General features: G+C 41.2%; 2 protein-coding genes across 2 annotated transcripts in view; both read left to right on the top strand.

Moving 5' to 3' along the window:
• Nucleotides 1-2,800: 2,800 nt before the first annotated feature.
• Nucleotides 2,801-32,147, top strand: LOC146772523 (type-2 ice-structuring protein-like). Its single transcript, XM_085636964.1, has 7 exons — nucleotides 2,801-2,985; nucleotides 9,653-9,798; nucleotides 12,873-12,983; nucleotides 22,725-22,844; nucleotides 29,720-29,871; nucleotides 30,368-30,480; nucleotides 31,536-32,147. Exons 2-7 carry the CDS (start codon nucleotides 9,726-9,728, stop codon nucleotides 31,711-31,713), a joined length of 747 nt encoding a protein of 248 aa, XP_085493090.1. The 5' UTR covers nucleotides 2,801-2,985; nucleotides 9,653-9,725; the 3' UTR covers nucleotides 31,714-32,147.
• A 19,781-nt stretch (nucleotides 32,148-51,928) lies between these two features.
• The window catches only part of LOC146772522 (C-type lectin domain family 4 member E-like), a 20,011-nt gene continuing 10,991 nt past the window's right edge, over nucleotides 51,929-60,948 (top strand). The window contains exons 1-3 of the mRNA XM_085638044.1: nucleotides 51,929-52,059; nucleotides 56,127-56,272; nucleotides 59,328-59,444. Of these exons, the coding sequence (XP_085494170.1) occupies nucleotides 56,200-56,272; nucleotides 59,328-59,444 (190 nt within the window). The 5' untranslated portion in view covers nucleotides 51,929-52,059; nucleotides 56,127-56,199. The remainder of the gene's footprint in view (nucleotides 52,060-56,126; nucleotides 56,273-59,327; nucleotides 59,445-60,948) is intronic.

The following is a 60,948-nucleotide window of genomic DNA, read 5'->3' as shown; positions in this document are numbered from 1 at the left end:
AATTACGCAAATTCCGCCCACCCCTAGTTATAATTAGGACTCCTGGTTTTCTGGTATTTATTTTTTCGACATTTCCGTCTGTATTTATCCATATTTCTTTTGTGCTTATTGTTTCTCTATTTATCCACTTTTTTTTTGTTTTCTGTGTAAATTAAGCTGCAATGGGTATTTTTCTACATTTATTTAACTGATAAATGAATACTCAAATTTGAATGTCCAAAAGGTTTCAGTAGTAAACAGTGCAATGGTGTGATTTAAAAACACTTGCATTGTAGAATAGCATAAATAACTGTACCCATGCACTTAATTAATCTTAATTAGGAAATCTATTGTCTTTTCTATCTCTCCTACCTCTCAATCTGTACACCTACTGACCAGGCACTCCTGATGATTGACAGTAGAAAAAATCATCCAAAAAGGGCCTATTTTCCGTACTTTTCTGCATTTAAAAATAAATACAGACAGGAAAATAAATAGTTTTCTGTCTGTATTTATCTGTATAAATCAGTAAAAACGGAAAACTGGGAGCTACTCGGCGCTGGAAAAAAGAGTTCGAGCCTTGAGGTCGCGTCCACATCCTGTGATTCTGGGCAAATCACTTAAACTCCCCGTGCCAGAATGTGTAAAGTGAATACGGTGCTCTTGTAAAGCGCTCCAATACCTTCTGGTCGAGTTCGCGCTATATAAATATGCACAAAAAAGCCCTAGTTATAATAGTGCAAAAACCAAAGGAAATGATGGACGGAGTGTTGAACATTGCAAACACTCACCCCCAGTCAACTGATCTGGGTTTAATCCATCACCGTTCTTTAGCCCACTCTGCCACCCCAGTTCAGACATGGCCATATGCAAATCAGTCTGACCCTGTGCCTCATGGGAACAGTCCAGCCCGAACTGCCAAGCCATGTCTTGCCTGGACCGGAAACAAGCTTCCTAGGACCGGTTTCTGACATTTCAGCCGTCTTCAGCCAGGCTTGCTTGAATCCAGTGGCAAAGTGAGCAAGGGACTCACGTCTGAGCATACCCTGCCAACTTATGGCGAACAAAGCAAAAACCAAAGGAAATGATGGACGGAGTGTTGAACATTGCAAACACTCACCCCCAGTCAACTGATCTGGGTTTAATCCATCACCGTTCTTTAGCCCACTCTGCCACCCCAGTTCAGACATGGCCATATGCAAATCAGTCTGACCCTGTGCCTCATGGGAACAGTCCAGCCCGAACTGCCAAGCCATGTCTTCCCTGGACCGGAAACAAGCTTCCTAGGACCGGTTTCTGGCATTTCAGCCGTCTTCAGCCAGGCTTGCTTGAATCCAGTGGCAAAGTGAGCAAGGGACTCACGTCTGAGCATACCCTGCCAACTTATGGCGAACAAAGCAAAAACATGTTGAACATTGCAAACACTCACCCCCACTCCTAGTCACCGGTCCTAGGATGCTTGTTTCCAGTCCAGGGAAGACTTGGCTTGGCAGTTCGGGCTGGACTGTTCCCATGGGGCACAGGGTCAAGGCTGATTTGCATATGGCTGGGTTCAAACTGGAATGGCATGGTGAGAAAAAAAACGATGGATTTAGGCCCAGATCTCTGTACTGGGGTGAATGTATGACATTGTTCTGCATTCTGTCCATCAATTGTTGTTTTTGCATTTGTCATCCCGAGTGGGAAGGGTATGCTCAGACGTGAGTCCTGTGCTCTCCATGCCACTGGAATCAAGCTATCCTGGCTGACTAGGGCTGAAAGCCCGAAACCGGTCCTCGGATGCTTGTTTCCAGTCCAGGGAGGACTTGACTTGGCAGTTCGGGCTGGACTGTTCCCATGGGGCACAGGGTCAAGACTGATTTGCATATGGCTGGGTTCAAACTGGAATGGCATGGTGAGCAAAAAAACGATGGATTTAGGCCCAGATCTCTGTACTGGGGTGAATGTATGACATTGTTCTGCATTCTGTCCATCAATTGTTGTTTTTGCATTTGTCACCCCGAGTGGGAAGGGTATGCTCAGACGTGAGTCCCGTGCTCTCCATGCCACTGGAATCAAGCTATCCTGGCTGACGAGGGCTGAAAGCCCGAAACCGGTCCTAGGATGCTTGTTTCCAGTCCAGGGAGGACTTGGCTTGGCAGTTCGGGCTGGACTGTTCCCATGGGGCACAGGGTCAAGACTGATTTGCATATGGCTGGGTTCAAACTGGAATGGCATGGTGAGCAAAAAAACGATGGATTTAGGCCCAGATCTCTGTACTGGGGTGAATGTATGACATTGTTCTGCATTCTGTCCATCAATTGTTGTTTTTGCATTTGTCACCCCGAGTGGGAAGGGTATGCTCAGACGTGAGTCCCGTGCTCTCCATGCCACTGGAATCAAGCTATCCTGGCTGACGAGGGCTGAAAGCCCGAAACCGGTCCTAGGATGCTTGTTTCCAGTCCAGGGAGGACTTGGCTTGGCAGTTCGGGCTGGACTGTTCCCATGGGGCACAGGGTCAAGACTGATTTGCATATGGCTGGGTTCAAACTGGAATGGCATGGTGAGCAAAAAAACGATGGATTTAGGCCCAGATCTCTGTACTGGGGTGAATGTATGACATTGTTCTGCATTCTGTCCATCAATTGTTGTTTTTGCTCTAGTTATAATAGTGTCAGGGCACTGTTTATAGAAGACGTGGTGCCCGTGACTGCAGACTTTGTGTCTTCTTTAAGCAACGCGTAATGTTGGCGGATTGCAACAGCGGGCAGCATGCAGATCTGATGTGAAGTGTCAGTTGCACTTTGGCTGTGAAATTGTGGTTCTGTGTAACTTCCCTTTTGATACATTGCGGAAGTCTCTATCCTGGGACTACTTCATCCCAAGCCATCACCAACGCATTCTCTAGAGCTGGCTCCTCAGCTGTGCGTTTTGTTGCTTGCCACGCGCACTATGTGAAAATAGAGGGACGAGCTTACCAGGAGGTACCGGGCTGCTGGCAAAGAGACCCCACTCACCAGCTGATTTGTAAGTAAAGAATGATGAATTGTCACCAGTGCAGACACAACTGAGGTCGCCTTGTCTTGCTTCAATGGGTAACACAAGATCATAGGGGGGCCCCTGCAGAATATGAAGCGGTGTCCGTTAGTATCTCACATCTGTTCATTGGCCTTTTGCTGAATGGTTGGGAGCTCCTGATAGGTTGGGGGACACCCTGCACCAGAGGGGCTGCAGGGGCTTGCGTTACGCCTCTGGCTTGCCTCTGTACCATAGAAATGGCGCGCAAGAGTAACTCTGGCCTCATAGTGCAAATATACTGAGTCTCAGGGTAATAGATTTCAGTGTGAGGAGATAATTAATGATAGAGCTACTGTTTACACCTGAAAATATTCAAATTAAGAACAAATTAAAAGCATCCATGTTTACAACCTAGACTGCAGTGTAAATTTGCATTCTATTTTTTGTTTATATCTTTTTTCGGTATTTGTCTTTTCATATCTCCCCTGTTTTACTTGGTTCTCTTAAGATATTAGAATAATTTATATAAGGGTGTCTTGTTTTCTTTTCAACTACTTCAAGGGGTTCGGCGGGACACGTTTCAGCTAAGCTCTGTGTGTTCTTTACATTTAGAAAGCGCTCAAAAAAGTTTACAACTAGAAGAAAATCACATTTTTGTTCTCTCAAAGTTTCATTGCTGTTTAAAGAGCCAAGGACACATTTTCCAAATGTGTGACAGGCACTATATTTTCTATATGTTCCTCTAATCTCTCTTTATAACCTCTGAGCTCATATTCTGGGTGTTTAAATTGTTATTGTTCGCCGGTTTTTTGGTCTCAGATTTGACACCGAAGAAAGGGAGTTTGGCCCGGCTCCTCTACATTCTCTTGGCGACCACTTTTTTCCAAATAACGAAAAGACGTCCAGATTTTTAGGCTTGTAATTTTATAACTTCCACAGATATATATGCCCATCATTATTGGCGACTAGGCTTCCATGCATAATCTGTCGTTTTAAATAAATAAATAAATAATCAAGAAAATACTACAATAAACAGGCAAATTACTACATCACATTACATCAAGGTGTTCCCATGGTACGCATCCGTGCCAGATTTTCAGGAGTACCATCGACTATTTAAAGAGCTCCATTCATTGTATTTAAATTTATTTTTGTCTTTTATTCTACCATGAAACTGTTTTCCTGGTCCTACTTTGGCCACCCTGGTTTATATTCTCCACCAGCTCTAACTTCCATTCCTTGTACTCCTGCACCCAAATTTCATCCCTAATCCTACATTTTTGTTTAAAGACTCAGTGGACCCCCCCTTTCCGTACCAATTGATCTGCCCCTACAGTTTTCCCACCTACCTCCCCCACTAGCCTTCCGTTGCCTCAGCAGTCTTCTTGGCACCAGAGGGTGGTTTATTTCTGCTGCACATCACTCTCTGCACCCACTTCCTTCCTCTTTCACTAGTGTTAAACTTGTGGGAGTGACATTACTGACTCTGTCCCAGCTCAGCTAACTTTTCAAAGGTTCTTGGAGAATTCTTCCGGTTTTTCTATAGGCTGTCCACCTATGTGTACGACCCTTAAGTAACATGCCAACATTAAATAAATATGATACGCACATATCTACTACATGCTGCATACTTTTCAGATTTCAACAAAAAAGAATTGTTTCGGGCAAGCAGAGATCAAAAATGAATTTAAAAAACGCCGCCATTGGTGCAGTGCAACCCCAGATCCTTTCCAGAAGTTAACTGTATATATATATATATATATATATATCGAATCCTCCTTCCGTAGTACCAGCCGGTACTGCCAAAAGACACGGACACACAAATGCTGGTACAAATCTTCGTGCTCGGTTTATTACTTCATAAACAAAGTTTGGTTCAGACGCGTTTCGACCGAAACAGCGGTCTTGATCACATGATTAGCATAAACTGAACGTGACTTTTTAAAGGTGCCTTGCCCCCAGTTGCGTGTAGACATAAACAACATACTCTCACTCGGCTGTGCTTGTCAATTTTGTAAAATCACAGGGACCAATTCCATCAACATATAAATCCAATATGCATAGAAATATAATAAATTCAAAGCATACATTTACTTATCAGCTTAATCCAGCCCAGATTGAACATTTCATTGACATTTCTCAAATCCAAATTATCTTTCGTATCGTGCTATAATTGATCTATAGCTAAGATGTAGATAAAATGCCTGCACTGCATTGAATTACAGCAAATGCAATGGGTAGAAGTTAATCATGGGAGAACTCTCCTCATCCATTGTGTGCAAATAACGCCTATCATGTGCAAATATAGCAAAATTCAATTATATGTGCAAATACAAAAACCTGTGCAAATCTGCAAAATTATGTGCAAATCTAGCAAGTTTTTAGATATCTGTGCAAATACAGCGAAGTGTGCAAACCTACAAAATAATGTGCAAAACTTGCATAACATTAAATTGAGACCTTTTCGACATCTTAAAACAGTGGACCGGAATTCCATTTGGAACATTTCTGGATAAATGTAAATAATATATACACAGCCACTTTATGTCTAAAAAACGCACTGGGTATCATACATAAGTGACACAAATGCTAAAAAAGACAGAGTACAACAATCAAATTCTTGTAGGTATTAGCCCAGAGGAAGCTAAGTGACTAAATCACCCTTGTATATATGTAAAAATGTGAAATGTAAAAAACATATATATAAGAGACTTCCTTAAAAATATCTTATAATTCATGAAAACCGAGGATGTTCAGTAATGTACATGAGTTCCTAAGCTCTTATATGGTGTAAGTGGGACCTAACCTTCATAAATATCCACAATGCATAATACATTTACTGCCACAGGCGTTCATAAGAAGTGGTGTAAATCTTCCCCATTGTTCAAACCTCCTGGAATACGTGTGTCCAACTCCACTATATACTTGCATTCCAATTGCCTCAGAGCTTTTTCCCGGTTACCTCCTCTCTTCAATTTCGGTACTGAGTCTATAATAAAATAGCTCAAGCAGCTCAGATTGTTATTATGGCAAGTTTTAAAGTGCCTCGCTACCGGGTAAGTTGGATCCGAGTTAACTATGGCCCGTAAGTGCTGTAAGATTCTATTATATGCTTGCAGTTTTGTACTACCCACGTACTTGAGTTCGCATGTGCATTGCAATACATATACCACATGATCAGTGCGACATGTGTAGTGTCCCTTAAGATATCTGGGACTGTCACTGAAAGGTGTGGTGTAGTGGTTAGTATTAATACCAAATGTGCATGCTCTACAGGAAGAGCATTTAAAAAATCCTTTCACAGGGGCTAACCATGTACCACTGATAGATGTTTCTGGACTACTGGATACCAGTTCGTCCCGCATAGAAAATGCTCGCCTGAATGTAATAGTGGGGGTTTTGGGAAGCACTGCCTTAAGAGTAGGATCTGTCAATACTATGGGCCATTCCTTACAAATAATGTTCTTAATAGTCTTAGCCTGTCTACTGTAGGTAGTGATGAGTCTCATTTCACTTCCGTTGGACTCATTGTCAGGGATATTATCGGTAAGTGTTGAGGTTTCCTGATTCGTTGTGTTTTTAGATATCAATAGGTCATTCCTATTCCTCAGGTTAGCTTTCGTCATAGCTCTAATTAAGCTTTTTTCATCGTATCCTCGCGCTAGTAGCCTATTCTTGGCATCCAACTGATGCTTGTCGCGCGCTGCTATGGTACTACATGTTCTGTGGATACGCAGAAATTCCCCATAAGTGATACTGTTGATTTTGTGTTGAGGGTGGAAACTTTCTGCATGTAACACCGTGTTCCCTGATGTACTTTTGCGATATAAACTAGTCTCCAATTTACCATCTTTAAAATTGACTGTTACATCTAGGAAGTTAACAACATTGGTGCTAATATCAGCAGAAAATTCCAAGTTCAAATTATTGTCATTAATATCATTCACAAAACTCAACGCCTCATGTTCGGTCCCCTTCCAAATGACGAAGATGTCGTCTATATAGCGCCACCATGATATTACTTTGGTGGACCATTGTTCCGCATGACGGACCATGAAGACATGCCTCTCCCACCAGCCTACATGTAAACATGCGTAGCTGGGAGAGAAGCATGCCCCCATAGCCACGCCTCTCAGTTGTTGAAATGTCTCATTGTTGAATTGGAACATGTTATTACTTAAACAAATACGGATCATATTGACTAGCATAGTATTGTGTTTATAAAATTCCATATTTCTTTCACCCAAAAAGTATTCCACAGCCCTCAGTCCGTCATCATGGGCTATACTAGTATATAGCGCGGTGATGTCCATAGTTATTAAAATGGCATCGGGTGGTAGAGTGAGGTTATTGAGTTTGTGTAGGAAGTCCATAGTGTCTCGTATGTAACTAGTCAATCTCACCACCAACTCTTGAAGAAAAAAGTCAATATATTTAGAGGTATTTTCAAACATGCCATTGATTGCTGACACTATAGGGCGTCCCGGAATAGGCATGACCCCTTTATATATATATTGCTAACCTGAGACTAATGAAGTGACATTTTTGCCCACGTATTATTGTTTTTTTTGTTGTTGCTTTTGTTGCCACAGAAAGAAAGAAGCAAAAATAGTAAATATAACAGCATTTTCAAATAAAGATACATCAGTAATCGTGTGCAGAGCGCAAAAGAGCGTTTATAAAGAAGAAAATGAAAGAATAAAAAAAAATGAAAAAAGAGAGGGAGAAAAAAAAAGTAGAAAGGAGACAGGGAAGAGAGAAGAAAGAGATATGAAGAAAAAGAGAGAAGAGAAAGATGAGGATACATACAAACACTAATCCCAGTGAAGGCAGGACCAAACCCTGCGCAGGTTTAACAGGGATCGGGAGCCTCTAGCTTTAGCCAATGCAATTTCCATTCAAAAAATCTCCCTCATCAGAGACCAAAATTCATTTATACTGGGAGGTGTGGCAAGTATCCAGGAGCGGGCTATACACAGACGACACAAGAAGCAGTAATGGAAGCTAAGGGTTTCGTAAGGCACCCAGTGTCAGAAAAGAGCCCCAACAGCAACTCTTTCCCTGAGACCGGGCTATCGCAGCCAACCCAAGTTGTCAAAGCCAAAACAATGTTGGACCAAAAGTCCTTCAGCCGAGGGCAAGTAAAAAACGTGGTGTAAATCACATTTTTTTTACACCGATTTGCCTACGTATTATTGTGTGTTAAAATGAACCCTGGGCGTAGTGAGGCTACGTGGAGCATCACGTAGTGTGGCCAAATCTACGCGCCGCCCGCCTCCCGTATGCGCATTTGTGAGGAAGAAGTTGCCGCTGAAGCAGGAAGAGGGAGCCCCGGTACGCCGCACCTCAGGTAAGACCTTTTATTACTTTTAAACACTTTAAGTTATTTTAAAATGAGGGTGGGCGGGAGGCAGGTGGCGGGCAAATCTGCACCGCGGTGGCGTGTGCGTAGCACTGCCTGCCACGCCTACTTCATGGACCACGAAGCAGGCAGCACTACGCACACTCCGCGGGCGAATCGGAGCACTACTCCCACCCTTAGTTAAAATGGTAAAATAGAAACAATATCCTGCCACAGTGGGTTACTCATCATGGTGCATAATTTGTCTTTACTTGGTGCATAATTTAGTAAACCCAGGTGCATAATTTGATCCTCCTTTGCTGAATAATTACTGTGACTCCTTGTATATTTAGCAATTATTGTGGCCAGTTGTAGAGAACTCTGTTTAGATGCTTAAGCAATAGGACTATAGTTGCAAAAATCACTGATACTCTTTGCAGCATCCACAGAAGGATGGATGGCTACGTTGGCCCTGCTCAGATTCATACCAGTTCTTTGGGCAAGCATTTAGGGTGTGAAATACTGAAAATGTTCAATACCTTAACTGTTTTACTTTCTGGATTTCTATATGTTCCAAACATTTTATGATGATTTGTACATTTTAAGTGTTGTAAAAAGAAATATTGTATTCATTTCTTTTTACTTCATTGAAAATAGTCCCAGCACGCTTGGGTAATGTTTGCACTATATAACAAAGTATTTAATTGAAATAAAAAAATATATATAAACAGCTCCATTTACCGGTGTATAGCAACAACATGATAGCACTCCTGACTGTAATGGCTTGAAAATGTCCCCCAAGGAGAGCAATGTACCTCTGCCTAAAATCTAAATCATCATGTTCTCATTGGCCAGAGCATCCTATCCTGGTCTTAAAGAGACAGGGCCAGGAAAAATATGATCCAGGGCCCTTCTCTGGTTTTATCGCATCCCCAGTGAAGTATAAGATTACCTGTCCTATCAAGTAGTGCTTTTGTGATATATATAAATAGATTTAGCAAGTAGCAGTGAGGGCCCTACAATAACCCTGACTGCTCTCCCTTGTGGATACAGCCTGCCAGATATTCAGGATATCCATCAGAGAAAAATGTTTATACAGTATATATAATGGAAATCATGTATATCGGCAAAGATTAACCTGCAAATCTTCCACAATAGCAACTATTGAGGGTCAGTGTTGTGATTCCAACTTAGAACCTCCATTCATTCATCGGGTCAAACTGTTTATTTATTTATTTTGTAACAGAACAGTCAATCTTCAATTGCGACGTTCTTTTTCCCTTCCTACTTCTCCAAAAGTTTTTTTCTAGTAGATTTTGTCTTTGCCCCCTCTAGCATCTCCAAGCTGCTGGCAAAAATGAATCTCTACTAAACCACACTGTGGCTAAGGAAGCGGATAATTACAAAAATGGAACCGGATGTAACCTACGCGGAGGTGAAATTTTGTGATGGAGCTAATAAAAAAGCGGAGATAAAAACAGGTATGATAGCTTGGTAGGTTTATCTAATGCCATTTAAGTGAATGAGTGACCCCCTTTTACTGATACGCCGACAATGGGCTTAAGTCGCAAAGATTTCTACCCATGACCAAGTGTTTCTGATGCCTCAAAATTCAAGAGGTAGTAAAAAATTCTCCAAGCAACTGATAAAATGCCTCCAAGAGTTAAATGGATGTATTCGGGTGAGGTAATCCATCCCCCTACTAACAGAATATATTCTGGTGATGGAAGGCCTCCATGAATTTACTCAATTATCAAGACATTCAGAAGTAAATAATGCACAAGTCTGGGATTAGGCTAACAATTACTGATAGGATATCACCAACTGGATGTATTCGTGTATAGATATTATTTTATGCATTAACAGTATGTATTCTGGTGAGAAATTGCCATCCAGCATTTACCAGATATATTCTCATGAGAACATGCCTCTCAGCCATATCTAGATATGCTAATGCCTTTCTGGATTAACTGGGATATATTCGGGTGAGGAATGCCTGTCGGTATGAATTGGACATTGTCTGTTTTGGAACTCCATTTAAGCAGTCACTGGGTACATTTCAGTGATGATTAACTCCGGACATGATCAAGATAGTTTCTGGTTAGAGACTGATGACTTTCATTAACTGGATATATTCAGGCGACTGATTAACCACCAGCATTAACCAGATATACTCTCATGAAGAAATGCCTCTGCTTTACCCAGCTATTTTCTGTTCAACGAATGCCCCTGTGGATTAACTTGAATATATTTGGGTGACTATTACCCATCTGCATCAACTGTACATTGTCTGGTGAGGGTCCCCCTCTATGCATTAACAGTATACGTTTTGGTGATTAACTCCTGCATGCGTGATCTAGACATTTTCTGGTTAGAAATGGGCTACTGATTAGAGAATGCCTCCATGCATTAACAAAATATATTCTGGTAAAGTTATGTATGTGAGTGTGTGTGCATTAACTTGATATATTTGGTTTAGTGAAGCCTTAGTTGGTCTTACTTGGTCAGAGATAGCTACACTTGTTAATTGGATATATTTGGGTGAAGGAAAGCCACTATGAATGAACTAGATGTATTTTGATCAATGACCACCTACTGAATTTATTAGATACATTTGAAGAAGGAACGTCTCCCGACATTAACTGGATCCACATTGGTGATGTTCAGAAATTTCTAATGACTTGGAAAAAATATTAAAGCTTCATGAAAGTAAATTTAAAAGCTGTTCACAATTTTTTTTTTCCTGTTGCTTTTAAAGGTAGCATATTTTGCTATTAATCTTGATTAGTAACTTTACACTATTATCAATTGTATACCATTGATTTTTAATTTGCTGCTTTTTACAATGAACGTTCATCATTGACAGTTTTGTTTTCCATTTGGTTTTAATACATAGCTGTTTGGAATGATTTTTGCGGGAGACAGCTTTAATAATTTGTGCTTATCATGGATTTTGAGAGTCACCTCTCTCTCCACTGAATATATTTATTGGTTATGCTTTTCCTTTCCCCATAACTTTTGAACATCCTTTTCGTTTGTCTTCCTTTTTGCTTCATTATTCTTGGAAAAAACATATATTTTATATAAACTTCGCTTAGGTATTGAAGTTCCTAAAATCTTAATGCATGTTGTATTGGTTGGCTTGTTAAGCACCACACTAAATGCGCATTCACTGTCTCATTTACTAGTGTATGTTCTCTTGCCAACTCTATTAAATGTGAACCAATGTTGCACTCAGTGAAACCTGTTTATCTGTGAGGACTGCCTATTTGACATACCCAAATAGATCCGTTTCTCAAAGTAATGATTATATGGCTCAGTAACACTTTTTGGTGAGTGATGGGTCCTCAAATTTCTATTACAAATGGTGTTGAATCTACAATGGATTTGCAATACAATGCATTGTCTAGACTAAGTCTGAGCAGTGAACTCAGCTCCGCTCGTGAAGTTTGTTGATTTTCCGCATTCCACTCCGCGTAGGTGAGTTTTTTTCCTCGCTCGCGTTCGTCAACATCAAGCTGGCAAGCGCGAGCGAGGAAAATCCAACTCCTGGTGAGATTTGTCCTTGTTCGCGATCGTCAACATCAAGTTGGCGAGCATGAGTGTGGAAAATCAACCTCCCGGTGAGATTTCTCAATGCGGGTGGTCAAATTTCTCATTGCCAGTGGTCGCTTATGCTCGGGACCGCTCGCGTTGAGAAAGCTGCAGCTCGAGTAAAAATCTACTCGAGCGGCAGAAAGGAAGCAGTGCCCACTTGCGCTGTGCATGGTACCATTCGCGATGATTGCACAGTGCAGACAAGCACCTGGCACTGAAAATCACCACAAACGATATTTATCTAACGCACTCCGCCGCTTGCGGAGCTCCGCATAGCGCATCAGAGTTTTTTTTGCACTTTACGGAGTTCCGCACAGTGGAACTCTGTGAACTCTGCCCAGGCTTAGTCTAGACCCTGGCTACTCAAACACAGCATGCATTAGTATTTCAAATCAGGAGTCAGAAGAAACCTAAGATTTTGTTTTCTTGTAGTGTTCTGCTTTTCAAGGTAAGGGGAAAGGCATTAGACAGACATGCCACCACTACTTTACCGCATATGCTCTATAGCTTGAGTAAAATATGACATCTGACAGTACCTAACCACTACATCTCATAATAAGTTTTGGTAAGCATATGTGGAGTAAGAGTAGTAAATATATGCCTTCCTTGGCCATGTAGTGGTAGGCAATGTAATTAATTTCGTAGGCCAATATTATACTCCTTTATACAATGTCATACAACTATTAAAAAGTACCACAATTGCATATATTAACAACCAAATTGGACACTGTTGAATAAAAGAGGGGAATAGGAAAAGTGATCAAAAAATATGTTTTTAGTGGTGAAATGAAGAGGGCTTTTCCATTTAGAAAAAAAGTAGGAAAATGTGGAGAAAAAACATCCACTCTTAAAATTGCACAAGAAAATATTAGGATTTTAAGGTTTTAAGGTAGGTGCTTTTTCAAACATATGGTCAACATCGGCTTAACAATCAAATTAATGGTCTTTGTGTTTCTAGATGCCAAGACAGACTCCCAGGCCAAGAAAAAGACATCACCAACGATCCTGATAGTGTTATTGTTGGTGATCCTCATTCTGCTAGCAGGACTGTGTGTGCTGATAACTCTCTGTAAGTACCTTGTGTTTTACGATCATCCTAATCTAGAGGTCAGTCATTGTTTCTTGAATCTGACAAGATCACCAGAAATGTATTTCTTCCAAATCATGGTTATACCAAGTCTTTTTTTAAACTTTTGTTTATTAGTATCATTGATAGGCAGCGAGTATACATCACGATATATGACAAACAAAACTGTTCATTTTGCCTGTAGGAACATATTAGAGTAGAGGTTCATTGTGTGCAAGTAACCAATCATAGTGGAGTAACGAACAGACACATGGGCAGGTTCTCTTCTTAAGTGGCAACATACAATGTTTTTGAGTGGCGCATAGGGTTCATTGACATGCATGTGGGAAAAGGCAACAAATTTCTTTCTGGGGCAGGAGTCTTTGCTCTCCCTATTCTTGGGTAGTCTAGTTGATTAAAGGCAACACGTTTCTTTCTGGTGGCCTTTTGGGTCTGGGGCATTCCGATCTGCTCCAATGGGTGCTCAAGTTTGGCAATAAATAACAAGCAACAGGTTTGGTGTTGGCTGCCCACTTTTTGACTTTGTCAAAGGTTATTTTGTTTGCCATGTTTTTTAAATAGAATATTATATATTTGCGTGAGCTGCCGGGTTCAGCCAATGGAAAAAAAACGCTTAAAGATTTTGAGGTTTCAAAAAGCACTCTGTCTATGCCATCGTAGTACCTGGAGCTTAAGGGAACTATTTTGAGGGTGGATGTGCTTCTTGTGGAAGAACAGAATACCATCACCCCGAGTGAAGTTGGCTAATGGCTGAAGTGGGTGTACCCATTGTCTAATGTGTAATGTTGAAAAGGGGGAAAGAAAAATTGACACAACAGATCTACAGATGCAGTGTGCTGCCTGAAAGCCTCTATAAGTATATTACATGTATAATTTTAGTAAAATCAAAAGGTCTTGGCTTACAGGGGACTTAAATAGGATTTTTTGCAAACAGCAAAGCCAGTAGGTAGCTCGACTAAACATCTCTTCTACTTCGAAAGAGGAGGAATGATCTACATCATCTAGAATGTTGACACGCTCCTTCCACAAATTCCAAATCCCAAGTTACTTCTTTCAGCAAGAGGCCTTTGACCGGTAAATGCTGATAGGATGTTATCTGAACTGATCCCAGTCTGACAGCAGACTGGTAGCATTTTCAATAGTGTTCCTCATGCCTCCTATTTTCTCAGATTAAATTTCTTTTCCTTTCAGTGGCTTGACAGTAGTGCCCTCTATGGATGATACAACATTGTTTTCAATAGGGCCTTGCATATTGTTGAACTATCTCTTACAGTGATGTACTCGGGAACCCTAAAGTTATCTGAAGTGTGGGTGATAACCTGCCATTGGAGATCACAGGAGAATCTGTTTGACTTTTGAAATAGCTTCAGAACACACGGATAGATTTTTGCACTAGATGGCACTAGATGGCACTATTGCACCCCATACATTTAATGACTCATGTGACCTGCTGTGCCAGCGGTGTTGCTGTTTGTATCTGTTCTTGCTCTGTCAATAAGTAAAATTATCCTATTCCAAATTTTGAGCAGGGACCTGCCACCCCTCTATATTCTTTTTTGCTTTTTGCAGGCTAACAATTCACCTTTACAATAAGGGCCAATGTAAGTTTTTTTTAGTAATGCGAGCTGCAGTGCGGAGCAGAATTGATTTAATTAATTTTAAATAAATTCAAATGTGATGAGTTTGTGAAGCCACCAATAGATGCATAGTTATTGGTGCTGCATGCCGGACAGCGAGCATTGGCTGCTTTCCAACCCATAGAATGTGTTTTCTTCAAAGTTAAGCCAGCAATTGCAAAATAACCTAGCAGTGGCTATAAATTGTGAGAGACAGCTGTGGTCACAAATTCAAGTGCCATAGGCAACTCATTTTCAGAGAAAAAATGCTCCAAATTACACCATTTCATTTTAGCAATTCAGACACTTAATTTAGGTATTTCTTTTCAAAGAATTTTAGCATGTGCCCCATTAAGATGTGACACTGGCAGGTAAGACCCATATTTTATTAATGAACAGCAGGACATGTGAACAGCTCCCGCCACTCGCCAAATTCCAGGTTCCACTGCCACTCCGACCTCCTGTTCCAGAATCCTTGCCCGCAATATTCCATTATCGCATGACAGTGCATTGGCAAGACATTAACAGAGCTGAGACTAAACAGGCCCCAGATTCACATATCTAATCAGAGTGGGAGTGAGGAAGACTCCTTTTCACAGTGAGGATCCCTGTGGACATCCGTCCCACTTTTCTCTGGAGGATTTGTCTGAAATGTACAAAATGGGGTTGAATCACAATATAGATAGCCCATACCTTCCTCATTACCTTTACTCTTAGTGGTTCATAGCTAAAAGTGTTTTTCCTATTAAACACATCTGACTTCTGTAGGATGTACATATTTGACTATTAGTTTTCAGAGATACCTAGAACAACAATTAGTCTCCACAATTTGGTCCCAATCCCATTCAATATTTACTTAGCATATCTCTTTGAGGGACTCCACTTTTCATAGTAGTCTCCATCTTGTGAGTACAAGATTCATTATTACTTTTGAAATTTGCTTTCATCACAAGTCACCTATATTCTGGATGTTTTTTTTCTATGCATTACTTAATAAATGCTGTATCTACTGTCGGGACTACCGGTCCCGATCACTCTAAAACTACAAACATGGCCGCTGTTACTCGAGCGCATGCGTGGAGGAGGTCAGGTTGTGTTAAAGCCCGACCTCCCGCGTCTGCTGGCGCTTCGCGCTCTTTGGTAATTCTCAGCGTTTCCATTTCTACTTACCTGAAGTTCCTGGACCCGTCGTTTCTTCAGTAATCCTCGGAGCTCTGACTGGCGTCTGATCGCGGGCTTTCCTCCTCGGACGCCACCCTCATATCTTCCTGGAACAGCGTTTCAGTGGCAGTTATTGCTGTGGGGCCTGGAGTCTTCTTGTCGGTTTCTCCCTCGTCGCGCGGACGCTCTCTTCGCTCGGCGCTTCCGGCGGTGGTCCCTGGCGGCGGTTCTCGTGAGGCTGTGGTGGACTTCTTCCGGGTGAATTCTCAAGACCTGCATAAGAAAATCCAAGAAAGACACAAAGCCATTACGGTAACAGCGCTCTTGCGCTGCTTTTGTCCATTATTGTAGTTAGATATACTTACCTGAGTTTGTTCTGGCACTGTGGGATCCGTCCCTTTTTCTTGTCCTTTTCTTTATTTTGCGAAATGACCTGAAACACAAAAGAAGGGAGAAAACCTGAAATTAAGGTTCCATATATGTTTCTTATACAAGGCTTTAACATACAAGTAAGACGCACTTTAAGGTGAGTCCTAATTATAATACAGACATCCTTCCTGTATTTCTTTTCTCATATACAGTTAGAGAATGTAGCATTTTTTTTTGTTGTTGATTTCAGAATACTATAGAAGTTTTACACATAAGTTCAAGAAGAAATGAAACTTTGAAGCAAGCCTCTTTACTTTAGAGCATGGTACGAGGATAATTCAATAGGAGAATAAAGAGGAAATACACAGCTTGTATAGTGTATACAGGTCCTTAGTTACATTTATCTGTTTGTTTGTTTTATAGTCATGTTCTTCGTCCTGACTGGTCCTGTGCCATAGAGAGCATCAACGAAGAATCTTCCCTCTGTTCCTTGTTGTGTTTCACTTCTTCCCCGGAATACCTTTGGCACTTTGACAGTTGTTGGGTGCGATGGATGGTTTGGGGAAGTAGTGGATATTGCTTCATGCCTCTGACGTTCCTGCAAGCATTTAGTGAATCCTGACAGAGCGCGAAGCCAGAAAAGAAAGTTGTTGTCTTGCCCGAACGTCATGGACATGAACCAGGTGACCCGTACAGACTTAGCACACATGATAGGTAACTTACAAAAGGAAACGCAAGCCCTTTCAGCAAGGGTAGATACTATACAGCGGGGACTGAGATCAGAATCAGGAATGAGTAACCTGGGGGGGACTCTTTTCACTCCTAGTCAGACTCCAAGTGCCGGTCTTCGGTAATTCAAGTCACCACTCCACAGTCCATTCCATTGGCCTCCCTCGAGAGGTTTCTAGGGGATCCTGGCAAGTTCGCGACCTTCATTAGTCAGTGCCAATTACACTTTATGTGTAAGGCTTCCCGTTTTCCGTCGGATCAAGCGAAGGTGGACTTAATTATATCCTATCTAGGAGGGGCTGCTGCAAACTGGACCAAACCCTTAATAGAAAGAAATGATCCTCTACTACAGAATTAATCTGCTTGCAAAAACGAATTTAAGAAATTATTTGATAAACATTCCTATGTGCATTCTGTTGATACCGACCTTCTCAACTTAAAACAGGGAAACAGAGACTTGGCTACTTATATTTCTACTTTCAATAGGTTAGTGGCAGAAGCCGGGTGGCCTGAGGAGAAGCGTAGTACGTTATTCTACCGTGGTTTGAGAGACGAGTTGAAGGATATGCTAGCCCAGGTTGTGGATCCGCCCGAGTCTTGCTCTGCTCTCATTGATCTTGTAGTTAGATTGGACCACAGACTGTCAGAAAGAAAGAGGGAAAGAAGTAGACCAGAAGGGCGAATTATTTCCTACAGAGAAAAGAAAGGTGAATCCGAAAAAACTATAGAAGAGCCAGAACCCATGCAAATAGGGAGTGTGAGAGGGCCTCTTAGCGAAGAAGAAAGAAAACGACGACGAGAAAAGAAATTGTTTGTATTGCGGAAAGCAGGGATACTTTCTTAGGGAATGCCCTGTAAAACCAAAACAGACAAGACAGTCGGAAAACTAGAAAGACCGAGGTCTCGCGAGACAAAGGCTTTGGGTACTTCAGGTATGATTGTCTCGCTAATACCTTCTATGCCAAGTCACTTCTTTCTTTCCTCAGGTCTCATATGGGGACAACAGGTTACGGATGTGCAGATAGTGGTAGATTCCGGTGCTTCAGGCAACTTCATGGACACACAGTGGGCTTAGGAGAAGAACATTCCGAGGGTGTCTAAGGAATCTTGGGAAGAGGTTACCACTATAGATGGGAGTAAGTTAAAATCTGGTCCCATTACCCATGCCACCATAAAATTAACATTAGTCATTCAAGAAGAACATCGTGAACTCATTGTTTTTTATCTTATACGCTCCCCTCAATTTCCAGTTATCCTAGGGTTACCCTGGTTGCGCCAACATTGCCCGCTCATCAATTGGAAAGCACTGACATTAGCCTTCAACCCCGATTTCTGTGATGCGCACCTTCTTCCTGAGTTGACTGGTACCAAGTCGGCTAATGCCCTTATTCATATTGAGGAACCAGAACTACCTTTGGTTTATCAGGATCTAAAAGAAGTATTCGATAGCGAAAAGGCTACAAGTCTTCCACCTCATAGATCTTTTGATTGCAGAATAGATCTATTACCTGGAGCCCATATACCCTGTAGTAGGGTGCATACTTTAACGGAAAAAGAAAACTTGTACTTAATAGACTATCTAGATGAAATGCTACGAATAGGTTTTATCCGTCCTTCCAGGTCTCCTGCTTCCTCGTTTTGTTTTTTTTATACCCAAGAGAGAGGGAGGTCTTAGATGTTGCATAGACTACAGAGCTTTAAACGCTGTCACTATCAAGAACAGGTATCCTTTGCCATTAATATCTTCCCTTCTTGATCAAAAAAAGAATGCTCAAATTTTCATCAAACTTGATTTCAGAGGAGCCTACCATCTTGTGAGAATTAAGGAAGGAGACGAGTGGAAAACAGCCTTTTGCACCAAATTTGGGTTATACGAGTATTTGGTGATGCCCTTCGGGTTGTGTAATGCCCCTTCGGCCTTCCAGGTTTTCATTAACGAGGTCCTAAAAGACATGTTAGACTTGTTCGTCATTGCTTATATAGACGACCTTTTAATTTACTCCTCATCACAGCACGAACATGAAGTCCATGTCCGAAGAGTCCTTGAACGTTTGCGAGACAACCACTTGTACTGTAAAATAGAAAAGTGTTGCTTGCATACCAGGGAAGTTAGTTTTCTTGGATTTGTGTTAACTCCCCAGGGAATTAGTATGGACCCACAGAAGGTGGAAGTCATTATGCGTTTGCAAGCACCACAAAGTGTAAAAGAAATTCAGAGTTTTCCTGGTTTTGCCAACTCTTATAGACACTTTATCAGTAATTTATCTGATGTGGTATCACCTATAACCAGGTTATTAAAGAAAGGGGTCAAGTTTAGTTGGACTAATGAGGCAGAAGGGGCTTTTTCAACATTGAAGGATGCCTTTACTAAGGCACCAATATTATGACATCCAGACCCTTCTCGACCTTTTGTAGTAGAAGCTGATGCCTCTCAAGTGGCTGGGGGGGGGGGGGGGGGCATTCTTTCTCAGACTGATCCTGAAACCGGACACCTTCATCCTATTACATATTATTCTCAAACTATCACCGGCTGAACAAAATTATACCACTGGTGATAATCAACTATTAGCCATTAAAAGGGTGTCTGAGGAATGGAGACAATACTTACTAGGAGCAAATCACAGAATACTTGTTCTCACAGATCACCGTAACTTACAATTTCTGAAATCCGCCAGGGCTCTATCTATGAGACAACTACGCTGGACACAATTCTTTAGTGACTACAATTTCCTGATTCAGTTCCAAACAGGAAAATGAAATGGCAAAGCTGATGCCTTGTCCCGCTTAGGCTATGAAAACTCGGAAATGCAGGGTGACCCTCCCCCCATTATAGCCAAGGACAGAATTATTGGAGTCCTAAGCTCCGAGGAGGACTTTTTGAAAGCTGTCAAAGGAGAACAATCGTCCCCCGCTATGAAACAAACAGTAGAAAATCATGAAGTCACTAGAGAACAGGGTTTCTTTTATGTCCAAGGGGGTTTAGTTCTCCCCACCCATGCCTTAAGGTTACAGGGATTAGAGTGGAGCCATGCCCATCCTCTAGCGGGACATCCAGGGTACAAGAAGACACGGGACCTATTAAAAAGACACTTTTGGTGGCCTGGTATGGGGAGAGACGCAAAACATTATGTCCAAACATGTCATATCTGTGCCCAAGGTAAAACCTTACACCAAAGCCCTGCGGGATTGTTGCAACCGTTACCTACACCACCTAATCCCTGGCACACTGTGTCCTTAGATTTTATAGTGGATTTACCCAAAACTACCCTGGGAAATACTACACTTCTTCTGGCAGTAGATTTACTAACCAAAATGGCACATTTCGTCCCATTGAAGGCTCTCCCTTCATCAAAGGTTTTGGCCTCTGTCTTTGTTCAACACATAGTCCGGTTACACGGTCTTCCATCTGTGCTCATATTAGATGGGGGGCTCAATTCGTCTCTAGATTTTGGAAGGGGATAGGAGCCTTATTACAGATAGATGTTCGGTTATCCTCTAGTCACCACCCTCAAATAGACGGCCAAACTGCGAGAGTAAACTAATGCTTCGAGCAATACATCAGTTGCCACAGCTTATACTCTCTAGTAGACTGGGATGAAATGGTATGGATTGCGGAGTTTTCCTATAACAATAGTTGTCACTCGTCCACATCCTACTCCCCCTTCTATTGCAACTACGGCTTTCACCCACGCACAATACTAGCATCACAACCTGCTTCCTGTCCTGCCCCTGCAGCCATAGATTTCATAAAGGGAATACAAGAGATACACAAGACAGCTCGAATTACACTAGAAAACGCCAAGGCAAGTTGTAAAAAAGGGGCGGATTCCCACAGGCGCACAGAACCCAAGTATCAAAAGGTGATAAAGTTTGGCTATCTTCCAAATACCTGATGTTGAAAGGACCTTGCAAATTTAAACCCAAGTATATTGGACCATACAAGATAAGTAAAGTGGTTAATCCTGTTGCTATGAAGTTGGATCTTCCAGCTTCTTTGAAGATCCATCCTGTATTTCATGTGTCGCTATTAAAACCAGTGGAACCTGGCACACGTCTCCCCAAGGCTCCACTCTCTATAATAGTGAATGGGGAAACGGAGTATGAAGTTGGGGCCATCATTGACTCCCATAGAGTTCGACATCAACTCCAATATTTGATACATTGGAAAGGGTATGGTATTGAGGGACGTACTTGGGAGCCAGCCAGCCAGGTACACGCTCCCCGATTAGTACGCACATTCCATAGACTGCACCTGATAAACCCAAGCCGGTTGGAAAGATTGTAGGGGGGGTGTACTGTCGGGACTACCGGTCCCGATCACTCTAAAACTACAAACATGGCCGCTGTTACTCGAGCGCATGCGTGGAGGAGGTCAGGTTGTGCTAAAGCCCGACCTCCCGCGTCTGCTGACACTTCACGCTCTTTGGTAATTCTCAGCGTTTCCATTTCTACTTACCTGAAGTTCCTGGACCCGTCGTTTCTTCATTAATCCTCGGAGCTCTGACTGGCGTCGGATCGCGGGCTTTCCTTCTCGGACGCCACCCTCATATCTTCCTGGAACAGCGTTTCAGTGGCAGTTATTGCTGTGGGGCCTGGAGTCTTCTTGTCGGTTTCTCCCTCGTCACGCGGACACTCTCTTCGCTCGGCACTTCCGGCGGTGGTCCCTGAGGGCGGTTCTCGTGAGGCTTTGGTGGACTTCTTCCGGGTGAATTCTCAAGATCTGCATAAGAAAATCAAAGAAAGACACATACCCATTACTGTAACAGCGCTCTTGCGCTGATTTTGTCCATTATTGTAGTGAGATATACTTACCTGAGTTTGTTCTGGCACTGTGGGATCCGTCCCTTTTTCTTGTCCTTTTCTTTATTTTGTGAAATGACCTGAAACACAAAAGAAGGGAGAAAACCTGAAATTAAGGTTCCGTATATGTTTCTTATACAAGACTTTAACATACAAGCAAGGCGCACTTTAAGGTGGGTCCTAATTATAATACAGACATCCTTCCTGTATTTCCTTTATCATATACAGTTAGAGAATGTAGCATTTTCTTTTGTTGTTGATTTCAGAATACTATAGAAGTTTTACGCATAAGTTCAAGAAGAAATGAAACTTTGAAGCAAGCCTCTTTACTTTAGAGCAAGGTACGAGGATAATTCACTAGGAGAATAAAGAAATAAAGAGGAAATACACAGCTTGTATAGTGTATACAGGTCCTTAGTTACATTTATCTGTTTGTTTGTTTTATAGTCATGTTCTTCGTCCTGACGGGTCCTGTGCCATAGAGAGTATCAACGAAGAATCTTCCCTCTGTTCCTTGTTGTGTTTCCCTTCTTCCCCGGAATACCTTTGGCACTTTGACAGTTGTTGGGTGCGATGGGTGGTTTGGGGAAGTAGTGGATATTGCTTCATGCCTCTGACGTTCCTGCAAGAATATAGTGAATCCTGACATCTACTTTCCCTTTTGCATAATTTGCACTAATATCTGCAGATGCTTTGGAGTTCATGGAGCACAAAGTAAAACCACAGAATTCACTCACAAACAGTAGTGACTGTCACTTAGCTTGTAGGTTCTTGCTTCTTTTTGGGATTTACAGTGTAAACCCAGAATATTTTTAAGAGATTGGATTAGCAGAACCAACTTTCTTCTCTGAATGCAATCATGCTCAATACATGAGTTCTCATTTCGTCCCTAATAAAGTGAAAATAAATATTCAAACTATCTTACTTATTAGAGGACTAGAATCTTCTTTGAGTACTTCTGTTGGAATGTCCAGATATTGTGAATTCTCCAAACAGATGTGATTCAAGGACCATGCATAAATAACAGTAGTACTTGCACTCTTTATAGATTTCCAGGCATCTTCAAAGGTCCCTGAGTTGGAAAAGCAAATGGCGCAACTGCAATGGAATCACACCAAAGTGCTCGAGTACATTGGATGCAAAAACAGGTCTGCTGAGAAATGTAGTGGTGAGTACAATTCCTACTCATCCCTGGCTGTCACTTGCATTTCTTACATTTTGCTGCAATATTTCCCCATCAGTCCAATCTTGTTAAGTAGCATCTGAGGCACATCCTATATCAGGGCGCGATAATTAAACAGCTGCCTTCTTAATTGTTCGGTCATGTGTCTAGGCACTAGGAGTTGTAATGGATTCATATGTGGCAAGTGAGTTTTTGACTAACGTATTACACATATTCAACAAAAGAAACAAACAACATTCCACTCCACTGGCTTAACAGACCAATAAAAACAATACCAGTACAAATGTGCTTGGTTTTGCAGATTGAGCTGGAATTCCAGTCCAGTTGTTGTATGTTGCAATATCAAACCATAAACTATCAACCTACACATATGTTGGAGCATAATATTGACTCTTGAAATATTGTCAATGTAAGCATAGATTTTCTTTTATTAACTCGGATGTGATGATATGGTGGGTGTCGATATTATGATTCTGATACATGTGTAGATCGATGTTTTAACGCTACCCGTACAATCACAAACGGGTTTTAGCTGACTGCTTGTTTTTGTAAAACAGACTACAGGTATAGCAGCATGGGGTGGAAATATATTATTTCTGTGGCAGAAAATCATACACTATCTTACACACAAGCACACTGAGACCCACAAATGCACGTGGATACACACACACACACACACACACACACACACACCTAACATACTATGAAGCTGCACAAAACAAACTTAGACACATAATTTGTGGGGTAAAACTAACAAATGAGAAGGCCTATCTTTGAAATTGGCCTGACCAAACTTTAAAAAAACATGAGGGTGTTGCAGTAGATAGTGCCAGCAAATTCAGTGAACTTTACTAGCATGTTTGGAAAATCCTTATCATCCTGCAACTATTTTCCTTTGAAATTAAATACGAATATCCAGGTGACCTGGTGTGCTTTTTAGCTCTTTGAATGGTTCTTGTCTCTGTTTTGTCACTGTTCTCAAAAGAATGAGATAGTAAGTGAGAAAAACTTAATTTGATGCAGAATGTTTGTAGTTGATGTTCTCTCTGGAATGTGTGAATCCTCTAGCTCCTTGTGAGGCTTAATAACATCCTTTATCTAATATTTTCCATACTCATTTTCTGAATATTAATCTCATGATCTATGCAAAAATCGCAAATTGTCATAATTTGGGTGCAATGGGCCCCACACACCTTCGGATACTGATGCTATTGCAACTGCAACAATAATGATAGCTCTGCCCCTGCCTATAGGACTCTGAGGAGTTCTTTCCTCTTTTGTCCCTTTCTCCATCCCTCTTTCATCTCCTTCTGTGCTTTCACTTTCCCACCTCATTATCCAAAAGTTTTGTAGAAATACATTATTTCTCAAGAAGAGTGACTGAAGGAACTAACAGTGAAAAGGAAAAACTGTGTTTTGCACAGTTTTCTATCCGGCCATAATTACATTCCTGGCACATTGTAATGGCCACTTTTGGACCCTTTTTGAATGCTACACATGTTGTTGGTTCCCTGCCTCAGGTAATGCTCTCCACTGCTAGATTCCAGAGTTCGGTGATGAGGGGAGGAGACTCTCCCCTGCTCCTTCATAGGCCTTTGGTGAAACCCACTCTTCTCCTTTTGCTGTGTGTCTGGATGTTGGCCAGCAACCAGGATCCTCAGACTCAGTTCTTCTGGCTGAAATCTACTTTGACCATTTTCGACGAGCTTGACCTAAACTGACTACCTACCACCAAGATCAGAACAGCGGGCAAGGGTGCCGGCCCTCCTGAATTGATGCAGTGGTTCAATTTTAAACCAAGTTGCACTTTTGTTGGCTCTGTCTTCCTAACTTTGCTCACTAGTTGGGTAAATGATAACTCCAACGAGGCAGTAACATATACTTTGTTTACATGTACTTGGCACACCAGTGCTGACACAAAGCCTGTAAGAAAAAGGACATTATCCATTCTGCAGCGGCTTAGTGATGCGTGAGGTAGTTTGTGCAGTGGCACCAGGTCCTAGAGGTGATATGAACCGCAACTTTCTCTGCATCATCTGCACTTCAGTTAAAAGCCACCTGCTCAGACTCATTTGTACAAATGTCTCCCTGGGGTCTGTCTCTGTGTAGAAATTCCTTGGGGAGTTATGGAAGTGTCACAGCCATGAAGACAGAGACAGACTCTAGGCAGACATGGGCTAACTGATGATTGAGAAGCTGTATGTATGGACCTCATCTTGAAGAAGACGATAGAGGACAGAGAATTTGAGCAGAAAGAAAAGAGGAGATGGGAAACAGGATAACAAATGAACGAGGGGAAGGAAAGGGAGAAAGGGGACGAGAAGGAGAGAAGTGAAGATAAGTTGATGTGGAAGCAAAGAGGAGTGAAAAGAAGAAAAGACAGGGAGATTACATGATGATGTGCACGATATAAATAGAAGTGGAAGAGAGAGAGAAGAAGGTCAGTGATTCTTGGCTCAGTGGCCTACATAATAGCTTAATTGGTGGTCAGTAATAACACTGAAACAGAATTCAAGCTTTGTTTCAAATCCTTTTAAATTAATCGGTTTTTTTTTCATGTATTTCTCAATTAGTAAAGTCCATCCACGGCAACTGCCTCCACCTCATATTCGTATGGTTACTTTTGCAATTTAGAGCAGTAAATTACTCAATTTTATCTTTTTGTTACTATGTTATGTTGCAATGTTTTCAATCTCAGGTTGTTAAGTGTCCTACTCCCTTACATACATTACTCCATTTGTATTTCATATCCGTAGGACTTGGATTTCTTGCCCCCTATGTATTTTAAGATCCTTGCCAGAATTTTATACTTTAAATGTCTTGTCTAATTATTGAAAACGACTTAATGTTTATAAACTCACAGATTTAAAGTCACTTTGTCCTCATTATTCTATTGCTTTGTGATATTCTCCTCCTCTCAGTTGGATATATCTCTCCTTTATTTTATCAGAATCTCTGATTCAAGATGCAACCTAATTGTCCTCTGGAATTGTGAGACAAGCTTTTCCTCGTTCTTTATATTCAAATCTAGTCTCTTCTCAAATCCTACATTTATGATGGATTATCCGTTTTTGTCAGTCTTTTCCATAGCACACTTGTTAAACAACACATGTTGCAAATGCTATAATGCCACAGTTCAATACATGATTGCTATATAGACATCTGAAACCAATTGAGTGGAGTTTGTGCTATGCATGAAAATAAGTTTAAAAAAAAGTAAAAGTCATGAAAAACACTCCGTTTTTGTGCAGGGGTCTTTGTTCTCCCTACTCTTGGGTAGGTTAGTTGAGTATTAATCGGTGCTCAAGTTTAGCAATAAATAACAAGCAACATGTATGGTGTTGGCTGCCTGCATTTTGACTTTGTCTAAGATTATTTGTTTTGCTATGTTTCTTTTATAAAATATTATATAGTTGTGTGAGCTGCCAGGGTTCAGCCAATGTAAAAAAAACACAAAAATGTATTTTGGTTTCATAAGCACTCTATGCCATAGTATTACCTTGAGATGAAGGGAACTATTTTGAGGGTGGATGTGCTTCTTGTGAAAGAACAGAATGCCATCACCTAGAGTGAAGTTAGCTAATGGCCGAAGTGGGTGTACCCATTGACTCATGTTGTATGTTGAAAAGGGGGGAAGAACAATGGACACAACAGATCTACAGATACAGTGTGCTGCCTGAAAGCCTCTATAAGTATATTACATGTATAATTTTAGTAAAATCAAAAGGTCTTGGGCTACGGAGGACCTAAATAGGATTTTGGCAAACAGCAAAGTCAGTAGGTAGCTCAACTAAACATCTCTTCTACTTCGAAAGAGGAGGAATGATCTACATCATCTAGAATGTTGACATACCCCTTCCACAAATTCCAAATCCCAAGTTACTTCTTTCAGCAAGAGGCCTTTGACCGGTAAATGCTGATAGGATGTTATCTGAACTGATCCCAGTCTGACAACAGACTGGTAGCATTTTCAGTAGTGTTCCTCATGCCTCCTATTTTCTCAGATTAAATTCCTTTCTTTTCCTTTCAGTGGCTTGACAGTAGTGCCCTCTATGGATAATACAACACCTTTATTGAAATTCTCACATTGTTGTTTTCCATAGTGCCTTGCATATCGTTGAACTAATCTTTTATAGTGATTTACTCGGGATCGCTAAAGTTATCTGAAATGTGGGTGATAACCTTCCATTGGATACTGATGCTATTGCAGCTACAGCACTAATCATAGCTCTGCCCCTGCAAACAGGTCTCCGAGTTCCTTATTTTACCTCTTTCTTCCCTTTCTCCATCCCTCTTTCATCTCCGTGTGTGCTTTCACTTTCCCACAGCATTATCCCAAAAATTGTAGGCATACAGTATTTCTGAAGAAGAGTGACTGCGGAAATAACCGTGAAAAGGAGAAACTGTGGTTTGCAGTTTTCTATCAGGCCATAGTTACATCCCAGTCACACTATAATGGACACTTTTGGACAGTTTTTGAAGGCCACACATGAAATTGGTTGCATGCCTCAGGTAATGCTCTCCACTGCTAGATTCCAGAGTTGGGTGATAAGTGAAGGAGACTCTCCCCTGTTCCTTCACAAGATTTTATTGAAACCCACTGTTCTCCTTTCACAATGTTTCTGGATGTTGCCCAGCAACCAGGATCCTCAGGCTCAGGTCTTCTGGCTGAAATCAACTTTGAGCATTTTAGACGAGCTTGACTTCCACTGACTGCCTGCCGCCAAGATCAGAACAGGGGTCTAGGGTGCACGACCACCTGAGTTAATGCAGTGTTTCAATTTTAAACCAAGCTGCACTTCGGTTGGCTTTGTCTACCTAACAGTGCTCCCTAGGTTGGGTAAATAATGACTCCAGTGACGCAGTAACATATACTTTGTTTACATGTACTTGACACACCAGTGATGACACAATGTCTGTAAGACAAAGGGCGACATTATCCACTCTGCAGTGATCCGTGAGGTAGTTTGTGCTGTGGCACCAGGTCCTAGGCTATAATGCAAACCCCAACTTTCTCTGCATCATCTGCACTTCAGTTAAAAGCCGCCTGCTCAGACTCATTTATGCAAATGCCTCCCTGGGGGTTGTCTCTGTGTAGAAATTCCTTGGGGAGTTATGGAAGTGTCACAGCCATGAAGACAGAGACAGACTCTAGGCAGACATGGGCTAACTGATGATTGAGAAGCTGTATGTATGGACCTCATCTTGAAGAAGACGATAGAGGACAGAGAATTTGAGCAGAAAGAAAAGAGGAGATGGGAAACAGGATAACAAATGAACGAGGGGAAGGAAAGGGAGAAAGGGGACGAGAAGGAGAGAAGTGAAGATAAGTTGATGTGGAAGCAAAGAGGAGTGAAAAGAAGAAAAGACAGGGAGATTACATGATGATGTGCACGATATAAATAGAAGTGGAAGAGAGAGAGAAGAAGGAAGAAGTAGAGTGGCTATTGTTTTGACTCTGGACTAATTTGACAGAGAAGAAATAAATAAGTGTTTGGATAAAAAAAACTCCAAACTGTATCAGGCAGTGCAGACTAGGACTTTGCAGTGTCTACTTTATAACTTCACAATAACTCCCGAGTAAATCAGGGTTATGAATGGTTTGTTCTTCACCAAGCTTAGCAACACAAAGGAGAATCAATTGACACTTCTAAGCCTGAGCATTAATTGGTTGTTTGCAAAGTGTGTCGTAATTGTTAAACGGGCATTCAAGTTGAATTTGTTGTTTGGCTTGTGAACGGTTTGGAGCATGGTCCAGCTTCAAGTGTTTTGAATTGTAAGTTCTTTGCAATGCTATTTCTTGGCCCACAAGTGAGAAATACTGAAACCGGCATATTTTGGTTTATCTTGAGTTGCCATGTGAAAATACAGTTTTTTTTATTTTAGGTATATGGTTATTAATGTAGCCAATATAAGTCAGTGAATTTTACATGTATTGTTGTATTATCATCATATTGTTGATATGACAGGCCAAGAGCGTTTTGGAAGTCAACAAACTGGCCCAGGCATAGTTCAAAAAGGTTGGGATCTAGAATTGAGTCCAGTGAAATAATGAAAGTTCTAATAGTTTGTGAGAATTTTTTTGTTAATCCTCACAACCTGGATGTGTTTGTTTAGTTACCATCAGAACCACTTTACATTGTTCCTCCAATACTGAAGAGGGAAGATGAAGTGCTAAAAAGTAAAGCGCTGCGTCAACAACGGTTGGCCAGTCCAGGATTACACAAAATGCTTTACCATTGCCATGCATTGATAGGCATCATCAGTAATGATAAACGGAGCAGTTTCAGTACAGGGCCATGATTTGAAACCCACCTGAAATGTATTCATTTTTCCATTTCCGTCAACATATTGGGCTAATTATTTTGTTACGCATTCTTCCATATATTTTGGCAATGAAAGCTAGAGCCGTGATGGGACTATAGCTTTCAATGTGGCCTGGATCAACTTAGGGTTTTTCAGGATGGGCCTTGTGGTGCCTTTACTTTAGGAGGTGTGGGTTAGAACCGGTTCATGGAAAGTGTTAATGGAATTTTTCTTGAGTACCAGGAGAAAGGAGCTGGTATCGTTGGCTATGTTAGAACGTATACTGATCAGACCAATCCTAAAAAGCCAAGTAAGTTACGCCGGGACAGGCCGCTAAACTTGTGGGACCTTTTTTAAAGAGTAACTGCACAAAAATACTTTCAGGGCAGTGGATGGTGACGTTAGAAGGCCCCATGCCTAAAGTCAGGGCCATAGAGATACCTCCGTCAAAAACATAATGTGGTTTGAGTTCCCATTAGAGCACCCTGAGGCCTCACTTGTGATCCAAGAGAAGTATTGTTGTTGGTTGTTCTCACTGAACCTTTTTCTTTCAGAGTTCTTCTACAAGGTCTGCCCCACAGATTGGCTGCTGAACAATGGAAAATGCTATTTCTTTTCCCAAGTCACACTCTCATGGGACAGAAGCAGATCAAAATGTCTGACAAGTCAGGCAGACCTGCTCATCATCAATGACCAGATGGAGCAGGTGAGCTAAGATTTGTGTAATGCTTTGTTGTGATTGCTAAAATCTCTAGAGCAACTCCAGGATTAAAGACCGTAAAATATACCTGTTCTCATGCAAGCAGTGCACACTGCTGTAGAGTTGACACTGTTGCACATTGTAATAAAGTTGGCGTGGTTAAATGCCTTCAGGGGTGCAACAGGCTTTGGTATATTAAAAATCCCACATTTCTCTTTTTTACTCAACAACTCCAATCATAATGGAATTGAGTTTAATGCACATCCTGGTGAGAGCAGTTGCTGCAGCACAGGTCAAAAGCCCTATTATTCCCAGCAAGATTTTGTCCATAGAAAGGATGTTGGTCAGTTGATTTGCAGAGCCCCTGCCTGCACCCAGCTCCCGCATATCTATGACATGTCTGGCATGAAAACAGGTCACATGAGTCTGAGGCACAAATACCCCACGTCCCCTAGTCCTTGTACTCCTTTACAGCACCTGTTCCCTTTGCTCTCCTGTACAGTTTTTTATCGGAAGCACGACTAAGACGGATATCTACTGGATTGGCCTGACGGATAAGGATCAAGAAGGTGCCTGGGAGTGGGTGAACGGTCGCAGTTTACAATCAGCAGCAGCGTAAGTCACCCTTCAAACAATAAGTTCATGATTGATATTTCTGTATATTATTGTTTTCTTTTCTTTTTTTTCTCCTCATTTTACTTACCAAAAAATCAAATGTAGAACAGCGACTTGTTAACTAAAGATAACAAGCATAGGAATGGCCATTAGATCAAATAAGGGCAGCAGGAAGAGAAAAACAAAAGTTGGTGGGTTGTGTAAAAAGTCAAGTTAGAGGAACGGGAGATAAGGGATAGGGTTCTGTGTCGATGGATATGGCTGAGCTAAACAATCTGTGAAGGAAGGTTGTCGTCAGTGCTCCGTGTAGTGTAATAGTGACGCTGTGAGGAAGATCACTCTATCAACAGGGCTCCATTCCCAGTTTCCTCCATTTTACCTCCTTCCTCTCTCTGGGCTGGTCATTCTTTTCCATATCAAGCACTTTGAGACATCCTAGAGTTGGCCAAACCCTAACATAACATGACCTCCTAAGCGTGGTCGAAAAGTATAACGCAATGCAATGCAACACAATAAAACACAACATATAAAACAGAACAACAAAATCCATTATGCAAATCACATAACAGTTACCAAAAAACATTACTGGGCTGGCTTATGCGGTTGCAAGTGTTGCCTTCATAAGGTTGACCTGTGGTAATACTGTGGGACGGCAAAACCTCTTAGACATCAAGTAACAGAAAGAATGAGACTGAGATGTCTAAAATCAGGAGCGTGTACGTCTCCAGGAGTTCAGCTTCTCTAGGCAGTAGATGTGATGCCCACTGCAGCTCAAGTCCTGGTCAGAGGTGGTCCAGTCTGGTGGGTCAGTGTACTAATGTATTCACTGCAGAAACCTGGGTTTCACCGCATAGACACACGTTTGAATCCCGTCGAGTTTACTCAGTCACTCATCCTTTTGAGGTTAATGAAATGGGTACCATTGGGTTGGATTGCATTGGCACAAGTTACTCAGCCCCAAGCTTTACCAATACACATTGCATTCAGATGTTATCAGGCAGATATTCAAATATTTCCGTTAAATTGCAACACATTTCTTGAACCTTATTTTTTAGATTTTGGGTCTGTGGTCAACCTGATAACTTTCACAAGGCAGAGTATTGCGCCACAGTGGGCTCTACGACCCCGTGCGGAGGAGCTTCGAGTCGCTGGAATGATACCCCCTGTGAAAATAAACACAAATCCATCTGCGAAAAAGAGGCGGAGGACAGGAAGATGGATATCACCCCATGAAATAACGAGCCAGACCATGGACTGCTTTTATTCAGCCCTTTTATGTTAAAACACAATATTTACATACAGCGACAGATTGCATAATCCTCATGGGGCAACCGGGGTTTCTTTGTCAAAACCTGAATGATAACAGCAATGCCAAACTCCCATGTATATGAGAAAGAGAAAGATTTTCTTTAATTACATTTTTTTAATGTTTTCGTTTGAATTGTACGTTTTTAGAAATTGTTAAACTGCAATGTATGTGTAAAATAAAAAAGGAAAGTCTTCTAATAGCCAGAACTGGTGATAGGGTAAACTATTACGAAAAGGAATGGGAGTTGAAAGAAGAGGCCTACTGCAGTAAGATAAATAATTTGCAAATTTCACGACAAGACAGCGTTCTTACAAAGAGATATTCGAAAAAATAAAATTCAAGAACGGTTTTATCCTTGGATTGGTATTCTGAATGGACAATTGGAATGTATGTACTTGGACCTCCCTAAGAAATAATTTCACATTCGAATTACTCAAACTGCAGGACTGAAAATTTAGTGTGGTTTTACTATTTTTTCCCCTTTGTAATAGAGAACGTTTGTAAGCATCAGTGTTACCGCATCGATCTCCATGTGGAAATTCTGAGTTCCGGACAAATTTGATCTCTTCTTGTATTTTTCTTGTATTAGATCACGGAAAATTACTACAGGCCTGATTATGAGTTTAGCGGTGTGGGAGCGGGACTGCCATGCCGCAGCCCGTCTCCCACAAACCCTAACCCATGTGCACACCGCCCGACTGATTATGACTCTTACAGTCACTGGCGGGTGGCTCTTTGGCGGTCCAACGGCGGTGCATATGAAATAGGCACCGCAATGGGAAAGTCAAAATCAATACCTGCACGGCATAGACTGCTGCTGTCCATGCCGTGCAGGTACTAGGGTGCATGCACCCCATGGGCCTGAGGCAACAGGGGGCCCTGTGGGGCCCTCTTTGTGTCCTCTCCACAACGGTTTTCATGGAGGAGGAACTGCCATGAAAACTGAGGCATGAGGAAACTCATAATATGCATGGCGGGACCGCAGCGGTCCCGCCAAGCATATTGCCGCCTCAAGACCACTGTGCCACTGCCAGGGATCTCTGGCTGTTGCGGCGGTGCAATGGTGGTCCTACCGCCCAAGTTGTGATAGGGCGGTCTGACCACTGGTACGGCAGTGCCCGCACTGTCACCATAGCTACGGCGGTCCATAGAACCACAGTAGTCATAATCAGGCCCTCTATTTCTTGTAACAACAATACAAGCAGAATTTCTGTTGTGACACAAATTAACATTAACAATGAAACGTAGAACAAAGGCCTGAGTAGTTGTCAGTGTGAATGAATTGTTTATATTGGTATAATTGGACATGGTCATCTCTATGCCATATACATGCCCTTTTAGTTTGACCTGTAAATGGGTTGTGTCGCACACAAATAGATATAGGTTATAAGCTGAGACATATATATATATATATATATATATATATATATATATATTACCTACTGGCGGTCGCCAGTAGGTAGTTATAGTTAGGACCACGTTTCCATAGGAAATCCGCAACATTCTATTTTGAATAACTTTGGCGCCGGTCGACGAATCCTCGCAAATTTTTCAAAATAGGTGGGGCGCTACGCTCCGCTCCTACCCTGAAAGTCTCGGGGGGATTCGTCAAGCGGGGGCTGAGATAAAAGGGGGTTCCCAAAACGCGTTTTTCCCATGCATTTTTCCATAGGACCTTTAGACAGAGCTACAGCCCGAACGGCTGAACAGAATTTAATGAAATTTCGCAGAGAGGTAGTCCCCAGGTCAAGGAAGTGCCTTTTGTAGGTTTGGTGTAAATCTGTTCAGTAGATTCTGAGAAAATAGCATTTAAATCAATATATATATCTATGGCAGCTTACGGTGCGCTTACGGTAAGCTTACGGTAAGCTTACCGTACGCGTACGGTGCCGTGCGCGAGCGCGATTCTGATTGGCTGTTAGATCTTAGTAAACATTCGAATCGGTCGAAACCAGGAAGCGGCGGCCGTCATTTTCTCACTCGCACTGTCAGGGGGGTGAATAAAAAAGGTGGATAATGTGAAAAGGGGGCAGGCTCGACAGTTCCTGACCCCCTAGCCTTGGTCAGGGGGTCCCAGAAGGACCCTCAAGGGCAAAAATGAAATTTTTTTTTTTTTCAAAAAATCGCCGTATGCGCATAGCGTACGCGCACGGTGTAACCTGCGAAATTCGCGGAATTACGCGTACCGTGCGCGCACGGCAATAAAATATTTGCAAAAAAGAAAGCTTAAAAAAAAAAAAAAAAATGTGAGGTAAGGTTGGCTCTTATAAGAGCCGTTGGGTTAATACAGGGATAGAGGAAAGAAAGAATGGGAATATTATAAGCGTCTACAAACATGCTGGTCTATCTTATTGTTAATAAGGGGAAGACTGATCTCCCCATAAACAATAAGACCACCACATCTTGTACACCTCATTTCAACCCTCCCAAATCGAGGGTTAATGTCCACAGGAAAAGAAGAAGGTGATGCTCCCACCTCAGAGGAAGGGCTCAGCTGAGCTGCCGATGATGTACTCGGCTGAGCATCTGAGGTTGGGCTCTGGTGACTTACTGAAGAGTTTTCTCCAGTATGTCGAGCAAAGGTCCTGGGATGTCTATCCTGCAGGTGTCTTTTCATAGAGTGATTTCCAAAGGAATATTTCTTCCTTGGATTTCCTCTAGATAAAACACGGCCACAAAGTATGCAAGTGACCAATTGAGCATTCACCTTTTTCTCCCCCTCTGGAAAAGAAAAATACTCCCATACAAAAGAAGTCTTTTGTTTCCTCCTTCTCTGGATCATGGTGGTGCTGCTGGCCTCACTCTCAGAAGAGCTCTGCTGTTCTGCCATTGTATCCCAATGTCAATCCAGCTCCTTCTCCTAAGGGATCTCAAGCAGTAATGAGGGGAATGGGTGGGGTGTGGGAAGTTTCTGGAACTGAAAGTACTTTCAACCAATGAAAAGTGTTCTTTCAAGCAGTAATGAGGGGAATGGGTGTGGTGTGGGAAGTTTCTGGAACTGAAAGTACTTTCAACCAATGAAAAATGTTCTTTCTAGCAGTAATGAGGGGAATGGGTGTGGTGTGGGAAGTTTCTGGAAATGAAAGTAATTTCAACCAATGAAAAGTGTTCTTTGTGGATCACATGACCTACCGTGCGCGCTCCGTAAGCTCACGGTACGCGCTCGTAAACAAGTACGCATGCGCAAACGTGACGCTTACGGAGCGCGTACGTAAGACGCACTCGCGCATGCGCATTACACGCCCCTGCGTAACCGCGACGTTGCTTCCGCGTGTACGCGTACGTCACGCACGTATCACGTAGGCGCGGTGTACTTATGACGTGCTGAGCACGTAGCGTCAGCTTACGGTACGCGTATCCTATTACGTACGCGCACCGTACTTATGACGCACGGAGCGCGTACCGTCAGCTTACCGTACGCGCACGGAAAAAAAGCATTAAAAAAAAAAACCTTTCCATAATGCATTATTTTATACATAGGTTTACAAAAAAATGTCAAAAAAAAATTTGCATTTAATAAACCGTACAAATTCACTGAAAAAACCATGGGTTTCACACACGTTATAGTTAGGAATTAGCCTTTAAAAAACCTTGCAAATTCACTGAAAAAACCATAGGTTTCACACATGTTATAGTTAGCTGGAAATTTTACTGATAAAAAACCAATGAAATTCCCCCGTTATAGTTACTGTAGGCAACTATAACTCACGCGACCGTAATCCTGTGCTGATGACATATGTGTCTTTATGAAAAAAAAATATTTGTAATATATGTATAGCTAAAATTTAATGGAAGAAGACATGGGCAAATAAGTGTCTAAATACAGTATTAGCATCAGCAGAGGATTACGGTCGCGTGAGTTATAGTTGCCTACAGTCACTATAACGGGGGAATTTCATTGGTTTTTTATCAGTAAAATTTCCAGCTAACTATAACATGTGTGAAACCTATGGTTTTTTCAGTGAATATATATATATATATATATATATATATATATATATATATATATATATATATATATATATTCACTGAAAAAACCATAGGCTTCAGGGGTGTTATAGTTAGCTGGACATTTCCCTCGTACAAAACCCTAGAAATTCCCTTGTTATAGTTAGTTCAGCTAACTATAACTCGCGCCCCCGCAATGCACTGCCGATGACGTCACATATTACATCACTCATGACATGGTCAGTGACATCACTGATGACATCTCAAATGACATCACTGATGACATCACTGATGACATCACTGATGACGTCATCCATTTAGCATGTGTTTCTGAACAGTTTTATTATGTTTAATATATATAGGGAAAGGCCTGTTGAAAAATAAGTGGGTGTACAAGTGTGTGAATGGATGATTTTCTAGGTGCGTAACTGAGTCTATAAGTGAGTCATTAAATGTATCTTACTGCAGACTAGTGACTAAACTGTGTGAATGTATGTGTCTGTGTGTTGGTGTATAAGTGGCTGCATGGTTTTGTGAACAGCTGTATGAGTGTCTATATGGGTTATTGATTGGTTGTCTGAGTATCTGTATGGGTGCCTGAGTGTTTGTGTGGGTAGGGTGCGTGTGACTCTGTGACTAGATGTGTGAGTGGGTGATTCAGTGGGGGCATGTTTTTAAGAGTGCATCTGTGATGGACTGTATGGTTGGGTGAGTGTATGTATCGGTGTGTTAGTGATTGAATGTGTATCTCAGTTGTACATGTGTCAGTAACTACATATGTGAAACGCAGTGTATATGTGTGTAAGAGTATATAACTATCTATATGTGAGAGTGTGTGATTTTGGGAGTGGCTGTATGCGCCATAGTGCAAGGATATCTGTGTCATGTGCTGTTTGTTTTTCTGCAGGAAGACACAGAATTTGTTAGTATTTTTATGAGTAAGTGAACTTGAGTGTTTTTAACTGTATAGGTGAGTAAATTTTACTGTGATTAATTATTTTCATGACTGACTAGATGTATCAGTACCTCAATGGATGATTGGCGGTGTGTGAGTGTCTATATAGGTGTATAAATGCACAGAGTGACTGTAAGTATGAGTGACTGTACAGGTGAGATGTATGTAGACCTAAAAGTCAATGAGTGGGTGAGTAGTTATTGGTATTGGAGTATCTATGGTTGTCAAAATGGCCGTCTGAAATTTTGAGTCGGTGTATCAATGGTTATATTAGGGTGTGAGAAGATGCACTAATTTATCACATGGATGACGTCATCAGTGATGTCATCAGTGATGTCATTTGAGATGTCATCAGTGATGTCATCAGTGATGTCACTGACCATGTCATGAGTGATGTAATATGTGACGTCATCAGCAGTGCATTGCGGGGGCGCGAGTTATAGTTAGCTGAACTAGCTATAACAGGGGAATTTCTAGGGTTTTGTACGAGGGAAATGTCCAGCTAACTATAACACCCCTGAAACCTATGTTTTTTTAAGTGAATTTCTAAGGGTTTTTAAATGCCAATTCCTAACTATAACGCCCCTGAAACCTTTGGTTTTTTCAGTGAATATAGATATATATATATATATATATTCACTGAAAAAACCATAGGCTTCAGGGGTGTTATAGTTAGCTGGACATTTCCCTCGTACAAAACCCTAGAAATTCCTTTGTTATAGTTAGTTCAGCTAACTATAACTCGCGCCCCCGCAATGCACTGCCGATGACGTCACATATTACATCACTCATGACATGGTCAGTGAAATCACTGATGACATCTCAAATGACATCACTGATGACATCACTGATGACATCACTGATGACGTCATCCATTGAGCATGTGTTTCTGAACAGTTTTATTATGTTTAATATATATAGGGAAAGGCCTGTTGAAAAATAAGTGGGTGTACAAGTGTGTGAATGGATGATTTTCTAGGTGCGTAACTGAGTCTATAAGTGAGTCATTAAATGTATCTTACTGCAGACTAGTGACTAAACTGTGTGAATGTATGTGTCTGTGTGTTGGTGTATAAGTGGCTGCATGGTTTTGTGAACAGCTGTATGAGTGTCTATATGGGTTATTGATTGGTTGTCTGAGTATCTGTATGGGTGCCTGAGTGTTTGTGTGGGTAGGGTGCGTGTGACTCTGTGACTAGATGTTTGAGTGGGTGATTCAGTGGGGGCATGTTTTTAAGAGTGCATCTGTGATGGACTGTATGGTTGGGTGAGTGTATGTATCGGTGTGTTAGTGATTGAATGTGTATCTCAGTTGTACATGTGTCAGTAACTACATATGTGAAACGCAGTGTATATGTGTGTAAGAGTATATAACTATCTATATGTGAGAGTGTGTGATTTTGGGAGTGGCTGTATGCGCCATAGTGCAAGGATATCTGTGTCATGTGCTGTTTGTTTTTCTGCAGGAAGACACAGAATTTGTTAGTATTTTTATGAGTAAGTGAACTTGAGTGTTTTTAACTGTATAGGTGAGTAAATTTTACTGTGATTAATTATTTTCATGACTGACTAGATGTATCAGTACCTCAATGGATGATTAGCGGTGTGTGAGTGTCTATATAGGTGTATAAATGCACAGAGTGACTGTAAGTATGAGTGACTGTACAGGTGAGATGTATGTAGACCTAAAAGTCAATGAGTGGGTGAGTAGTTATTGGTATTGGAGTATCTATGGTTGTCAAAATGGCCGTCTGAAATTTTGAGTCGGTGTATCAATGGTTATATTAGGGTGTGAGAAGATGCACTAATTTATCACATGGATGACGTCATCAGTGACGTCATCAGTGATGTCATTTGAGATGTCATCAGTGATGTCATCAGTGATGTCACTGACCATGTCATGAGTGATGTAATATGTGACGTCATCAGCAGTGCATTGCGGGGGCGCGAGTTATAGTTAGCTGAACTAACTATAACAGGGGAATTTCTAGGGTTTTGTACGAGGGAAATGTCCAGCTAACTATAACACCGCTGAAACCTATGTTTTTTTAAGTGAATTTCTAAGGTTTTTTAAATGCCAATTCCTAACTATAACGCCCCTGAAACCTTTGGTTTTTTCAGTGAATTTCAAAGGTTTTTTAAACGCCAATTCCTAACTATAACGTGCATGAAACCTATGTTTTTTTCAGTGAATATATATATATATATAGACATTTTGTAGGTACTAAACTCCTCAGACAATTTCTATGTAACTACTACCCACAATAAAATCAAACACAGGGATACTGTTAATATTCTCACTCTAAGGCAGAACCTTTGGACGTCAGAAGAACTTCATACATTACAAAGTTTCTAAAGCAGCAATGAGAATATTTTCAAAAACAGGTCTGACTAAATCATCAACTGGTTATGCAACATTCTGTAATATTTGTCTTTTTGCTGAAGAGAAATTGCGTCCATGTTTCTTAATAATGGGTTACTCCTGGATGTTACTCCTAACAGTTGTCCTTGGATACTAAATGAGCAATTGTCCTCTGATGCTCGGGAAGCATGGACAACTCATATGTGGGAAGGATTACTATCAGTTAGTAAGCAAAGAACTGGAATATAAAATGTGTGGAGAGCTGGAATAGCTGGGATATTTTATGAACCTAGGTATCTATAGAAGCTACTGAGTAGTGGGTTTAACTAATTGACAACACCCTAAGCAAAAATATTGAGGAAAGTAAAATGCAGGACTTACTCAGTATTCTGTCTTAGAAGGAAAGGAAGAAAAATATTGTGCTTTGCATGTGTATAGAAAGAGGTATTTAGGTGTTCCGTGGCAGTACATCTTGGAAAATAGGTAAGACGTAGACATCATTCAGCTTGACCAAAAGACAATTTAGTGCATTGACAACTTAAACAAGAAGAAACACAAGAAAGAAAGGGAGAAAGAGAAGTAGAACAAAATGAGGAAAGAGAGGCTGAGAAACATAAGGAGAAGAATGAAGATATGAAGTGCAAGCACTAATAAGAGGCGAAGATGAAAAAAATGGAGATGACGAGATAAGAAGAGAGATACAGAGAGAAGGAGAAAAAGAAAAGAGGAAAGCAGGAGAAGGAGGAAATGGAGATGGGGAGTGGAAGCGGGGAAGAATAGATTAAGTGGGAGGAGGTGAAGACAGAATGTGAGAATGAGATGGGTTAGAGAAAAATAAAGCGCCCGATTCACAGAACTAACTTAAGACAAAATCCTAAACTTGCTACCATTTTGGTATTCACAGAAGGCACTTACTCATTTTGGTATTCACATAAGGCACTTACTCATTTTGGTATTCACAGAAGTTAGGAGTCCTAACTTTAGGACTCCTAAATGCCATCTGTGAATACTGAAAGTCTTAAAGTTAGGATTTTTCTCATTTTGGGAGTAGTTAAGTTAGAACTCCTAACTTTAGGACTCCTAAATGCCTTCTGTGAATACCAAAGGTCTTAAAGTTAGGATTTTTCTCCGTTTAGGAGTAGTACAGTTAGGAGTCCTTTAGCATTTAGGAGTCCTAAAGTTAGGACTCCTAACTTCTGTAAATACAGAAATGAGTAAGTGCCTTCTGTGAATACCAAAATGAGTAAGTGCCTTCTGTGAATGCCAAAATGGTAGTAAGTTTAGGATTTTGTCTTAAGTTAGTTCTGTGAATCGGGCTGAAAGACTTTAGGCCAAATGTAGTCCCGTAAGAGACAAAGGAGGGAAGAGCAGAAGGAGGAGGAAAGTGATAACAAGGAACAAAAAGTAGAGAGGGAGAAAGAGGAATGTAAGGAAGAGAGATAATTTAAGAACAACATGGCAAGGGAGAAGAGTGGGGAAATCAAATATTGAAGACAGGATGAGAAATGGAGAAGGAATAGAAGGAGGAGAGAAAGGAGAAGAATGAGATGGATAAAGAGAAGGCAGAAAAGAAGAAGCAGCAAAAGTGGAGATGGAGGAAAGACAGAAATGGGTGTATGCGGAGTAGGAGAAGAAAAGGAAGAAGTCAGTGTAAGCGAAGCAGGTATTAGGTGGAACAATATGGTAATGGAGCAAAAGAATGTGTGAAGACACAGGATGCTTTCACTAGATCACAGAAAGAGAGGTTAGTTCTTCACCTTTCATGATTGTAATGAGTTGAATAGACAAGATGGTTGGACCACGACCACCTGTAGCAGTACTGGTGAAAAGACTGTGTGTGAACTATCAAGGAGAGTTAAACTACAAATGAAGTCATAAATATGCATTTCCCTTTAAAATATTTGTGGTAGGCCATTTCATGGTCACATTCTATTGCGGTTTATTTTTTAATTTTAAGAAAGAATAAAATTGCACTTTAACCTGTTAGTAACTATTTTTTTTTTTGGAAGAGGCTGGCCACCAGAAAGACCCTATTTAAAGTGTTGATTTGAAAATCATCTTGCGTTGCAAAGTTAACTTTGATAGTAAATCCTTAATGGGGATATAACCCTCTCATGTAAACAAAATGATGTAACTCATGAATGTAAATCACTTTATCATCATCTTCTGTTATATAATGTATGAACCTGAATTGAAATGGATATTTGCCAATTCAAATCTAATACAATTGAAAAATATTTCTCAACTCCTACGGACCTGTGGATATCAATGTTTTAGTGTTGTAATAAAAATATTACAAATAATAAATGACTCAAAAAGACAGCGCCTCCAGTTTTCATCTGTCTCCACTTTGGGGTAAGAGGCTTCTGTGTTTCAGAAGGGGGCCCTTGAAGCCTGTGACTCCGAGAGATAACCAGTTTTGTCTTGAAGGTAAACTCTGGCCTGGAAATATATTGATTGAGGATCAACCTTTCTAAACCTGGAACACGCAACAATGAGCTCACAATTCTTCTTTTTAACCAGTTTATGGCCTGCAAACTAGAATAAAAATAGCCACAACATTATTTTTTGCTCTTGTTAGCACTTCTGCCGCTTAGAAAGTCGGGGATGATGGTACTTAATTGATCCATGTTTCCACCATCATGACGTATATTCCTATGACGTATGTATTGTGATGAAGAGGGCATGTCAGGTGTATGAGAGGTAAATGGAGAGCAGTGTACATTTTGGTCAAGTGCCAATCTGCAGACGTTTGTACGCCTGTTTGTTAACACTGTTATTTTTGTCAAGCATCTGTCTTTGGTGCATAATGTGGTATTGTGCGAATGTTGAGGGTGTGATGAGATAGAACTCAGCTTGTTCCTCATTCCTAGAGGGAAGTGCGTATTCTCAGCGGGTTCCGCTGCATCCAGTGGTGGTTGGTGACCGGCAAAAATGGTGGAGTGACATAAATAGATCTATACCGCTCTGATCCCTCAATATGGGCACCATACTTGTGGTCACTATTTAATCCCGCCTTTCAAGGTATGGAGCTGCCCTCTACATGGGCAGGGGCAGAAATTATTCCCATCTATAAAAAGGGCTCACCACTTAACCCAGCAAATTATCGCCCAATAAGCCTCCTAGAAGTCGGTCAAAAAATGTTCGCACGTGTACTCCTGGGGCGTCTGCAACCTTGGATAGAGGAGAATAATGTACTAACACCTCTACAAGCAGTATTCAGGGCCAAAACCTCCACTATTGATCAGATTTTTAGATTGCAACTCATCCACTGGAAAACCGTGGTTTTAGAGGGTGGCACCCTCCATCTCACGTTCGTGGATCTTAAATCCGCCTTCCACTTAGTTCAGCGTGATCAATTGTGGAGGATACTTCTTGACCTGGGAGCTCCAGAGTATCTCTGCTATCAGCTGAGATGCCTTCACCAAGACAAATGGTGAACTTTCCGCCCCCTGTGGAGAAAGGGGTCCATCAGGGATGTGTCCTGGCCATTCTATAAATGGCCTTATTGATTCTCTGTTGGAGGGGAAAGACATTGACGCACCCAGGCTAGCAAACCGCAAAATTCCAGCTCTTTTGTTTGCGGATGATACGCTTTTACTCTCCAAATCTCCCTTGGGCATGCAGAGGGTGCTTGATGTATTCAGCACTTTCTGCAATAATCGGGGATTGGAGATCAATCTCCAAAAAACTAAATATATGGTTTTTAATGCTAACACTATGAACTGTCCAAATCCCCAATTAGATGGAAGGGCCATAGAGAGGGTGTCCATTTTTAACTATCTAGGAATCACCCTCACTGAAAAAATGGATTTGGGGACACAAATAAAGAAAGCAAGCCTAAAAGTAACCCAATCCACGGGAGGCATTACAAAAGTCTACAAGACCTGTACACTCAAAGTAATAGGACCGGATGTTGAAATTTATAAGACTCAGGCTAGGGGCTCGGCACTGTATGGTGCAGAACTATGGGGCCACCTCCCAGTTGCTTCTCTCTCAATGGCAGAGAACTAATTTCTCAGGCAATTGCTGGGTCTTCCCACCAGCGCTCCACTAATACCGCTTAGGATGGGTCTAGGGATTAGCCCTATATCAGATGTTGTTTTCTCTAGCCCCTGCTTTATTGGCGACACCTCTGGAGTACACCAGAATTAGCAGAATATAAGGAGGAGTTAAAAGACGTTATGAGGCTCCATGTTGCAGGAAAACTCCCCTGGCTAGCTTACATCAGAACCATCTGCCAGGCCCTAGGGAGGGCAAACATGTGGACATCCCCAGAAGAGATCTGCTCTATGTCATGTAGGAAGGCACTGCTTGATTCTTACAGAGAATATAAACTGGTTCAATTATGCTGGGGGACAACGAAGTTCCTGGAACTAAAGCAGCAATATAGGCTTGAAGTGGACTTAGACTACATCCAACCGCTCCTAGCAAAGAAACCTTTACTTCAATTCAGATATGGGGTGCTTCTGCTTCCATCATTCACCAACAAGTGGCAGGGCTCCCACACATAAGTGTCCAGCTTGTGACCGAGCTGAGGAAACTGAAATGCACGTTCTTTTCTTTTGCCCTGCCTATGGAAAGATAAGGTCGCAATGGTTACTACAATTGTGCAGGAACATGGGGACTAGACACCGTACCGAGGCGTTTCGGCTCCTTAAGCATGAAACCGTCATCCCTATTGTGTTTTCCATCTCGAGGTTTCTATACTCCATGTGGTGCACATGTAGAGTTATCATTAAGAAAACTCTTAAAGGAAATTCTTAGTCTACCAATGATTAGACTGACACCACTTTATGTACCTACCAGATGCTAAGTGGAATGCACTCGCTGCACTGTATGTTTACCCCCACTGCAATTAATTCTCCTATGAGGTGTCTTTTAACCTAACAATTTTAGCTGGTTTTATTTTTTACCTAGAACTTCTTAACAATAATTTTCATATCTACAAAATTTTCTTGGTAACAAATGTGTTTTAATATTTGATTATAATAACCATTCGCTATAATATTTGTCTCTGCTTCCCCTTTCCTTACTCAATCTAGAAGTTATATATTTTTTTCTCTTATATTGCAGATTGCACTTTAGCCTGCAATAATGTTGTATTATGCTTAATGATGAAATTATATATTTTATTTAGCTTTGCACTATATCCCGCTACAGGACTTTGATTAGGCACGGGGTAGTTAACTTGAGAAGGACGTCAAAGCTTGCTTATTTGAAACGTTGCAATTTTAAACTACAGAAACATTGTATATATTTTTTTAATGATTAAATGAAATATGACATTGTACCCTATTTTGTCAAAATGCTTTGCACTGCTCTTATGCTTTTATGGCCTACGGCCGAAATAAGGCTTTCTTTGAAAAAAAGAAAAAGAACACATTTAAAATACATACAAATAAACAAACATTTAAAAATTAAAAAAAGAAAAGAAAATTACTTTATCCTGCAGCACGTCCAGTCCCCGGCTCCAGACTCCTCCGACTGTAAGGTCCCACAGCTTCCCCATGTCCTTATTCAATCCAGACGCTACTCTCATGCTGTTGAGCAGCATGAGTGAAGCGTCTGAATTTGCTGGAGCAGCTGCCTCAGTGCTCTGAAGTGTTAAGTATTAATGGGGTTACCCGAAAAGCTACCAGACCCGGGTCACAATTGCAGTGCAATAAATAGTTGGTCACGGTAGCAACTATTAAACAATACAAAAATAATTGTAGCAAACATGACACCAATGTTGTACAATCAGTGGTAAATGCAATTTATTTTTCAAATCACTGACGTAATATGTAATGATTGCAATATAGTTTTAACGCGTTAATCACTTCAGTTAGGCAACACAGTTGCTCTTTCATCTAGAATCATATTCAACATTGACATTTGGACGTCAGGAAGTGAGCATTGCAGTTGCAACTAGAGATTTGCCACATACGCTGCGAGGGACCCTGCGACCCACAGTGTTCTGTGCAGCAGTCGGTGGAGGGCGGTGCTCCTCGGCTCATATGGAGGAACTTCCGCTGACTGCATCCCCACTGGGGGAGGGTGAAACAGGCACAGGGTGCTGAAAAGGAAGACACTAGTGGACAGGGGGCAAACAAGGTCCTGTGTGTACCCCATATTCCACTGCTCATGAATTACATGAGCGGTGAAGGACTGTTTTACTTTAGTTTTTTACGTGGTATTTCAACAGCACAAACCTATTTGAAAGAAAGTGGTCTCTGTACAGGGTTGAGGTCAACGAGTGATGGGGGCATTAATGCATTGTAATGTAGTGTTCTTTAAAGAGTTGCATCTTGAACTCTTTCCAAAGTTGAGCAGCATTGTGCCATTTCTGATGGATATGGTGATATTGTTCCAGATCCTGGGTGCATGGATTTAAAAAACCTGCTGACTTGTTTTTTGTTTTCATACACATCTTCGTCTGCAGTCCAATGGTGTCCTGGCTCTGGGTGTGCCGACAACCACCAGAGAAAGTGAGCTTGTCTGCAAGAGAAGTGCGGTGCTGGTCTTGATGGCTTTGTTCACGATGCGGCTGGTTTTCAAGATGGGGTGGGCTGGCAAGGAGAGCCAATGGAGTTCCATGAGGATGGAGGGGATGTGATCCTTTCTACGTCAGGCCCTGGATGACGTGCGGCACCATCTATGATGACTTTAAGAAGGTGCCATTGTGCAGTCTTGGTGGCCATAGATAAGGGTGTTACCACCACCCAGATACGAGAATACAGGGGCATGGACAACGGATATAAAATCACTTTCAGGAGAAAATGTTTCACCTTCTTTAAATGAGAGAGTTGGCACCAGGCTGTCATTGTTTTTTTTTACCAGTGGGTTTATTAAGAGTACGGTTGGTGTACAGGGTAAATTCAAGGGGCAGTCAGTGAAAGTTGGGGTTCAAGGAAATCAAGGATCAGGTCCTTCACCCTGTTTTGTAGTTACTTGTTGGTTGTTCTTGACAAATAACAGGAACTGTGGAGATTTAGAGCAAAGGTGTGACATGTACATCCTTTAAAGTCCAGTCATGTCCGCCCCAGGAAGGCTGTAGGTACATGGATGCAAGCCTACTCATATCAGCAGGCTCTGCCACCTGGCCCATGTTGCTTATAGGAGCCAAGCCATAATAATGAAGTTGACACACATCTTTGTAATACATTGAGGGTGGGGCTAAAAGTGCAGGTTCAGACTCTCCAATCAATGCCTGGCCCTCCTAATGACCGCAAATACTAATAATGAATGTAGTAGTGAAAGAATGGCTTTTTGAATCATGTCCCTGGAATCAGACCACCCTAGTGACATTTAAAGATGCTGAACTGAATAGACTCAGACTGAATTGTCTAGTCCCTTCAGTTGAGAATTTCAGGTTTTGAAGCATTGAGTTCGGGATGGTGCCAGCACATCTCGTTTTATACTGCCAGGAAGCAGTGACGAAGGCAATGCTTGTTTTCTGATGGGTTCTCTCACTTTAAAATTACTTCTGCATTGTTGGGGCTAATGCACCCTTAAAGTTACATTAGCATCAATAAGTATCTGTCAGAAGAAGTCTTATCCCTATGGTACACTTGAGTGAACAAGCATCAATTGCGATGAAGGAAGGAGAGCATGCAAATTTACCTCGAAAGAAAAGAAAGAATAGAACAATTCCTAGTATGGGGTGAGGCCGTGAAGAAACAACTCCAATGGGTAAGAGTAGACATTTTTACTTAGACTTTCAGACACCTTTTAAGCTGTTCTCTCAGGAAGTGGCTACTGACATTCAAATTGTGCAGAACTTTAACATATAGTCAATAAACATGCCAATGGAACTACATCTTAACTCATCACATAGTCTATATAAAATTCAGCTGTTTCCTGGAAATTCTTGAATGAAAGGTAGAGATTCAGTATTTTCGTTTGATAGGTTGCAATGTCTGTCCCCATAAATGATGGAAGAATGTGCTAATCTATCCATATTCCAGGTGCAGACTCTTCCATGACAGCTACATTTGTTTTACCTTTGAAATTTTCCTAGGAGGCTGAGATGAGATGAGTTAAGATGAGGTGAGACGAGACAAGACAAGATGCGATGATTCATCATTGTGTCAGCTTGGGCTTTTATAACCCACCCATTCACCTACAGTACAAAGTTGGTCCTTTACTCCTAGTTTTGAGCCATAACTTCGTTTATAGCTACTTTGATGTTGTCAGACTCTTTCCTTCATGGTTCTCTGTGAACACAGAGAGGATCACCCCATTCAGCAAATTGGGAGTGTGCTTAGTACCTGGATGTCTACTAGCCAATGAAACAAAAGAAGATATGCCTGTTGCCAAGTCGACAGTAGTGGTTTCCAGGTAGCATGCCTACTCGTCTTTCTGGCCTGGGCAACTGAATTATGCCGTGTTGAAGCACAGCGATTGAGGGCGAAGGGTTCTGTTGAGTGGATCAAGGTATGAGGTATTATAAACCTTTAAATATAGAGACGTATAGCAAACAATTTTAATGAATCCTTTCTGCACCACGTAGAATATGGTAGTTTCACAAGAGTGGTAAACAGGCATGTATAGATATAAAGCACAGAGTGCAAAGCTTTAGTTTGTGCTGAGAAAGAAACTAATGTTTTGGAGAGTGAAGAGGCAGTATCAATCATGCAGGATCTGAACTCTGGGTGCTATGAGCCGTGAAACTCTTGTGGTAATCCAGTCCCAATCGCAATAAGTAAATAGACTATAGAAGGTTATGCAGGATAATCAAGTGGTACATCAGCACATACGTACAACTGTTCAGAAGTGAGACTAGGCTCACCTGACATGAAATAACTGGTGAGGTGTGGAAGAGATAAAGGTTAGGAGAGGAGGCGGATTGGCTGACTCCTGCACAGATCGCTTGAACCTCGCACCGGTCAGAAGCGACTCCAGTGGGCAGAGTAGACATGTTTATTAAGAATTCCCAAGCCACCTCTTAAGCCCTTCTCTCAGGCAGGTCTCCTCATAATGCTCTCAGCAGCATTCCAGCTGCCAGCAGTCGAGGACATCATCGGAGAATAATGAAAGTGGCATCATCGGAGTTTGGGAGTGTACCAACCGACCAGAAGAGGTAAGTAAAGATCATAATAAAAATGAGCTAATACTTGATAACTATTATGACAGGTACTATATTGAAAGCTGCTGAGATCACCACCCCCAATACCATCAGAATTTTTAAGGTCTTCCCAAATGGGAATTAATGTGGACTCTGTTTGACGATGGGGTCCGAAACCAGCTTTGGCATTCCCTTCAATGCACAGGAATAGTAGATGTTCCTCTTCAATTCTTCTTTTTTCTATGGTCTATAGTTACCTGCTTTCAAGAGGTCTAGACTTTGCCTTTTGAGTATTCATGTGATGTAAGATGTTACGAGGCTCATGGGGAAAAGTCCTTTTCGAGTAGAGCTGTTGATAGTGGATATCTGATGCAGCGATTAGAAAGAAGGCTCCAGGAGAAGGGTTGACCAGGAAGTTCAACTAACTTTAGGATGTTGCAGGGTTTGCAAATTCAGTCACTGGGAAGAATAAGAGAAAGGGAAGAGGACAACTGCCGGATGTGTCGGTGCTAAGGCAGTTTGTGGGGACTGGGAAAGGTTGAACGTAAAAGTACATATGATACCCTGTATTTATAAGGAACTCGAGTACAAACGTGAATAAAAATGCTGCTTACTTTCATTTAGGTTCACAAAACATATTAAAGTGATAGCTTTAGATGTGATTTACATTAAAACTAATGGTGTTCGCATAGGCTTCTTTCCTAGCATAAATACCTGCACTTTTGCTACATAGAGCAATATAAAAAATAAATTGTAATCAACGAATATTTGAGAAAGTTATTGACAACAGAATGATGAAAGAGAGTAGCTTCTGTAGCTTAGAGGTAAAGCTGCTACCTGTCAAAACCATAAACTGCGGGTTAAAGCCCTAGACTAGATACATTTAAAAAATATTTTCCAAGCATCAAAAATAGGACGTGACAAATAAGCTACAAGGACCTCCGTGAACCACTGAGAGGAGTAGAGCGGGGCAAAGAAGCCTCTGGGACTGCACGAGCAACAAAAGACGTCATGCAGGGCAGAGATGCTGCTGTGGCAACTTCAGAATGTTGAGTAAGGTGAAAAAAACCTAAAAAAAATAGAGAAAGAAAGGGGATCCGTCAAAGGAGAAAATGGAGTAGGTATTGATTTTTAGGTAGATGTGAACAAAAAAGTGACATCAGGCAAAGTAAAGAGATGAAGTGACCAAAGTGGGCTGACTGATTGGCCCGTGCGGTATGCGGTGGTAGGCGGACTTCATATTTGACTGGCCTTTCAATAGAGCACTGGATGAAGAAAGACCAAAGGCAACTCTATGTGTGTCTTTATGTATTTTTATGTGTGTTTGGGAAAAAAGTAGTGTTGTTTTTAAAAGCCTAGAACTAAATGTAAAAATTCACCAGTATGAATAAAGCAGCGAAGAGCACCATGAAGAGATAGGGCTTTGCAACTTATCTCACTGCCGCTTCATCTAGAGCCCTGCCTGCTTCCCAAACTACTCTCCTGGTCTTTGTCAAGGAGTTTTCATGGGTTTTAGATTCCATCAGGCACGAGCACACCACTCCCTCTGTCAAGCAACTCGGGTGCCACAGTCCAGGAGGGTGCGCCCAGCTGCCATCTTCAGTGAAGTATTGTGGAATACCTTGGTGGACATCCCGGTTCCTGAAGGTGTTTGTTAAGAAAGCCAATTCCACCCAAGCTCTTTGTCAGCAAAGACAGCAATGTTTGTTTACGTAACCCATGAGAGTGGTTATGGTCTTGTGATGGTGCTGGGCAGAGGTCAGGATCAGAGGGACCAAACAGTGGGTTCACACTTCTCCACGCCTGAATTGGGGACCATTCGCTTAGATTAAGGAAAAGAAAATTATAAAAAAGCTTTACACTATCTCTAAAATCGCAGTTCAGCTCAAGCACTATCCAAGAGACAAGCTGAGTGTCTGTGTGCTTGATGGCATTAGCATCAATCTCTTAGGCTACACTTAGCAGCCAGCCAGGAAGAGACGGGAGCAAAAGGAGTGCTGATGGCCTTATAAGTGATACTGTGCATATGTGGGAAACTAAAATATGAACACAGACTGCTGTTAAAACCCATCTGAAAGGCCAAGTGGATAAGAACATACAGGCAAGCAGTGAGAGTGTGTTTTGAAGGTGGAGATATTCGGTTGATCTGCCATTTTTGTACGGTTCATGGACACAGTGGGAAAAATTCTAACTATCGGCCTTTAATTGTTTATAGTCTTCTGGTGCTGCAACTGAAGGCTCCCAAAAGAGACTGGTAAGAAAACGAGCAGCTTCTAAGCGGGATGCCCCAACCTCCTCATATATTAGCACAACCCTCTTGTTCACTTTACACATCCCAGAGCTGAAACACTGCTCACACTCAGGGTTTATGCGTCTGTCCATACCATTTATATGCATTGGCCCATTCATTCTGAGCCTCATGAACACTTACTATGAACAGGAGTTAGAGACCCTTTGAATTTGTGGCTGGACTCTCAGGTGTGCCGCTCATATGGAACACTACGGCCCATGGGCACTCAACTACGACCAATCCATTAGAACGCTCAGGATTTATTTTTCCACTGATATTTGCCAGTCACCATCGCTCTGGAGATCTAGAGGACTATTTTGCACACTGGTAACTTTGCACAATGGTCTGCTGATCTTCAACCCCTTATGTCCCGACATCCTGGGACCTGGGACCTTCCGTTCCTAATAATCTTAATGACAAAAAAATGTTTTAATGAAGTCAAAACATCTTTTAAAAATGTTCTTTTTTATACGGTTAAAATACAGTATCTTGACTTTTGGATCTGTTTGAGGGAACACTTCACCCTTAGAGACAGAGGTCGTGCTTGAATCTGGATCAATATTTATATCTATCGGAGAGAATAGCAGCCGCATAGAGACCTTGGGACCAAAATTGTATGTTATAATTAGGGCTCCTGGTTTTCTGGTATTTATTTTTTCGACATTTCCATCTGTATTTATCCATATTTATTTTGTGCTATTTTTTTCTCTATTTATCCACTTTTATTTTTTGTTTTCTGTATAAATTAAGCTGCAATGGGTATTTTTCCACATTTATTTAACTGATAAATGAATACTCCAATTTGAATGTCCAAAAGGTTTCAGTAGTAAACAGTGCAATGGCGCTATTTAAAAACACTTGCATCGTAGAATAGCATAAATAACTGTACCCATGCACTTAATTAATCTTAATTAGGAAATCTATTGTCTTTTCTATCCCTCCTACCTCTCAAACTGTACACCTACTGACCAGGCACTCCTGATGATTGACAGTAGAAAAAATCATCCAAAGAGGGCCTATTTTCTGTATTTTTCTGCATTTAAAAATAAATACAGACAGGAAAATAAATAGTTTTCTGTCTGTATTTATCTGTATAAATCAGTAAAAACGGAAAACTGGGAGCTACTTGGTGATGGAAAAAAGAGTTCGAGCCTTGAGGTCGCGTGCACATCCTGTGATTCTGGGCAAATAAAACTCCCCGTGCCTGAATGTGCAATGTAAATACGGTGCTCGTGTAAAGCGCTCCAATACCTTCTCGTCGAGTTCGCGCTATATAAATATGCACACAAAAAAAAAGCCCTAGTTATAATAGTGTCAGGGCACTGTTTATAGAAGACGTGGTGCCCGTGACTGCAGACTTTGTGTCTTCTTTAAGCAACGCGTAATGTTGGCGGATTGCAACAGCGGGCAGCATGCAGATCTGATGTGAAGTGCCAGTTGCACTTTGGCTGTGAAATTGTGGTTCTGTGTAACTTCCCTTTTGATACATTGCGGAAGTCTCTATCCTGGGACTACTTCATCCCAAGCCATCACCAACGCATTCTCTAGAGCTGGCTCCTCAGCTGTGCGTCCTGTTGCTTGCCACGCGCACGATGTGAAAATAGAGGGAGGGCTTACCAGGAGGAACCGGGCTGCTGGCGAAGAGACCCCACTCACCAGCTGATTTGTAAGTAAAGAACGATGAATTGTCACCAGTGCAGACACAACTGAGGTCGCCTTGTCTTGCTTCAGTGGGTAACACAAGATCATAGGGGGGCCCTGCAGAATATGGAGCGGTGTCCGTTAGTATCTCACATCTGTTCATTGGGCTTTTGCTGAATGGTTGGGAGCTGCTGATAGGTTGGGGGGCACCCTGCACCAGAGGGGCTGCAGGGGCTTGCGTTACGCCTCTGTACCATACAAATGGCGCGCAAGAGAAACTCTGGCCTCATAGTGCAAATATACTTGAGTCTCAGGGTAATAGATTTCAGTGTGAGGAGACAATTAATGATAGAGCTACTGTTTACACCTGAACATATTCAAATTAAGAACAAATTAAAAGCATCCATGTTTACAACCTAGACTGCAGTGTAAATTTGCATTCTATTTTTTGTTTATATCTTTTTTCGGTATTTGTCTTTTCATATCTCCCCTGTTTTACTTGGTTCTCTTAAGATATTAGGATAATTTATATATGTGTGTCTTGTTTTCTTTTCAACTACTTCAAGGGGTTCGGCGGGACACGTTTCAGCTAAGCTCTGTGTGTTTTTTACATTTAGAAAGCGCTCAAAAAAGTTTACAACTAGAAGAAAATCAAATTTTTTGTTCTCTCAAAGTTTCATTGCTGTTTAAAGAGCAAGGACACATTTTCCAAATGTGTGACAGGCACTATATTTTCTATATGTTCCTCTAATCTCTCTCTATAACCTCTGAGCTCATATTCTGGGTTTTTAAATTGTTATTTTTCGTCGGGTTTTTGGTCTCAGATTTGACACCGAAGAAAGGGAGTTTGGCCCGGCTCCTCTACATTCACTTTTTTCCAAATAATGAAAGGACGTCCAGATTTTTAGGCTTGTAATTTTATAACTTCCACAGATATATATGCCCATCATTATTGGCGACTAGGCATCCATGCATAATCTGTCGTTTTTTAAAAATAAATAAATAATCAAGAAAATACTACAATAAACAGGCAAATTACTACATCACATTACATCAAGGTGTTCCCATGGTACGCATCCGTGCCAGATTTTCAGGCGTACCATCGACTATTTAAAGAGCTCCATTCATTGTATTTAAATTTATTTTTGTCTTTTATTCTACCATGAAACTGTTTTCCTGGTCCTACTTTGGACACCCTGGTTTATATTCTCCACCAGCTCTAACTTCCATTCCTTGTACTCCTGCACCCAAATTTCATCCCTAATCCAACATTTTTGTTTAAAGACTCAGTGGACCCCCCCTTTCCGTACCTATTGATCTGCCCCTACAGTTCTCCCACCTACCTCCCCCAATAGCCTTCCGTTGCCTCAGCAGTCTTCTTGGCACCAGAGGGTGGTTTATTTCTGCTGCAAATCACTCTCTGCACCCACTTCCTTCCTCTTTCACTAGTGTTAAACTTGTGGGAGTGACATTACTGACTCTGCCCCAGCTCAGCTAACTTTTCAAATGTTCTTGGAGAATTCTTCCGGTTTTTCTATAGGCTGTCCACCTATGTGTACGACCCTTAAGTAACATGCTAACATTAAATATGATACGCACATATCTACCACATGCTGCATACATTTCAGATTTCAACAAAAAAGAATCGTTTCGGGCAAGCAGAGATCAAAAATGAATTAAAAACACGCCACCATTGGTGCAGTGCAAGCCCAGATCCTTTCCAGAAGTTAACTGGATAGATATATATATATAGCTAACCTGAGACTAATGAAGTGACATTTTTGCCTACGTATTATTGTTTTTTGTTGTTGTTGCTTTTATTGCCACAGAAAGAAAGAAGCAAAAATAGTAAATATAACAGCATTTTCAAATAAAGATACAGCAGTAATCGTCTGCAGAGGACAAAAGAGCGTTTATAAAGAAGAAAAAAGAAAGAATAAAAAAAAATGAAAAAAGAGAGGGAGAAAAAAAAGTAGAAAGGAGACAGGGAAGAGAGAAGAAAGAGATATGAAGAAAAAGAGAGAAGAGAAAGATGAGGATACATACAAACACTAATCCCAGTGAAGGCAGGACCAAACCCTGCGCAGTTTTAACAGGGATCGGGAGCCTCTAGCTTTAGCCAATGCAATTTCCATTCAAAAAATCTCCCTCATCAGAGACCAAAATTCATTTATACTGGGAGGTGTGGCAAGTATCCAGGAGCGGGCTATACACAGACAAACACAAGAAGCAATAATGGGAGCTAAGGGTTTCGTAAGGCACCCAGTGTCAGAAAAGAGCCCCAAAAAGCAGCTCTTTCCCTGAGACCGGGCTATCGTAGCCAACCCAAGTTGTCAAAGCCAAAACAATGTTGGACCAAAAGTCCTTCAGCCGAGGGCAAGTAAAAAACGTGGTGTAAATCACAATTTTTTTACACCGATTTGCCTACGTATTATTGTGTGTTAAAATTAACCTTGGGCGTAGTGGGCGTAGTGGGGCTACGTGGAGCATCACGTAGTGTGGCCAAATCTACGCACACTCGCGCACTTCGCGTATCCCCACCACGCGCCGCCCGCCTCCCGCCTACCCTCATTTTAAAATAACTTAAAGTGGTTAAAAGTAAGAAAATGTCTTACCTGAGGTGCAGCGTCCCGGGGCTCCCACTTCCTGCTTCAGCGGCAACTTCTTCCTCACAAATGCGCATGCGCGGGCGCCCGCGCATGCGCATTTGTGAGGATGAAGTTGCCGCTGAAGGAGGAAGAGGGAGCCCCGGTACGCCACACCTCAGGTAAGACATTTTCTTACTTTTAAATACTTTAAGTTGTTTTAAAATGAGGGCGGGCGGGAGGCGGGTGGCGGGCAAATCTGCTCCGCGGTGGCGTGTGCGTAGCGCTGCCTGCCACGCCTACTTCGTGGACCACGAAGCAGGCAGCACTACGCACACTCCGCGGGCGAATCGGAGCACTACTCCCACCCTTAGCTAAAATGGTAAAATAGAAACAATATCCTGCCACAGTGTGTTACTCATCATGATGCATAATTTGCCTTTACTTGGTGCATAATTTAGTAAACCCAGGTGCATAATTTGATCCTCCTTTGCTGAATAATTACTGTGACTCCTTGTATATTTAGCAATTATTGTGGCCAGTTGTAGAGAACTCTATTTAGATGCTTAAGCAATAGGACTATAGTTGCAAAAATCACTGATACTCTTTGCAGCATCCACAGAAGGATGGATGGCTACGTTGGCCCTGCTCAGATTCATACCAGTTCTTTGGGCAAGCATTTAGGGTGTGAATTCCTGAAAATGTTCAATACCTTAACTGTTTTACTTTCTGGATTTCTATATGTTCCTAAACATTTTATGATGATTTGTACATTTTAAGTGTTGTAAAAAGAAATATTGTATTAATTTCTTTTTACTTCATTGAAAATAGTCCCAGCATGCTTGGGTAATGTTTGCACTATATAACAAAGTATTTAATTGAAATAAAAATATATATAAACAGCTCCATTTACCAGTGTATAGTAACAACATGATAGCACACCTGACTGTAATGGCTTGAAAATGTCCCCCAAGGAGAGCAATGTACCTCCGCCTAAAATCTAAATCATCATGTTTTTATTGGCCAGAGCATCCTATCCTGGTCTTAAAGAGACAGGGCCAGGAAAAATATGATCCAGGGCCCTTCTCTGGTTTTATCGCATCCCCAGTGAAGTACAAGATTACCTGTCCTATCAAGTAGTGCTTTTGTGATATATATAAATAGATTTAGCAAGTAGCAGTGAGGGCCAAACAATAACCCTGACTGCTCCCCCTTGTGGATACAGCCTGCCAGATATTCAGGATATCCATCAGAGAAAAAAGTTTATACAATTTATATAATGGAAATCATGTATATCGGCAAAGATTAACCTGAACATCTTTCACAATAGCAACTATTGAGGGTCAGTGTTGTGATTCCAACTTAGAACCTCCATTCATTCATCAGGTCAAACTGTTTATTTATTTATTTTGTAACAGAACAGTCAATCTTCAATTGCGCCGTTCTTTTTCCCTTCCTACTTCTCCAAAAGTTTTTTTCTAGTAGATTTTGTCTTTACCCCCTCTAGCATCTCCAAGCCGCTGGCAAAAATGAATCTCCACTAAACCGCACTGTGGCTGAGGAAGCGGATAATTACGAAAATGGAACCGGATGTAACCTACGCGGAGGTGAAATTTCGTGATGGAGCCAATAAAAAAGCGGAGATAAAAACAGGTATGATAGCTTGGTAGGTTTATCTAATGCGATTTAAGTGAATGAGTGACCCCCTTTTACTGATACGCCGACAATGGGCCTAAGTCGCAAAGATTTCTACCCATGACCAAGTGTTTCTGATGCCTCAAAATTCAAGAGGTAGTAAAAAATTCTCCAAACAACTGATAAAATGCCTCCAAGAGTTAAATGGATGTATTCGGGTGTGGTAATCCATCCCCCTACTAACAGAATATATTCTGGTGATGGAAGGCCTCCATGAATTTACTCAATTATCAAGACATTCAGAAGTAAATAATGCACAAGTCTGGGATTAGGCTAACAATTACTAATAGGATATCACCAACTGGATGTATTCGTGTATAGATATTATTTTATGCATTAACAGTATGTATTCTGGTGAGAAATTGCCATCCAGCATTTACCAGATATATTCTCATGAGAACATGCCTCTCAGCCATATCTAGATATGCTAATGCCTCTCTGGATTAACTGGGATATATTCGGGTGAGGAATGCCTATGAATTGGACATTGTCTGTTTTGGAACTCCATCGAAGCAGTCACTGGGTACATTTCAGTGATGATTAACTCCGGACATGATCAAGATAGTTTCTGGTTAGAGACTGATGACTTTCATTAACTGGATATATTCAGGCGACTGATTAACCAACAGCATTAACCAGATATACTCTCATGAAGAAATGCCTCTGCTTTACCCAGCTATTTTCTGTTCAACGAATGCCCCTGTGGATTAACTTGAATATATTTGGGTGACTATTACCCATCTGCATCAACTGTACATTGTCTGGTGAGGGTCCCCCTCTATGCATTAACAGTATACGTTTTGGTGATTAACTCCTGCATGCGTGATCTAGACATTTTCTGGTTAGAAATGGACTACTGATTAGAGAATGCCTCCATGCATTAACTAAATATATTCTGGTAAAGTTATGTATGTGAGTGTGTGTGCATTAACTTGATATATTTGGTTGAGTGAAGCCTTAGTTGGTCTTACTTGGTCAGAGATAGCTACACTTGTTAATTGGATATATTCGGGTGAAGGAAAGCCACTATGAATGAACTAGATGTATTTTGATCAATGACCACCTACTGAATTTATTAGATACATTTGAAGAAGGAACGTCTCCCGACATTAACTGGATCCACACTGGTGATGTTCAGAAATTTCTAATGACTTGGAAAAAATATTAAAGCTTCATGAAAGTAAATTATAAAGCTGTTCACAATTTTTTTTTCCCGTTGCTTTTAAAGGTAGCATATTTTGCTATTAATCTTGATTAGTGACTTTACACTATTATCAATTGTATACCATTGATTTTTAATTTGCTGCTTTTTACAATGAACGTTCATCATTGACAGTTTTGTTTTCCATTTGGTTTTAATACATAGCTGTTTGGAATGATTTTTGCGGGAGACAGCTCTAATAATTTGTGTTTATCATGGATTTTGAGAGTCACCTCTCTCTCCACTGAATATATTTATTGGTTATGCTTTTCCTTTCCCCGTAACGTTTGAACATCCTTTTCGTTTGTCTTCCTTTTTGCTTCATTATTCTTGGAAAAAACATATATTTTATATAAACTTCGCTTAGGTATTGAAGTTCCTAAAATCTTAATGTATGTTGTATTGGTTGGCTTGTTAAGCACCACACTAAATGCGCATTCACTGTCTCATTCACTAGTGTATGTTCTCTTGCCAACTCTATTAAATGTGAACCAATGTTGCATTCAGTGAAACCTGTTTATCTGTGAGGACTGCCTATTTGACATACCCAAATAGATCCGTTTCTCAGAGTAATGATTATATGGCTCAGTAACACTTTTTGGTGAGTGATGGGTCCTCAAATTTCTATTACAAATGGTGTTGAATCTACAATGGATTTGCAATACAATGCTTTGTCTAGACTAAGTCAGAGCGGTGAACTCAGCTCCGCTCGCGAAGTTTGCTGATTTTCCGCCCTCCACTCCGTGTAGCCGAGTTTTTTTCCTCGCTCGCGTTTGTCAACATCAAGCTGGCAAGCGCGAGCGAGGAAAATCCAACTCCTGGTGAGATTTTTCCTTGTTCGCGATCGTCAACATCAAGTTGGCGAGCATGAGTGTGGAAAATCAACCTCCCGGTGAGATTTCTCAATGCGGGTGGTCAGATTTCTCATTGCCAGTGGTCGCTTATGCTCGTGACCGCTCGCATTGAGAAAGCTGCAGCTCGAGTAAAAATCTACTCGAGCGGCAGAAAGGAAGCAGTGCCCGCTTGCGCTGTGCATGTTACCATTCGCGATGATTGCACAGTGCAGACAAGCACCTGGCACTGAAAATCACCGCACACAGTATTTATCTAACGCACTCCGCCGCTTGCGGAGCTACGCATAGCGCATCAGGGTTTTTTTTACACATTACGGAGGAACTCTGTGAACTCTGTCCAGGCTTAGTCTAGACCCTGGCTACTCAAACACAGCATGCATTAGTATTTCAAATCAGGAGTAAGAAGAAACCTAAGATTGTGTTTTCTTGTAGTGTTCTGCTTTTCAAGGTAAGGGGAAAGGCATTTGAGAGACATGCTACCACTACTTTACCGCATATGCTCTATAGCTTGACTAAAATATGGCATCTGACAGTACCTAACCACTACATCTCATAATAAGTTTTGGTAAGCATATGTGGAGTAAGAGTAGTAAATATATGCCTTCCTTGGCCATGTAGTGGTAGGCAATGTAATTAATTTTGTAGGCCAATATTATACTCCTTTATACAATGTCATACAACTATTAAAAAGTACCACAATTGCATATATTAACAACCAAATTGGACACTGTTGAATAAAAGAGGGGAATAGGAAAAGTGATAAAAAAATATGATTTTAGTGGTGAAATGAAGAGGGCTTTTCCATTTAGAAAAAAAGTAGGAAAATGTGGAGAAAAAACATCCACTCTTAAAATTGCACAAGAAAATATTAGGTTGTTAAGGTTTTAAGCTAGGTGCTTTTTCAAACATATGGTCAACATCGGCTTAACAATCAAATTAATGGTCTTTGTGTTTCTAGATGCCAAGACAGACTCCCAGGCTCAGGCCAAGAAAAAGACTTCACCAAAGATCCTGATAGTGTTTTTGTTGGTGATCCTCATTCTGCTAGCAGGACTGTGTGTGCTGATAACTCTCTGTAAGTACCTTGTGTTTTACGATCATCCTAATCTAGAGGTCAGTCATTGTTTCTTGAATCTGACAAGGTCACCAGAAATGTATTTCTTCTAAATCATGGTTATACCAAGTCTTTTTTTAAACCTTTGTTTATTAGTATCATTGATATGCAGCGAGTATACATCACGATATATGACAAACAAAACTGTTCATTTTGCCTGTAGGAACATATTAGAGTAGAGGTTCATTGTGTGCAAGTAACCAATCATAGTGGAGTAACGAACAGACACATGGGCAGGTTCTCTTCTTAAGTGGCAACATACAATGTTTTTGAGTGGCGCATAGGGTTCATTGACATGCATGTGGGTAAAGGCAACAAATTTCTTTCTGGGGCAGGAGTCTTTGCTCTCCCTATTCTTGGGTAGTCTAGTTGATTAAATGCAACACATTTCTATCTGGTGGCCTTTTGGGCCTGGGGCATTCCGATCTGCTCCAATGGGTGCTCAAGTTTGGCAATAAATAACAAGCAACAGGTTTGGTGTTGGCTGCCCACTTTTTGACTTTGTAAAAGGTATTTGGCTTGCCATGTTTTTTTAATAAAATATTATATATTTGTGTGAGCTGCCGGGTTCAACTAATGGAGAAAAAAAAAACGCCTAAAGATTTTGAGGTTTCAAAAAGCACTCTGTCTATGCCATCGTAGTACCTGGAGCTTAAGATAACTATTTTGAGGGCGGATGTGCTTCTTGCGAGAGAACAGAATACCATCACCCCGAGTGAAGTTGGCTAATGGCTGAAGTGGGTGTACCCATTGACTCATGTTGTATGTTGAAAGGGGGGAAGAACAATGGACACAAGAGATCTACAGATAGTGTGCTGCCTGAAAGCCTCTATAAGTATATTACATGAATAATTTTAGTAAAATCAAAAGGTCTTGGCTTACAGGGTACTTAAATAGAATTTTTTGCAAACAGCAAAGCCAGTAGGTAGCTTGACTAAACATCTCTTCTACTTCGAAAGAGGAGGAATGATCTACATCATCTAGAATGTTGACACGCCCCTTCCACAAATTCCAAATCCCAAGTTACTTCTTTCAGCAAGAGGCCTTTGACCGGTAAATGCTGATAGGATGTTATCTGAACCGATCCCAGTCTGACAGCAGACGGGTAGCATTTTCAATGGTGTTCCTCATACCTCCTATTTTCTCAGATTAAATTTCTTTCCTTCCCTTTCAGTGGCTTGACAGTAGTGCCGTCTATGGATGATACAACACTTTTATTGAAATTCTCACATTGTTGTTTCCCATAGTGCCTTGCATATCGTTGAACTAATCTTTTACAGTGATTTACTCGGGAACCCTAAAGTTATCTGAAGTGCGGGTGATAACCTACCATAGGAGATCGCAGGAGAATCTGTTGGACTTTTGAAACAGATTCAGAACAACCTGATTGACTTTGCACTAGATGGCACTATTGCGCCCCATACATTCAATGACTCATGTGACCTGCTGCGCCAGCGGTGTTGCT

The sequence above is a fragment of the Triturus cristatus genome, chromosome 12 (assembly GCF_964204655.1).
Source record: "Triturus cristatus chromosome 12, aTriCri1.1, whole genome shotgun sequence".
In the NCBI taxonomy this organism is placed as follows: Eukaryota; Metazoa; Chordata; class Amphibia; order Caudata; family Salamandridae; genus Triturus; species Triturus cristatus.
The sequence above is the reverse complement of the archived record's forward strand: the minus strand, read 5'-3'. Positions and strand labels throughout refer to the sequence as shown.

Coding starts and splice junctions, on each gene's coding strand:
- LOC146772523 (XM_085636964.1), top strand. CDS start 9,726: ATGGAACCGGATGTAACCTACGCGGAGGTGAAATTTTGTGATGGAGCT. Junction 22,845..29,719: donor GTCTGCTGAGAAATGTAGTG/GTGAGTACAATT, acceptor TTTTTCTTTCAG/AGTTCTTCTACAAGGTCTGC. Junction 30,481..31,535: donor AGTTTACAATCAGCAGCAGC/GTAAGTCACCCT, acceptor CTTATTTTTTAG/ATTTTGGGTCTGTGGTCAAC.